The sequence below is a fragment of the Pyrus communis genome, chromosome 3 (assembly GCF_041283825.1).
Source record: "Pyrus communis isolate YQ-2024b chromosome 3, ASM4128382v1, whole genome shotgun sequence".
In the NCBI taxonomy this organism is placed as follows: Eukaryota; Viridiplantae; Streptophyta; class Magnoliopsida; order Rosales; family Rosaceae; genus Pyrus; species Pyrus communis.
Window position 1 is genome coordinate 2136367 of NC_142567.1, and position 61921 is coordinate 2198287.

A 61921-nucleotide genomic window follows, 5' to 3' on the forward strand; every position below is an offset into this window, starting at 1 on the left:
TAATTTTTTAATATTAAATAGGTTGTAATAATTATTGTGTTTTTTTTGTTTGTAGGTTATATATTGATTCCCATAAATAATACAAATGTTATTTATCATTGATAGTTATTATTAAGTTCCCATAATAAGAAGGAGACTATTATTAGCACTTCAAAAATCTTATTTTACACTCCCCAAAAGTTTTTAATTATAGAAAGTTTAGAGTGCAAAATGAGATTTCTAGAGTGCCAATAACAATTTCCAATAAGAAAAGTCATATATTATCATATAGTTTTCATTGTGTGTGAATTTCTCCATATATATGTATATGCATATTACGTACATATGTATGTTTAGATAATATAGTTACGTACTAATATATTTGTACCCATACATTCGTACCGAAAGTTATGTATAAGGTACCTAAAGTTATGTACCTATGAGTTTCTGTATAAGGTACCTAAATTTCTCCATATTCTTATCAAAACTTACGAACGATATTTCTGTACCTATAAATAAAATAAGGTACCGAATGTTATCTATAAATTGAATTTGTTTTGTTTTTGAATTTTTTTAATAGTGAGAATTTGAATTTGAATAAATTTTTATCTATTAATATGATTAGAGCACAAAATAAAAAAACATAATTATGGATAGGTAAAGAATTTCGAATGGTAAGTTTATAAATAATAAATGTGCTATAAATATGGTAAGTTTTAAAAATAGGGACTTATATTAGATTTTGAAAACCACTCAGGTTAAAATCTAAAAACAATCTTATTGAAGCCTTAAAATCTAAAAGCCCCAAGTCTAAAACTTTAATTTGATTTGTTTTTTCTTTTGTATTTTCAATTAATCAAAATACAGTGGGAAAAGTGGATTCTAAAGTGGCAAGAGCAAGGAGACATGCACCAAGACGAAGCTGAGCTGCTGGTGGAAACAATAAATCAAACCGCCGGCCTTTTGCTTTCAAACGGGCTGTTGTTGTCCATTCCAGAGCATGAGCAACTTTTCAAGATCACCAACACAGTTTGCAACAAACTTCGCAGCTACCAAAACCAAAACCACAAGGTCAGAAATTTAAACCTATTTCTGCATTAGGGTTAACTCTTTTCCCCACGGTTTATGTTATCAGGCCATTTTGATATTTTTTTTTCGATTTAATGTTTCTCAGGTGAATGAGAACGGCGGCTACATCAAAGCAACTCAGGAAATCGAATTGGAGATGCAGCAGCTTGTTCAAATGGTGCTGCAAAAGCCTTTGGATGGTGCCATTGAATCTTCGATCAAGCAAACCTTTTTCGCGGTTGCAAGGAGCTTTTACTACTCTGCGTACTCGGACCCTGGAACAATCAATAGCCACCTTGCTAAAGTACTCTTCGAGAGAGTAGACTGATCGTTGTGTATAAGATTAGGCCACAGAGCAATGCCTCTTTTGGTCATTGCAATTGTAAGTTTAACCTGAAAAAGGAAGTAAAAATTAGTGATTGCGCATGTTCTTTGTTTTTCTGTGGTATCTGATAATTTCTTCTCAATAAAAAACCAAAGAAGGTGAAGTAAGGAAAAAAAAAAAAATAGTGTTCTCTTTAACGATAAAACTTTAAACACTGTTTTAGGGTTTTATGGTGAAAAGCACACTTCAAACGCAGCAATTGAACAATCCTTAGGCTCGACTATTATTACACCCCACATTATTTACACTTGATAGGTGAGAGATTTGTTATAGAATTTGATTCTGATTCTTGAAGTCTTACTAACATTAATAGTTGTCACGGGAGTTACCCTAGTTAAGCAAAAAAGGTATTCGACCTAATTCAACTGTCCAAGAATTATTTGCATTATGCGATTAAAATGAGAAGCAAAATAATGCATCATTGAGCCAGATCAATAATTACAAATTATAGAATAAATACATAAATAAAAAAGGACAGAAACACGAAACACAAAAGGAGATGGACATATCGAATGAGTGAAACATCGTTGTCTGTCCCGCAAAACCCTGTGGCAACAAATGAAAAATATCATAAGAAAATAAGTTCTACTTTCAACCAAATAAAAGGTAAAAGCAACCATGATTAGTGAGTAAACAAACTGTTAATTACGAGCTTAACTTGCAGATTAATACCAAAGCAAAAGTAGTCAAGACAAACAGTCTCACACTCTCCAGGACAACGTCAACTCAAATCAAATCCAAACACGGAAAAAGAACTGAAGCATTGTTTGCTAATTTTTCGAAAACTCCAATCTCAACGGGGATGATATATACGGTGGTTTGCACAAATGTGGTTACTGGACAAATAGGTTTTTTTGGGGGGTTTGAAATCTTTCAAACCTGTCGGTTTAATGGTTTCCTCCTACGTGTAAGCATATTAACAATGGCAGACAATATTTTCGTACAAATCCCATTTTAAAGTTCCTGGATTGGTCTTCACCCTAAGGTGGAAATTCACCGAATCTCACATCTCACATCTTAAGATCCATTATCAAACGAGGTAATGTACGTACGACTGTTGTAGATATACATGTAGAGCAAATTCTTTCCTACATGGCACATTATTATCTCAGTAACTAATCACGTGATTAATAGTGCAATGCACAAGTACATATTCCCAATTCCGATTGTAGGGTAGAATCTCTCCTAAATGACAGTCATATCACATCACCAAGTGAGGTCCCATGAATGCAAAGGCAAGAAGGGTCTCCAAAGCAAAGCCATAAGGGATAGAGAAAGCATAGATGGTTGGCATGGTGATGTCCCTCCATGGTTGAGTTGAATCATGGAAAATGGAGTCCTAGAAAAGCACTCTCTTTTTTTTTTTTTGGATCTTAGAACAAAAAAATCACTTGACGAGATAGGATGGTGGTGGTGGAGGAATCGTGGAAGTGTGATCTGATCTGAGGGCCATGACAAACAATGACAAAGGGCTAAGAGCCTTGAATGGGAAAGAAAACAAAAAAAAAAGCATGAGAATACAAAAGCGACCCATTTCGGCAAAAGTGCTTCCACCCCAAAATTCCCCATCTTGCTTTGTGGCTTTTGATGTTTGGTTCAATTTTGAGATCGTGACGAGGGCACGTGAGGCATATTTAGCATCTCTGAAGAGAAGTCAAAATATCTAAATCAGCACTAACAGTAAAAAAAAAACTGCAACAATGTGTTCCAACTGAAAAATCAAATCTGACGTGACATGACATGAATTGACAACCCTCAACCTTGCTGCCAAAATTGACATCAACTTTAAATCTTTTTTTAATTGATTATTAAATGTATTTTTATCAATTTTATTATTATTAATGTTTTAAAACATTTATTTTAATAGTTTAATGTAATAAAATAATAGTTTAATTTGACATAGCGGATAGAGATCAAAATTTAAAAGAAGTCAAAATGTCACATACATTGTCATATTTAAATTTTATGTTTAAAAGTTGACACCTTCTTTGAAGATGCGTGTGCTTCTTTGGTGTGTAAGCGGCAAACATGGCATTGCCACCCACCACCCATGGTGGGTGCACTGCACATCCAGAGCCAAATATGACTATAGTAGAAACTGCATTCATCTCTTCCTTTATTACGCTCCATCGAGAGGGAGATATTCATGAGTCCAGCAGGTGGACCACGTGATATGTCCATCCACGCTCTACAAAACCCCTTGCATTGAGAGTGGGACCAACATAAGGGTTGGTGGGATCTTGATAGAGAGCACTCTCTCTATTTATGGCCGGACATATGACGTGCTCCACCTACCAAACAAAAGAATTTCTCCACCATGAGGACGTAAAATGGAGATCCTATCAACTTGTTCCTACCTAGATTTCTACCACAAGCAATTTCTTTTTCTTTTTCTTTAATGAAAGTCAAAAGAAGAGGGGTTTTAGGCGTTTTTGTAGGAAATATTAACCCACTTAACTTAGGCGAGGTTTCCTAAAAGGTTAAAAGTGCCAAATTTGACAGCTAAACAAGATTTACGGGCTACTCATTTGGACTGGATCTCAATATTTCAGTTGCAGCAGCCCACTTCACAATCATCACGATGAACTTCCTCCTAATCAAATGAAATCAATTTTCTATAAATCGGACCCAAATTTGGAGAAATTTTTATTTGAAATGAGATGCTTCAGAGGTTTTGAAACCGCTAATACACGAGAAAATCCTTCGTAGGGAGGCCACATGGTCACGCTTGTGTGATCATCCAATAACAAGCTCCCATGCGTGGAACTAATGAGGCCCGATGAACCAAAATACAAGGGGTTTTGTGTGTGAGAGCAAGTTCAGACCACGCGGAATCAGCTGCACTGCTTATGTTTTTCCCTAAATTCACATCAATATTATTTCCACAAACTCAGATTCGCAGTGATTAGAAGTGATTTTAAAACCTTTTGAACCAAACACAAAGCAAGAGACTGCGACAATACAAACTTGTAATAAATCCGCTATGTTTTCGTGTACTATTCATCTGAACCACACACTAGGATTCTCAGTTTCACAAAAAGACATAAGCACAAGGTAATGCATCATCATCATCACACTTAGCACGAATAGATTTAGTCATACTCTAATTCGTCAGGAGTAACTGGCCGTTTGAGAGGTATGACTGATTTCTTCTCCACGTCACGAGATAATGCCTTCCTCATATCTGAAACGGGCACAAACTTGTTAGAAAGGTGAGAATGAAAATATGTTGTGATAAAGAAATTATGAACATTGTGAGAACTCACCTAACCCGTCTTCCTCCCCTGAATAGTACCGTAGCACTCGTCTATAGATTACATAGCCAAGCTGTGGGAACAAATAACAGCAGAAAAAGAAACAGATAATGAGCATTACTTGTCCTGATGGAAATTGCAGAATATCCAAGTCAACTATGTCAGCTTCCCACAAAACCACACAAGCACATAGAAGCTCCAAATCATATACTTGGGAGTCCTCAAAAGGTGCACATTTGTTATATTGATATTAAAGGAATTACTTTCAAATCTGTACCACAAACAAGAATTTTTTTTTCACGAAAAACGGAGAGTATGCTAGAAATATAGGTAACCTACTTTCCACTGATTTCAACTGGGCTGAAAATACAAAGAAAACCATCTCCACAGCTAAAGAAACATTACCTTTTCGTACATCTTTATGGCGGGTGTGTTTGATGCTCTCACAAAAAGATCAACAAAGTAACCCTTATCACTGCCAAATGAAAGTTGTTAAAGAGGTGAGGCATAAATGACAAAGACTTGAAACTCATACAACCCAGTAACACTTTGCTCTCAACCTAAAAATGGATTCACAAGACAATACAACCCGCAAAAAAACTCCCAAAATTGTAGAGAATTCAATGCTCATTTTTTAAGATAGAAATTAGAATTACATGACAAAAGGAAAATGGGGTCCGAATGGTCATAGGATCACTTCACCTATCATCAACATATATCTGAGTTTGTCAAGAAAAACTATTATCGGAATTTCTATTATCACAATGAAATGATATGTGCAAGAAGAAGGCCAAGTTTCTATCATACATCTTATCGCTGAAGTTTTCAAGCAAGTTCATGAGTTTCTTGGCCAACTGCTGCCTGCGATATTCTGGAGAAACAGTTACTGCAGTTACATGACCATGCCATGACTCACCTTGCCCCTCAACCTTTCCCATAACTGCAAATAAATCAAAATCAGATAGCTATCTGTAAACCTATCAAGACTAAAAACAAGGCTTCGAAGGAAAAGAGAAAGAGAAGCAAATCATATTAGTATCAAGAAGCAAGCCAACATGGTGACCAATTGGAAATATCCACCCTCTATTCTCACAGAACCTGAATGAACAAATCGGTGAGCATCTCGTACGTGTCACTAACACTCCATTTTCGAGAACAGTATGTAACAGAAACTAATCCTAGACACTCGGGAAAACAATTGCTAGCATTTAATTCTTCACAAACCCGTATGCTAAGCAAAGGCCCGTTTCTTAATCTCCCCCTGCCCCAACCACAACCTTCCGCAACATATTGTCTTTAGCAGTCCAATTCCATCAATTCCATTATCCAAGCAACCAACTTTATACCAACGGGCGATACAACAAACTTAGTAAAATGTAATTTTACAAAATATGAACAAAATAGTAGCATTATATACCAAGTCAAGTGCTAATTTAAGCATAGCATAGAAGAAAAAGCTCAATCCCAAGTTCCAAACTTCTTATCCACCCTCCATTTTGTACTTACAATGGAAAACTTTCAACCCCAAATAAATGGGATTGCAAGATATCATTTGTAAATGCAAAACTACAAATATATATATTGCCATTTTCCAAGGGCAAAAGCAAATATGAGAGAGATATGGGGTGCTTACTGTAACCCATAATTCGGTGTCCAGGTGCTTCGGCAACATGAAAGTAGTCGGGCCATCTCGCCAAATACGTCATGTAAAACGACATATTGAACTGCAAAATCACCAGATTTATTAGAAATTTGCACAACAATTTCAGGAAATTGGAGAAGAAAGTGCAAGGAAAGCGAACTGGAAGAGCAAAAGGAAAGAACTTTACAGTTTCGGTGAGGTGGTCGAGATTCACAGAGGTGAATCGAAGAAGATCATTGCAGCGGAATCTGCGTATCGTCGTCATCTCTCTTTGGAAGCTTGAATACTCGAAAGAGTTTGACCGGTGTTTCAGGACGGTTTTACCGCCTGGACAAATAAGTAATTAGACTAGAGCCTTGCTTGAGAATTGAGAATTGATATCGGGATTTCATAAGAAACACCTCAAAATTAATTTTAAATATTTTTAATTTTCTCCAATATCTTAACACAACTATTTCACCAAACAATATTGCTTGTAACAAAGTCGAATAGTTAGAGATCATATCATTTTCTTCCTATTCTTCCTTGTTTCGTAATTGACACACAATCTTTATAGTGAAAAACAATCACATAATTGTTGCTTACCTCCATACAATTCACATGTCTCAATTCTTAGATTCATAATGTTATAGCATACATACTATTTTTCTTCTTCTTTGTCATAAAATGCCAAAAGCACTCGCATTTATCAATCAACACTTACCTGAACAACAACATGCCAACAAAAAATTGACTTGAAAAAACCCCGCTGTCATATGTTTTATTATTTTGCTGATGTGATGTGCTCAAAATAAATGGTTAGATTGGCCCAAGTGTTACATTTTCATGTATAAATTGATAATGTTGGTGGCAGTGTCACTCTTCTTGTATATACCAGATAAGCAAACAAAATCTACAAAAACCCAGAAAAGCAGCTCACAAATGTAATTATATGAATGCAAGATGACTCGGCATCTTACTATATAATATCAGACTCGTGTCTATGATCCTGATGAACTCCTTACGATACCAAAAAAAAAAAATAATAATCACTCTTTTTCTTTATATACAACACAGGCCAGGAAACACTAAAACACAACCCCTAAATCCAACTGAATCGGATGTAAAACAAATTCGAATATAATTTTCTAAGGCGAAATTTCTAACCGTTAAATTGGATTAGACAAAATCATGAAATTTTTTTTCCAACAGCCCAATTATATTAAATCACAAATTTGAAGCCGATTTTGACATGCAATCGGTCAATCAGGTAGGAATCGTTTCGGACTAACCTTGATGGCGTGCGTCGGAAAGCTTGAATCCGAACAAAGCTCCAAGGTTTTAGGGAGATGCTGTTGATGTGAAATCCAACATGCAAAGGTTGAAGGAGAGGAACTTTAATTTGAACGATCTGGAGCAGAGTGGCTGCTTGGTGACCACGGCCGGGCAGGATAAAATTTGGGGAATTTGGATCAGTGGCCCCTTAATATTTTCCCAGTCCCTTATCTATAAAAATTCACACTAACTACTCATACTTCCTATTGTTTAATTTGCCACCTTCATTCATTTAAATTCACTTTTCTGTTAAGCAATGACACGTGAAAAGAACATGTGCCTTTTTCCTAGATCATTGTCGTCATTTTGTTAGAGTGCTGTTAAACTCACCTGATTATTTTATTTGGAGTGTGATATCCACATCCTTATTTTTACTTTTTTTATACTTTTTTAGTTTTAGACCCGTAGAATCAGATGATTTGAAGAAGATCAATGGACATAAATTAACAAGGAGTATGTGAAAAGTAAAAAAAAAAATGTGTGGAAAGCACACCCCTTTTATTTTCACATCCATATTATAAATTGCTTCAACTTCAAATGACCCAGTTGCAGAAACTGACGAGGATGCCCTTAAAAGTGGGTGCCAATTGTAAAACAATACAAAATTTGGATGGTTGATTTATAAAAGGATTTAGTTTATGTGTCATTCATGCAATTTTATCATTAGGTTATTTTAGACCCGAACCGAAAACCCAAATCGGGGTCCGTTAACCCGCACCACAAAATATATATCCTTTTTTTCGATCTATTTAATTCAGGAAAATCAAATCATCATCATCTTCCCCAAATCCGAAACCCATTCAAAACCCTAGATGGATCTGCTGAAGGCAGAAATCGCCAAGAAACGGCAGAGACTCGAAGAAGACACCGGCGGCAAGCGATTATTCAAGCGCTCCGAGATCGAGCAGAAGCAAATCCAGAAGCTTCGGGAGCAAGAGAAGCGCGAATTAGAAGCCAAAGCCCAGCGTCAAGCCGCCGCCTCCAACTCCGCCTCCGCAAGCGGCTCTTCCGCCGCTAAATCAAACTCCAATTCCGCCGCAGCCTCATCCTCCGGCACCACATCCTCCAACGCCTCTGCGTCTAAGTCGTTAACCGATGAGCAGAACATCGACAAGATGAACCTTCCGAAACAGGAGGTCGTCCGCCGGCTCCGGTTCCTCAAGCAGCCCATCACTCTCTTTGGCGAGGATGATGATGCCCGGCTCGACCGGCTCAAGTACGTGCTGAAGGCCGGGTTGTTCGAGGTCGACAGTGACATGACGGAGGGGCAGACGAACGATTTCCTTCGCGATATTGCAGAGCTGAGGAAGCGGCAGAAGTCGGGGCTTGTGAGCAAGCGGCAGAAGACGGAGGTTGATGGTGGTGTGGAAGATGGCGAGGGCGGGGTCCGGGAAGACGATTTGAGCGCAGATGGGTGTTCGAGCGGCGTCGATGCTGATAAGGATTTGAAGCGAATGAAGACGAATTTCGAGGAGCTGTGTGATGAAGATAAGATATTGGTGTTCTTCAAGAAGCTGTTGAATGAATGGAACCAGGAGCTGCGTGAGATGCCGGACGCGGAGAGGAGAACTGCTAAGGGGAAGTCCATGGTTGCTACATTCAAGCAATGTGCGCGCTACTTGCATCCTCTTTTCAAGTTCTGCAGGAAGAAGGTACATTGATTATGGCTTTTGGTGTTCTCATTCGATTTCGATTATGTTGTTTTAGTTAATGATCAATCACATTGTGTTCAACTTATATACATTGTGCGAAAACGTAATCAGTTCAATGATCAATCGCATTGTGTTCAACTTATAACATTGTGCGAAAAAGAACTCGGAAATAGAAAGCCGAAACTATTCTTTTAGGTGTAAATTCCTTATATGGTTGATCTTAGAAGTTGGAATTTAAAACCCAGTTCTTTCTTATTGTATAATTCTCTTTCAAGTATTACTTGTTTGAGAATCATATCAACTTGATAAAGAGTTAGGGAAAGAATTCGAAGGAATGCTCTTCGGTGTATATTTTTCACACAAATGAGCTTAGAATTTAAAACCCTGTGCTTTTTTCTTGTTGTAGCTCCCTTTGGATTGTGTAGTTTTAGTTCACTTGATCTTTAGATGTATAATTCGACCGTCGTATTTTGATTTGTAGATCCTTCAAGATGATATTCGCATAGCATTGATGGTGGTGGTTCGGTGCTGCATGAAGCGAGACTACCTAGCTGCAATGGACCAGTACATCAAGCTGGCTATCGGGAATGCACCGTGGCCAATTGGTGTCACTATGGTTGGCATCCATGAGCGTTCAGCTCGCGAGAAGATCTACACCAACAGTGTGGCTCATATCATGAATGACGAGACAACTCGGAAATACTTGCAGTCAATCAAGAGATTGATGACCTTCTGCCAACGACGCTACCCAGCCATGCCTTCAAAAGCTGTGGAATTCAACAGCTTGGCTAATGGTAGCGACTTGCAGTCTCTGCTAGCATCGGAGGAGAGGGCGGCCGCTAGTGGAAATCAAGCCTCAGACGAAAGGCTTCTGCTAATGCCAGCTCCATAGAAGAGCTTATCATGTATAGGACGAGAATGATCTGTTTGTGTGAATTTTTTCAATGCACAATCAAACCGAAACTATGTTATGAAATTAGCTCGTAACTTTTATTCAATCGAAATCGCTAATCGATATTGATCGGGATATAACATCTTGTAGCTTTGTTCTAGAAATAAGATGTAGTTATACAAACATTGTGAATGCATTCGTTTTGTACATTTGATGTTCACAAACAAAGATCATCGACTCTTCCCAAAACCAAACGTGTCTTCAACACCATTGTTCACCTTGCTTCTCCGCATGGCGGTCGTGTCTGCATACGCCTGGAGAAACGAAAACGACAGTAACTTTAGATGTGGGTTATGCCAGTTAACTAGGGCAGCCGGCAGCGTATTAGCCCATCGCACCAAGAAGAAAACCATGAAAACAAAGAATAGAGAAAGATGTACCAACAAGTGCTAATTAGTAAGGCTGCTAAGATGTACCACCAATCACTACCACTCCAGTCAGTGTAATTGTCCATGGCTGACACATAGAAACAAGAAACTTACATATTAGATGAACCACAAAACCTTGTTTGATCTCTTCGGGTCTGTTTGAAAGTGTTTTTAGAATGACTTCCAAGTGTTTTTCAGACATCCAGAACTGCTTATGACAACATTTGTATAAAAGAACTTGGTAGAGTTTTTCCAAACAAGTGACAAGAGCTCGTATGAGTAGAAGTACTTTCTAGAGAAGCATTTCAAAACATACCCTTAACTGGATGACCTGAAATTCAATTCCAACAGAGTCCACAAGCTAAGACGAATCCAAGGCAAACCTAACTGAACCAAACCAAACAAACCGATTCAAAACAGAAAAAACCTTATTTAGAGCAAGCAACAGGAAAATAGGGAAGACCCAGGAGCTCATCAGGATGGCTTGGTGTCCCAAACCGCGTCGTATTCAAGAGAAAGGTAGTTCATGTAGCCATCCATGTCTTCCACAACTCCGTCTTCGTCCAAGAACTGAGACTCTTTCGGGTCAAAATTGCTGCCAAAGACGACGACATTTTCGCTACGAAATATTTGCCGGTTTCGGACAAGTTACGGAGATGAGCGGCACCGAAACTGGGTTGCAGAGATGGGTTTGTACGGAGGTGAGACGAGGTCGCGGTAGAGAATGGAGGAGGGGGAGAAGAGGGAAGAGATACTGATTAACTAGCCTAACTCACACTTGCATTGCTTTGCTTATTTCGATTACAATTTGTTCAATAACTTGGATACACAAGTGAGTCGGGAATTCAATAGCCAAATGACTACGAAAATTTCACAATGCACCGGAGAATGAGATACACTATTTCTGTGGATGGCTGGATTTGTGTGCGGTTCATAAAAATAGTGCATCACATACACGCGTAAATGTTACTTTGATGTTATATTTAAGTATCTTGAACCCAAATCCTGATAGTTTTATCCAGAGACGCAGAGGCAATCTTGTTCTCCTGATGATGGCAGGAAACAGCGATGACAGTGTCCGTATGGCCTTCGAGTTTCTGAACCATTGTTCTCGGCTGGAGATCCCATAAGTAGACGCAGTGATCCTCCGACCCGCTCACAATGTATTTACCATTTGTCACAGAAAATGTAGATGTTATGCAAAACACCTTGTTCACATGACCTGTATAGATCTTCAGAAACTTCCCCGCCGCGTAGTTTGACAGCCTCTGCACCCAGAAACGAAAAATGGAATTCACATTTCAATTAAACAGAATTACAGAAACAGTCCTACATTAGTAGCTGATATTTAACGGGATGCATAAGCTGTAAGAATATGAGTATGAGATAAAGAAGTTTTGAGAACAGTTAAAGGTATTCAATTAGAGATGGAAAGTCCTATTGATAAGAGGAGTGCTGATCCTTTACAGTAAAGGATTTGGTTAGCATACGGAAAACAAGAGGTGATTTCCAATTAGGATTTGATAGGGAATCCTGATCAGTCTTGGAAAAGTCTATATGTATATATATAGTGGCCTCTCTTCTCACAGAGACTATGCTCATACTGGACCATAACCTATCTGTGAGTCGAGCTCTTGATATTTTGCAAGAGAAGAGAAGGTTCACTGGATTGCTGCGATGGCTTCAATTGCTGGTGTTGCTGCAGGTATGATTCACTTTCTGTTTTGTAATGTGCATATATTTGATTAGTCCTTTTGTGTTTGTAGTTCATGTTTTGGTCTTGGTGATTGGTTGCTAGTTACATCTTACATGTGGTATCAGAGCCACAAGACATACAAACTTGAGTTCAAATCTGTAAAGGTTAAAAGATGTGTGTATTCATTAAAAAAAAAAAAAAAAAATTTGCCCTGACAGAAAATCGAAGTTGGGTTCTCGAGACCAATAGAACGGCTGTGGCAGAAAACAACGGCTCTTTTTGAAATTGAAAAATTTTGACCGTTGGAGCCTCTAAACCACAACCGAATGGGATTTTCTCGGATTGGGGTCAAATTTTGATCTGGGTTTTCATAAAATTCGAAACCTTATGTTTTCAAATTCTAAATTCGCTTCCGCTATCTTCATCGAGAATTTGAAATCAGTAATTAAAAGGTATGGTTGTGTTCTGCAAGTTCTGAAATTCCAGTAGCTGGTTGAATATGTATAAATACATGTTGCTGCATTCTGTGTTCATAAATTGATCATGATAATCGATATTTAACATAATATAATTGTTGGTTTTGGAAGTAGATTAAAAGATTCTAGATTTAACCTTGTTTATTTTGCATCTATGACATGATTGCGAGGACTCCATGCTCAATAAATGTTTAAAGATACATGGCTGCTGCGACATGTTGATTGGATCCTAAGTATATCATATGTTCTATATATGCTTATCAACAAATTGTTGATTAAGACTATGTATATGAATCTATGATTATAGTCATGATGTGCAAAGGGATGTTGGAATGAAATCTGGAACTAATGAGTTCTTATTGGTGATTTCATTGTTGCTGCAGCATCTGCAATATCATTGAGGACTATGAACTTAGCCAATATACCTATTCTAACTGGAGGAAGCAATTACAAGAAGTGGAGACGAGAGATTGGCCTCTTGTTGACACTTAATGAGTTTGACATTGCTCTTGACACTCCCAAGCCGGTTTTAACTGATCAAAGCACTCGGGCTGAGAAAACTGATGCAGAGAGATGGATTAGAGCCAACAAGGTGGCACTTTCTATACTAGAAAGTGCCATGACAGACACTGTTCGTGGGGGGATCAAGAAGCATGAATTGGCTGTTGATTATTTAGGTGCAATTGAGAGGAAGTTCAAGGAATCTCAAAAGGTAGAAATCAGTCAATATATGGCAATGCTTACCACGTACAAGATTGAAGGCACAGGTTCCATTCGGGATCACATCATGAAAATGACCGATGCAGCTGAAAAGTTAAATTCCCTAGATGTCAACATTGGAGAAAAACAACTTGTTTTTATGATTCTCCAAGCGCTTCCAAGTAAATTCAGCCAATTGAAAGTGTCCTATAACACTCAAGACAAGAATTGGGATGTTGATGAGCTTATTGCACAGTGTGTGCAAGAAGAGACTAGATAGAAGCAAGAAAGATCAAAGGATACTGAAATAGTAAACTTTGTGCATCCGGACAAAGGGAAAAGGACGTTCAATTCTTTCCCAGGAAACTATGGTAAGAATTCCAATACTAAGACTACTTCTTTTAAGCCAATTGCATCTGCTACAGTAAGAGACTCTGTTAAGGGATCTAACAATCTTAAATTCAAACCTAAAAATATTGCCAAACTTAGATGTTTCTTCTGCAAAACTAAGGGACATTTAAGGAAAGATTGTCAAGTCTTCAATGATTACCTCAAAAGCAAGGGTGTGGAACATATCAATGTGTGTGTTGAGTCAAATTTGATTGAGATACCTGTGAATTCTTGGTGGTTTGACACTGGATGCTCAGTCCACATTACAAATTCTTTAGAGGGCTTCACAATGTCAAAACAAACTGGTTTCAAGAATTATAATGTTTTTGTGGGTGAAGGAACTAAGGTTGCAGTAGAAGCCATAGGAACAGTATTTTTAAAACTGTCTTCTGGTTTTATAATGAGTTTAAATGATGTGCTTTATGTGCCTAAAATGAGAAGAAATTTGGTCTCTGCTTCAAGAATTGTCAAGGAAGGTTTTGCTTTTCTAGGAGATGATGAAAGCTTGAAAGTTTTTGAAAAGGGCAAGTTAGATCATGTACTGGGAGATGCTTACCTGAGTGACAACCTGTGGTGTTTGAACTGTACTTTAGAGTCTCATAATCAATATGTCTTAAACACAAGTACTAAAAGGATGCATTGTGGTGATGATTCATTTATTCTTTGGCACAAAAGGTTAGGACATATATCTAAAGAAAGAGTCCTGAAGTTATCCAAGGACAACTTAATTCCAGAATTGAATTTTGATACTGCAATCGAATGTGTTGATTGTGTCAAGGGAAAGATGACTAATTTTAGAAAACTAGATGCTAAGAGAAGTCATGACTTGCTGGAAATCATACATACTGATATTTGTGGACCTTTTTCTACCAAAACCATATGTGGAAACTCTTATTTTGTTAACTTCATTGATGATTTTTCAAGATTCAGTTATACTTATCTGATATGTGAGAAGTCATCAGTTCTTGATTGTTTTAAAGTCTACAAAACTGAAGTTGAGAAACAACTAGGAAAGGTCATTAAGATTGTTAGATCCGATAGAGGAGGAGAATACTTTGGCAGGTACACTGAGGCTGGACAGAAGAAGGGGCCTTTTGCTCAATATCTCGAGCAACAAGGTATCGTTGCTCAATACACCACACCTGGGACACCACAACAGAATGGAGTTTTTGAGAGGAGGAATCGAACTTTGATTGGAATGGTGAGAAGCATGATGACAAGGTCAAAGTTACCTGGTTTTCTTTGGGGAGAGGCATTAAAGACAGCAACTTATATCTTGAATAGAGTGCCTTCCAAAGCAGTTTCATCCACACCTTTCGAAATCTGGTGCAATAGGCAGCCTAGCTTTGATCATTTTCATGTTTGGGGATGTAAAGCTGAGGCTCGAATGTATAATCCGAATGAGAAGAAACTTGATGCAAGGACTGTCACATGCTACTTCATTGGATATTCAGAGAAATCCAAAGGCTATAAGTTCTATTGTCCTCAAAGTCACACTCGGATTCAAGAAACTCATAATGCCAGGTTCTTTGAGGATCAAGATGTTGCAGAATTGTCACAAGGAATTTTCATATTTGAAGAACAAAATCTCACTGAGGCAGCTTCTTCCGAAACAAACTATAAAGAAATCTTGATACCTTTCTCAGCTGCAGTTCCGTTAGATGAGAATCAGTCTATTCAAGACAGAATGGAATCAGATCCTAGTTCTGAAATTCAACAAAGATCAACCACTGAAGTTATCAATGAACCATCTGCTTCATTAAGGCAATCAACAAGAATCAGGAAGACCACCATGTCAAATGACTATGTTTATTTGCAAGAAAGTGAGTTTGATTTTGGCGATATAGATGATCCTCTTACATACACTCAAGCTATGAACAGCCCTCAACATGCATTATGGAACACAACAATGAAGGAGGAATTAGAATCGATGTCACAGAATAAAGTATGGACATTGGTGGATTCTAACCCCCAAATCAAGGCTATAGGATGCAAATAGGTCTACAAGACCAAGAGAGATGTTCAGGGCAAGGTTGAAAGGTACAAGGCAAGATTGGTTGCCAAGGGTTTCAATCAGAGAGAAGGAGTCGACTACAATGACACATTCTCACCTGTTTCTTCCAAAGACTCTATGAGGATGATTATGGCATTAGTTGCAAATTTCGATCTAGAGCTACATCAAATGGATGTAAAAACTGCCTTTCTCAATGGTGAACTCCAGGAAAACATATACATGCTACAACCTCCTGGATTTGTTGAAAGGGGGGAAAAAGAACAAGGTCTGCAAACTCAACAAGTCCATTTATGGACTGAAGCAAGCATCAAGACAGTGGTTTTTGAAATTTGATCAGGTTGTCACAGGTTTTGGCTTCGTGGAAAATAAATTGGATGATTGTATTTATATCAAATGGTCAGGATCAAACTTCATCATTTTAATCCTGTATGTCGATGACATTCTCCTTGCAAGCTCTAATGTTAAGCTTCTTAATGACACCAAGGATATACTGAGCAAAAATTTCGAGATGAAGGATCTTGGTAAGGCACATTATGTACTTGGTATTGAAATCATTAGGGACATATCCAAAAGGTTACTTGGTCTACCACAGAAAGGTTACATAGATAGAGTATTGCTAAGATTCAATATGGAAAGATGCAATAATGCTGAAGTACCTGTGAATAAGGGAGATAAGTTCTCTAAAGATCAGTGTCCCAAGACATCAGTTGAGGTAGACAAAATGAAAAACAAACCTTATGCCTCCTTAGTAGGTAGTTTGATGTACACTACAATCTGCACAAGACCAGATATAGCATTCATAGTAGGAATGTTAGGAAGGTTTCAAGCAAATCCAGGAGAGTCTCATTGGATAGCTGCAAAGAAGGTTCTGAGGTACTTGCAGAGAACCAAAGGATACATGTTGGTTTATGGCAAAGAAGAGAATCTGGAATTAGTTGGTTATACCGATTCAGACTTAGCTGGTGATATAGATGACAGAAAATCCACAGGTAGCTATGTGTTTATGTTTGGTGGTGGTGCAGTTTCTTGGAAGAGTGCAAAACAAACAATAATAGCAACCTCTACTATGGAGGCAGAGTTTATAGCTTGTTTTGAAGGAATGAAACAGGCTGTGTGGTTAAGGAACTTCTTAACAGATTTAAAGATTGTAGATTCTGTTCAACGGCCGATTAAAATGCACTGTGATAATAATTCTGCAGTATTTTTTTGCCAAGAATAATAGAAGAACTTCAGCCTCTAGATTGATGGATGTGAAGTTTCTTAAAGTTCGAGAAAAGGTGAGAGAAGGGGCTATACAAGTGGAACATTTGAGCACTGATTTGATGATAGCAGATCCCTTGACCAAGGCGTTACCAATAGGGGTTTTTAAAGCTCATGTTTCGCGGATGGGGGTACATGAATCATTTGATCAGTGGGAGTAATCTCTTGTTGCGTATTTGACTGTCGAAGTTGCTGCTGTGAAGTTCAAAGAGCTGGTGCAGCAATGAAAACAGGTTTTATGTATTTTAATAAAGCTTAAGGCTAATATTTGTTTAGGTAGCTTTATTTTAGAGTTTTTATTTTCTAGTGAGATTTGTTACAATGGTCTATTGTGTTTCTGAAATAAAAAAAAAAAAAAAAAACTTGATAGTTCATTTGATGCTTGAAAAACAGCTTGTCTGTATAAGCAGTTGTTGTTGAACTATTGTTTCACATGATGTCTGGAGCAATTGGTTATTTTGCTGTCAATAATGTGAAAAAGTGGGAGCAAATTATTTTGCTTATCTGATGAAACTAATTGAAGTTCACAACAGTACAGATACAAATTGGATGTATGTGACTCGTGAAAAACCTTGTTGCATTATGGTTGTAATGAAGATTTTCAGAGTTCTACATTTTGAAATGTATGTAAGATTGGTTTTGATTGAAAACTTTTGTTAACAGGACTAAGTGTACACTTCTGTCTGAGTATGATTGAATAAACTGTGTACTTAAAACTTTTCTCATACTCAAGTGGGAGAATGTAAGAATATGAGTATGAGATAAAGAAGTTTTGAGAACAGTTAAAGGTATTCAATTAGAGATGGAAAGTCCTATTGATAAGAGGAGTGCTGATCCTTTACAGTAGAGGATTTGGTTAGCATACGGAAAACAAGAGGTGATTTCCAATTAGGATTTGATAGGGAATCCTGATCAGTCTTGGAAAAGTCTATATGTATATATATAGTGGCCTCTCTTCTCACAGAGACTATGCTCATACTGGACCATAACCTATCTGTGAGTCGAGCTCTTGATATTCTGCAAGAGAAGAGAAGGTTCACTGGATTGCTGCGATGGCTTCAAGTGCTGGTGTTGCTGCAGGTATGATTCACTTTCTGTTTTGTAATGTGCATATATTTGATTAGTCCTTTTGTGTTTGTAGTTCATGTTTTGGTCTTGGTGATTGGTTGCTAGTTACATCTTACACAAGTTATACACAACCACTGAGTCTCTGCTTAAATCAAGAACTAGGAACGAGATGTCAAAAAGCAACACACAAATTGGCCAGCAACATGATGCACCTTCTTCTTCTCTTGCGGTTTTTCTAGGGTACGAACACCTACAAATGATGCATCAAATATGTGCATAAAACCCATTAAATAGGCCAAACATACCACTCTCAATTGGCCACGGTGATTCGGTGAATGTCAAAAGGCAAAACTCAAATCGGTCAGCAACATGATGCACCTAGTTTCTTCTATTGCGATTTTTCTAGGGTTTGAACAACCAAATAAGTATGAACACCTAACAATGACTCTTAAAAGAGGTGCACTATACCCATTCAATGTGCCAAACATACAACTCAATCGGCCATGACAATGGCCAATTGATGATGGTATCTCCAGGTGTTTGTGTTTTCGTACTTTCGTCAGAGCCTTCTCTCAGACTTACAAATTACACTGCTAATCAACTCAGACACACAAACAAATTGCCCTACCCAAATGAATCATGGCACGTTTAATGACAGTATTTCCAGGTGTTCGTATTGAGTACGTTTTCGTGCTTCCGTCTTAATTTTTTTTTCAGAATTACCAATGACATTCATTGCTAATCAGCTCAGAGACACAAACAAATTACTCTTGAAATACAAGTAATGCGTTAAATATTCTCATTGTCCCCTTCTCTTGGTCATTCATTCGGTGACCAAGGAAATCAGGGTCACTTATTGAGATCCATTTTTTTTAATAAATCAAAGAGTAAGTGATCATGAATTCCTTGATCATCGGGTGACCGAGGAACATTTCCGACAAACACAAATTGTTGGGATGAAGAAAGATAACTAAATTCATGAGAACCAATAAAATTAGTTTGAGAAATTTGTTTTCTTTTGATGAATAGCGGAGAGATCTTTTAACAATCCAGTACAAATCGAACTCATGATCAAGTCCGTAGGCTTACATATACAGAGAACAAAGAAATGACAAAACAGCATACTTCAAGGGCCATTTTACTCGTCTACTGGAAAATACGCGGCCGAGAAAAGAAAGAGCCAACCAGGGATCTTCGCATACGAAACTGAATCTCGGTTCGGCCACATAAGGTTGTTAGATGGACAAGGACGATCATGGCGGCACACCTACCGTCCACGAGTCGTATTTTTCGATCATGGTTAAACTGCATCTCATATAGGGCTTAAAAAATTACACTTCATAGGCACAAAAGGGCACTCTGTTAGAGAAAGCAGAAAGTAAGAGCTATCAGTAATGCAAACCTTTTACATATTGTCGTGCAATGCACATAGGCATACATCTTGTAACTATGTCGGTGGTTCGTTGATTTGTTTTGAACTATCTCAAATCCTAATTATCCGTCGGATTTTAGATGATTCATGTAGATAGATAATCATCAGATCTACTTATCTTACTCAAATTTGCTAAATGTGTAAAACAATCCCAAAAAAAGATCACTCTGCAACTGCTTATTTTGCATATGTGAGAGAGGGAGAAAGAGAGGTACATGAATGGATTTGGTGGCCAAAGATTCTATCATTGCCATGCTTGGTTTTGTCCTACACGGCCATATAGTCCACCTCGTCTGAGCTTTCATCATAAATTACATAACCAACATCTTGAGCATCCTCGTTGCCACTACCATGATCGCTATTGTAACTGCTCTCAGAAAAACTCACAAACATTGAACCATCAGATAAAGGACTGCTCATCTGCGATGCCGATGGCAGACTGATATCACTATATGGCTCACTGTCAAACATTGGGTCCATGTCGGGGTAACTGCAAAACCATTTGGAACCAGAGACAACTATGATAAGCCAATTTTCAAAGACCTATTTGTTAACTATATATGTACTGTTAGTTACTGTTAGTTAAGTTGGTTAAGATTCTGTGGTGTAAGATTGTGACAAGTGTCAATAGCTTAAGAGTCTTATGTTAGCTTAATAACTAAGCAATATAGTTAGATATATACACAATGTAATCTGTGTTAGAATGGAATGTGAAAGATAGTAAATACATTTCTTCTTCCTCTCTGTGTACATGCTTTTCTCCTTCTCTGTTTACATGGTATCTTTCGCCTGAAAAGCTTCGGCTTGAAGGTTTCTCGATCTTGTTCTTCTGCTTCCGCTCATCATTCTGCATCACCGATCTGGTTTCTATTCTTTTCGGGATCTTGGTTCTTCTCTGTGTCTCCGGCTGGGTGCATTGTTTTCTTTGCACACCAAGTGTTTGTTCGAATTCCCCTGAGAGATTTTTCATCTGGGTTTTTCTTTCTTCTTCGTCTGCGATGGTGACTTCGACTCAACTACAGATTCTTCAATCTCCTATCACCTCTCTTATCTCCACGATTTCTTCTTCTGTGACTGTTAAACTCGATGATTCCAATTATCTCACTTGGAATTTTCAGATTGAATTGTTGCTTGAAGGCCATGGCCTTATGGGTTTTGTGGATGGCTCTCATCCGTGTCCTGCTCGATTTACTATGCCTGTTTCTGAAGGTTCATTTCCTCCTTCAAGTGATGTTTCCTCTTCGACTGAAAGTGATGACTTCAAGATCTGGAAAATGCACGATCGGGCATTGATGCAATTACTTACAGCTACTCTATCTCCTTCAGCAGTCTCTTGTGCAATTGGTAGTTCTAGTGCTCGTGACTTATGGCAGCGTCTTAAAGACCAATTTTCCATTGTCACTCGAGCTACGATTTTTCAGATGAGATCTGAATTACAAAACATCAAGAAAGGTACTGATTCGATTTCGATCTATTTGCAACGTATTAAAGAAGCTCGTGATTATCTGTTTGCTGCTGGGGTTCAGTTTGATGATGATGACATTGTGATTTTGACTTTGAATGGTCTTTCCTCTGAATATAATACTTTGAGATCAATTGTTCGAGGTCGTGAGAATGTTATCTCTATGAAAGATCTCCGGTCTCAGTTACTTGCTGAGGAAGCCATGGTTGAGAACATTCCGATTACACCTTTCTTGTCTGCCATGGTTGCTCGGAATAATGGCACTAGTTCCAAAGCTGAGGATCCTTCGACTAATGCATCTTATGGTGGTTCTTCTCAGTCTCCATTATATTCTTCTGTTCCTTCTGGGTTTAAGCCATCCTATAGTAAGAACAAATACAAAGGGAAATTTCAGTATCATCCTCATTCTCGGTTTGGGAGCTCCAAGTCCACTTATGGCCATTATAATGTGAGTTCTGCTCCTGGTATTCTTGGTGCTTCTCCACCACAGCAACAGGATTTTTCGAGCACTTCTTGTCAAATTTGTGGCAAGTTTGGACATCTTGCTCTTACTTGCATATTTAGGAATGTTGACAATACAGTTTCTGAGGGCTGTCAAATATGTGGGAAGAAGAATCACATTGCAAAATTCTGTCATTTCAGGAACTCTAATTCTTCTTCTCCAGTTCCGACTGCAATGCATGTTTCTCCATCACAACATCATCAGTCCAGTGATTCTCTTCAACAAACTTGGCTCACTGACTCTGGAGCATCTTCCCATATGACAGCTGATTTGAGTAATCTGTCCTTGGCATCTTCATACCCTGCCAATGAAATGATTCAGACTGCGAGTGGGGCAGGTTTATCCATATCTCATATTGGTTCCTCCACTCTTCCTACTTTCTTAAAACCCTTACAACTCAAGTCTGTTCTTTGTGTTCCTGGTCTATCTCAGAACCTTTTATCTGTGCATAAACTGTGCTTGGATAATCATTGTAGGCTAATATATGATGCTTCCTGTTTTTGGATCCAGGACAAAGTCACAGGGAGGATTCTCTTTCAAGGCAAATGCAGTAATGGATTGTATCCCATACCACTTCCAGCACGCGTTCGATCTATTTCTTCTCAACCTCAAGCTACCTATCTTGGCTGTCAAGTATCTTCTAGTCTCTGGCATAGTAGATTAGGTCACCCATCTAATTCTGTGATCTCGTTAATGTTGAAGAAGTGTAATCTGTCTGTTTTACGTGATTCCGAGTCTGTGATGTGTCATACTTGTCTGGAAGGCAAATTCTGTAAATTGCCCTTTGTTAAGTCTGTGTCAAAGTCTCAGCATCCCTTTGAAGTAATTCACAGTGATGTATGGGGTCCTTCTCCTTGTACTTCCATAGATGGTTTTAGGTACTATGTGACATTCATTGATGAATGTACTAGACATTGTTGGTTGTTTCCCCTTCTTAATAAAAGTGATGTTTTCTCCACGTTTGTTGGTTTTTCCAATTTTGTTTTGAATCATTTCTCCACATCTATTAAATCATTACAGAGTAATGGTGGAGGGGAATATCTTAGTAAGTCATTTCAAAATTTTCTGTTGGACAAAGGCATCAAACATCAACTGTCCTGCCCTTACACACCCGAGCAAAATGGGTTAGCTGAAAGGAAGCACAGGCATATCATTGAAACAGCTATAACACATTTGCAAACAGCTTCTTTACCTTCATTTTTCTGGTCTTTTGCAGTCCAAACTGCTGTCTACCTTATAAATCGCATGCCCTCCTCCACTCTTTATCACAAATCTCCTTTTGAATTGTTGTTTCATGAGATTCCTGATGTTAATCACCTTCGAATCTTTGGTTGTTCAGTCTTTCCTTTACTCAAACCATATAATAGTACAAAGTTACAACCCAAGACAATCAAATGCATTTTTCTCGGATATGCTTCCAACTACAAAGGGTTCATTTGCTATGATCTTGTCCATACCAGGTTTTATATTTCCAGATATGTTATTTTTTATGAGTTCGACTTTCCTTATCCCACCTTGTCTGTTCCCTGTCCTGCATCCATTAAATCCCCATATACATCTGTGAACTCATCTCCATTTATATTTGTTAATGGTAATAGTCATATTGTGTCCCTTCCCACCTCTCGGTCACCTCCTATGCCTGAGACCATGTCATCCCCATCTTCAACTCGACATAGTGGTTCTTTGCATTCCTTACAATTCATTACTGCATCCCCAGGACAACAAGTCTCTGCTTCCTTCCCTGTGGCTCCTGAGGTTCCCACTGAGTCCTGCTCTGAGATGGTCACTGCACCTCATACTGAGACTTCTCATGCTACTGGTGTTGCTATCCAATCTGAATTTCAACCTGACAGATTGCAACCTCTTCTTCCCATTCCCCCTATGAACACTCATTCTATGCAGACAAGGGCAAAAAGTGGTATTTCGAAGAAGAAGGCCTTTCTTTCTGTAGTTCATGATGCTGCATCTGCTGATTTGTCTCAAATGGAACCTGCCACCTACAAGTCTGCTCTCAAGTCCCCTTTATGGCTATCTGCTATGAATGAAGAGTTGGCTGCTCTTCAAACACAACATACTTGGTCTTTGGTCCCATTACCTCATAACAAGAATCTGGTAGGTTGCAAGTGGGTCTTCAAGATTAAGAAACATGCGGATGGTTCTATTTCTCGGTACAAAGCAAGGCTTGTTGCTAAAGGTTTCAACCAAGAAGAGGGTATTGACTATGGCGAAACATTTAGCCCTGTTGTCAAGCCTATAACTGTGAGGTTGGTCTTAGCTCTGGCAGCGCACTTTGGGTGGTCTTTGCGTCAACTCGATGTGAAGAATGCCTTTCTTCATGGCATTCTTAATGAGGAGGTGTATATGTCTCAACCACCAGGATTCAGTGACCCCCACAATCCTACTCATGTCTGTCGATTGCATAAGTCTTTGTATGGCTTGAAACAGGCCCCGAGAGCATGGAATGAGAGATTCACTGCTTTTCTTCCTTCTCTGGGGTTTCTTTCCACATATTCTGATCCGTCTTTGTTTGTCAAGCATGATGGGCATTCTGTGGTTATTCTTCTTCTTTATGTTGACGATATTATACTCACAGGCAGTGATTCTGTTCTTTTTGATGCAGTCATTCATACTTTGACCAAGGAATTTGATATTAAAGATCTTGGCCCTCTTCACTACTTCCTTGGGATTCAAATTAAACAGAATGCTTGTGGAATGTTTCTGTCTCAGTCTAAATATGTGTCAGATTTGCTGGCTAAAGCTGACATGGTTCATTCTAGACCATGCTCACACCTTGCTTACCTTACAACAGGTTATTGAAAGATGATGGACATCCCTTTAATAATCCTGCTCTTTATCGTAACATTGTGGGTGCCCTCCAATACCTCACTTTCACCAGGCCGGATATCTCCTTCTCGGTTCATCAGGTTTGTCAGTTCATGCACTGCCCTATGGACTCTCATTTTGCTGTTGTGAAGCGAATTCTGAGATATTTAAAAGGTACTGCAGAGTTTGGTATTCAGTTTAGCACAGGAGACTTGACACTTCGTGCATTTAGTGATGTTGATTGGGCTGGGGACCCTAATGACAGGCGATCTACTACTGGTCTAGTTGTGTTTCTCGGATCAAATCCCATTTCTTGGTCGTCTAAGAAACAAAATACAGTTTCTCGTTCCTCTACTGAAGCTGAATATCGAGTACTCTCCAGTACTTCTGCAGAAATTGATTGGATTAAACAGATTCTTCACTTCCTCAAAGTTGATACTTCTTCTCCAACAACTCTCTACTGTGACAATCTGTCTGCGATATCTCACCTGTAATGCATCAGCGGACCAAACATATTGAGGTCGATGTCCACTTTGTTCGTGAAAGGGTAGCCAAGCAGCTTCTGCAAGTCCACTTTGTTTCCTCCAATGAACAGTTTGCTGATATTCTTACGAAGGGATTGTCTACTCCTTTATATCAAACACACTGCTACAATCTCCGACTTGGCAAGCCCCCATCTGAGATTGAGGGAGGATGTTAACTATATATGTACTGTTAGTTACTGTTAGTTAAGTTGGTTAAGATTCTGTGGTGTAAGATTGTGACAAGTGTCAATAGCTTAAGAGTCTTATGTTAGCTTAATAACTAAGCAATATAGTTAGATATATACACAATGTAATCTGTGTTAGAATGGAATGTGAAAGATAGTAAATACATTTCTTCTTCCTCTCTGTGTACATGCTTTTCTCCTTCTCTGTTTACACTATTCATTCTAAATTTGGAAAAAGAAAATTAAAACAGAAGAACAGAAAGTTGAAGTTCCATTGAAATACAACAGTTGAAGAGTAAGCAAACCTTCCTTCTGGTGGAAGCTCAGCCAGCAAACAGAGATTAGGCCTTTCTTCTAACACCTGCTTCAAGGGAATGGTGCTGCGACAAAATAGAACCACCAGTCGGGTAATCCAAAAACAGAACCACCAGTCGGGTAATCATTGTGGACTGTGGAGAACACTCTATCAAAATGACAATCACATCTTCCGCAGGTCAAGATCAGGCCGCCAGTTCTAGACGTCTAAGACGGTGGAGACACAAGAATTGGCACATAGGGCGGCGGAGCCGCCGATCTAGGGAACAACTTATCTCTTACATTGAGTTTTAGAATATGGTTACTATGAATGGCGTATTCTGTTACATCTTACGTGTTTAGAAATGGTAGCTATCATGAGTGAGACTTTGTTGATCCGGAATACATGTTTAATACTCTTAATTACTATGTAAAAGTATTTAAATAAATACTAATATATTTATGGTCGATTTGTCCTTGATGAGTTGTGGTTGTAATACAGTCGTTAAAAATAAATATGTAGCATTGTATGCTCATTTGCTCCAACAATACAGCAACCTGTAACAAGACGAAAAAAGACACGCAAATTGTCACCAAATTAAGTATGGCATTTTACTTTAAAATGACAGATTGTTATAGTAGGTAGAGCGTTATCTTCAACTCACTACATTTCGGATTTAAATTGTCTTCTTCTTTTCAGTATAAAAAGAGTTTTACTTTTTTTATATTTTTTATTGATGAGGTTACCATAAGAGGAAACCATGACTGTAACTTTTGCGATAAATATATTGTTTGTCGCTAAGTTACTATATTGAGCTTTTTTGGGGCTCGAAAGAGTGGACTGTCGTGACAAAATCACCAGCTAGTCCCTTTTTTGACGAACAAAAGAAAAGGAAAACCAACAAAAGCAACAAACTACAACACAACAACAACAAGGCCATGCTAAAAAAAAATAATATAGGAATGCTGTAAACAACAACAACAATCCAACCTAACAACCAATACCAAAGGGAGAGCAACTACATAGAGATTATCCATTCTTGAAAAATAGGCATATTCGCAATAGAGAGCGGAGTCTACATAGAACATAGCCGCAAGTGTATAGAGCCAACAATGGTTTTAAAGACAATAATGAAGTGGAGGTGTTCATTTCTAAATTTACAGTTATTCCTTTTCTTCCAAATAGCTAGTATAGACAACAACTTAGAAGCACAACTTCTTAATAGTAACATCCAACGACTTACTCGTTCAATTATTAGCATCCCAAGTGATAAACTCATGCGAAACCAAAAGTGAGATCAAAGAAGAGGTTAAAATCCTTTTAAATCATATTTGTGGCTTTTATGTTTTTTTTTTTTAATCAAGAAGCATATTTTGACATTAGTTCAACGGAATCCCAATATTTAATAAATTAATAGCGTGCAATTCTTGACCAAAAAATAGCATGCAATTAGAATACTAATTTTATTTGATTTCGATCCTATAAACTATAAAGCATCGCTACGAGGAGTAAAAATATTAAAACACAGGTGCGGACAATAAGGCATCTTCAGTACAGTTTACAAGAATCTAATTGTATTCAGAAAATTTCTCAGATATGTCGTTGACTCGTTGTTATAATAATGTTCTTAAGTAACAATATTACTGTATAAACTCGAATTATTAGCATAACATGATTATATTTATATAATACCAAAGACTATTAATAATTATTTTGCTATTAATAGTATAATGTGACAATTGCTATAGTATTAATGTTATTTGAGAACACTAACTACATTAACAATATTATCTCACAGCATTTTAACTATTTTTTCGGGGTGTAGTCAAATTATGATTTGGGAGATTTTAATTATTTAAATAAATTTAGGGTTCTTCAAACTGGATTTCAAGTGACCTCTAAAATTTAAACTGTATTCAATCAAGATTAAAATCCTTAAAAATTCAGGTGTATTCAATTAAGATTTAAAAAAAGTTTATACATTATAGATGTATTCAATTAGAAATTAATTTTTAAAAAGTTGAGGAAATTGGAGAGATGTCATAGTGTATTTGAGGGGAATTGGAGAATTTCTCAATTTTCATGGAATGATTAAAATACACTATGAAATCTTTTTAATCAACTCGAATTACTCAACATTTGTGAATTCTTTAAAATCAATTTCTAACAGAATGCACCTAAGATTTCTAAGGATTTTAATAAATTATCTTAAAATATTGATTGAGTACACTTTAAATTTCAGAGAATCACTTAAAATTCTGATTGTATATCCTAAATTAATTAAAAAAATTAAAAAAAATTAAAATCTCTCAAAATTCATTGAATACACCTTCGTTATTCTATGAAGTCAAATGGCCATGTAACTGGTTTGTTTTAAAGGTACGTGGGACTATATTATATAATGAAATATGTTAAAAGCATAACAAATAATTATTGCTGTGACAACATTTTTCAATTTTTAATTTTTTTTTTTAAGGGGGACAACTGGTGGCAAGTCATAATTATCTATTATTTTCAGGCCCTTAGGGGCTACAAAATTTCACTCTATCCGTAGTCACAGTCAAGCAGATTTACCAGCTCAGAACATCAAACACAGAACCTCTCATATTTATTTATTTATTAGGAAATCACAGTCTATGCCCTTGCTATGGGGCCACTTGTGGTTTCAAATTTTAATGTTTGCTATCCATTGGTTCTTGCTCCATGCGTAAAGGAAATGAACCAAATAAAAAATGAAAAGGGCCTCCCAAAGTTCAAGCCAATTGCTTCAATAATTTACAAAACTTGATAAACCGCGTTGTAATTATTTATGTTTGTTTTCTATACATTCGACAAAAATTAAAAGCTGCACCACTTAACAACGTAATTATATTTTAATACGACCATGCGCTTATTTATTCATACTTGATCCCTAAGTTAGAAAGACGATTCATTCTTTTTGTGAGAATTTCGAGGATCTTCAAATCGTGTTCATTTATTGTAAATTGTGTGGTCAGTTTTCGTTGTGTATTGTTTATATTTAAATTTAAATAAAAATATTTAAAATAATTTCTGACCGCACGATGTACGATGAATAGACACGATCGGAAATCCTCACAAAATTATTTTGTTGTTTGTTTGTTTTTTTTTCCTTAAGAAAACTAATAAACGAAAGGAAATAAGCATCTTCATCCTTAGAAACGAATGAGATTCTATACGAGAAGAAAACAAACACCAAAAAGAGATACTAATCTTTCACTTCTCGTTTGACACACGTCATATATTAAAATAAAGCTTAATGTATTTCTCCGTAATTAATGTATATGTGGTAATTACTATTGCAATTTCTCTCTTCTTTTATTGATGTGACATCATTCTACTATATAAACGTTATAATTGGAACGGTACTCATTTTATCATCATCTGAAGGTATCTTTAGAAAAGTTCATTGCTTTAAAAACCGTTTAGTCATCCAAATGAATAAATATAATTATTGAAAGGCCATCATGAGGATGATATTAATTACCATATTCCAGCTTGTTTGGATTTTCTTTTAAAATAATTAAAAGCGCTTTTGGTGAAAATATTTTTGGAACCAATCTTTAGTAAAGATGCAAGTAAATCTTGAAAAATCACTTAAAATGCTTTCTTTTGGTGAAAATATTTTTAGAACCAATCTTTAGTAAAAATGTAAGTAAATCTTGAAAAATCACTTAAAATGCGTTTCGGAAGAAGCACATAACTGGTGCTTCTTCCAGAAAGCACCTTAAGTGCTTTTGGAACCTAAAAACATTTTCTCTAAAAGTGCTTTTAGTTATTTTAAAAGCACATTCAAACGAGTAATTTGTCTCTTTGTTTTATACCTATACACGATAGATAAATGGTCTTTAAATCAAATTATTTTTCTTAAAAATAAACTTTACATGATAAAAAATGTATAGTTAAATAATGTGACGTTAAACAGGAAAAATAACTTTTCTATTTACTTGAAATGAATAATATTATCTGTTTGACATGACTTTAATTGCATAATGAATTTAGATGATTATTCTCTATCTACCATAATAATAACAAATAAAAAAGAGCATTTAGCAGGTGGTCCTCTACCATAGTGGTGCAGAGGAGTGAAACACTTGCATGACGGTATGGGTTCAAACTCCGTTAGTGACAAATCTAATTTCTAACTTAACGACAATATCACTCAACTCAAAAAAAAGAAAAAAAGAAAAAAAGAAGAGCATTTAGCAGCAATAATCTCTCCTCAGATAATGGTTGCACTTTTGATCCCACTTTTAAAAGAAGTTATTTGGTCAAAGGTAATAGAATCTTTATTATCTAGTTGTATATCAGCGCTCATTTTTTATGGACAGAGGTAGATAAAATACAAAATCTGTATTACAAGTAAAAAAAAAAAAAGAATAGAGTAGATAAATAAAAATTCATGCTGCCATTCGCCCTAATCCTACAGCTAAGAAGACTGAAAAGATGTCAATTAAGGAGCACTTAACAGATTTTTTAACAGAAATGTGACGGAAATAACATATTGATTGATTTTTAATTTCAGGGTTTGATCCCACTTTTAAAAGAAGTTATTTGGTCAAAGGTAATAGAATCTTTATTATCTAGTTGTATATCAGCGCTCATTTTTTATGGACAGAGGTAGATAAAATACAAAATCTGTATTACAAGTAATAAAAAAAAGAATAGAGTAGATAAATAAAAATTCATGCTGCCATTCGCCCTAATCCTACAGCTAAGAAGACTGAAAAGATGTCAATTAAGGGGCACTTAACAGATTTTTTAACAGAAATGTGACGGAAATAACATATTGATTGATTTTTAATTTCAGGGATCATCCTGATAATGAGGGTTAATTTCAGAGATCATTTATGATAAAAATCCTTTTTTTATTTACAAATGATTTGGTAGATACTTCTTTTACATCTTCTTAATTCACTCAAAAAAGACACAGTATGGGAGGAATAATACATCCTCTACACAATCCTACAAACACATATCTCTCTCTCGCGCCTCCGTTCTCTCCCTATCAGATTAAAATAAGCCACAATAGGTTTCCCAGCACCACCTATTATATAATATTATTTTTATATTATTTTATTTACAAATGATTAGATAGATACTTCTTTTACATCATCTTAATGCACTCAACTATATTACTATAGTGCTAGTTAGTAGCCCAAAAGCGAAGACAACTATCCCTAGAATAAAATAATTATAGAATCAAATAATTGTTGTACTAAGTACTTTTGTCAATTTTCCTATTCATTGAGTTTTAATTAAATAATTTATAGATGCAAATTTATAATTCAAATGTGAAGAGAACATATACTATAGTATAGTTAGATAAATAACTAAACATGTTACACAGGGTATAAAGTATAATTAGTTTGTAATACAAGTAAATACAAATAAAAAACATGGAGGTAGATTAATTACAAAATCTATGATATAGGAAGATAAGCAATTGATTTAAAATAGATTATTAAAAAACATTTGATACAAGTAAATAGAATATAATTAAGTTGTAATAGAATATAATTAATTTGTAATACAGGTATAAAAAATATAGAGTAGTTAAAAAAAATTCATGCTGCCATTTGACCTAATCCTATTAAAAAACCGTACGTATATGGTATCTACATGCCATTTATCCAAGGGAATCCTCATTTTTGAGTAAAAATGGAGGCTAGTTGTAGGGTTCACTCAATGTCGAACTTTAATAATCCAAACCGTTGTAAAAATCAATTTAATCTGAAATCATTTGCCCATTTAATTATTACGATGAAATTTAATTGTTTCTTGTAAAACAAAATGTTCAACAATTTCTTTGAATTCAATTAGATGTCTCATATATTCCGATCTGGCTAATATTTTGCAGGAATGATTGTTGAGGTCAAACTTGAAAAATAGACGTTTCGAATCGTTGAAATTCAAAGTGGTGTGGGCCCTACAACTAATTCCCAATTTTTTTTCAAAAAAATAGAGATCCATTCCCTTAAAGTCCTCCACACTTTCTATGATCATATGTACGTTATTTATGATTAATTAGATACAATTTAAAATTGGCTAGGCACAACAAATCATTTAGAATCTATGTAACTTTCCTGTGTATTCTTCTAAATATGACTAATTCATGAGTTAATGCTGGATCATATTTCATCGAACCAATTGGAAATTATTTTCTGGTATTTATTTCCACAAAAAATATAAACTATATAAGTACCATATGTTATACATTCAGTTTTAAGTATAGTCTCCCTAATGAAGTTTTATGTTCGCCAAACGTTTTTCTAAATTTGAAACAACCACCAACCCTAAATAAAGGAAAAGGACAGGACTGCCTTCAATTCCATGTATCACTCAGGATGATAGCCTTCCTCCTAGCAGGAATCTCTTGGGAAGTCCTTCCCTGTCCTCTTCTCTCTCCCTCTCTCTCTCTCACTCTCTCTGTCTCTCCTCATATTTTCACTACTTCTACTTCCTCCACGCAGCAAACCACAATTTTCCCCACGATCATCATGTCTTCTCATTCCACTCAACTTTTTCTCTCTGCACGGTTGCACCTCCTCCAAGTTCCAACTCTTCGACCCACCTCATCCTTCTCTGCCTTTAATCAACCTAAATATTTACCAGGTGAGTTCCCAATGTTTATTTACCTTTTCATTTTAACATAATCTATTTTATTATTTTTATGTTTCTCTCCCGCCCACACTTCTTTGCTTTCTATTTTGCCGACACAGACAAAAATGATAGAAAATACTTCCAGATGTTTTCTATTTTCCACCCTTTTTCTCAGTCATATGATCACTTTTACCTTGTTTTCTTTTAAATTCACAACTGGGTTTTATTTAAACTCCTTCAAGATTGTCGATCTTTGGTTGTTCCGATCGATCTTGTTTTCTCCTCGTTTTCTTTTCATTTTTTTTCCCATTTTCTTGCATGTGTTTGGTTCCCTAGAAAATTCAAGAAAAAACTTGTTCACCATTCTTTGTTCTATGGAACATCAAAAGGGTTTGCATGCAGATGAAGATCTTCTCAATTCCGACATCTTTCTAGTTTTGATAGTCATGTTTTATCACAAAAAGCTTCGGTGATATTAGTCATGAACTTCTCACATATATTTATTTTGTTGTATTTTCAATGTTGGACTCTGTTCTTGAATACGATTTCTCTTTTGAGATAGCTCAGTGCTTTCTTCTTCCTCTCCTTTTCTGCGTTTTCTTTTTCTTGAACTTCCATGGCGTGAGGTTCTGTCTTGGATTCTCCTTAGTATTTGTTAAACTTCGTGTATTTCACCATGCAAGCAACTGCTACATAGTCTGCAACTGTTTCTTTTTGCATTAGATCTTTGTCTTTATCCAATTCACGTTTCATACATACAATTTTTTTGCCTCTTGAGGCCAGTAAAACTTATTTCACCACGCATTCCACCACCTTTCCTCACAGGTGTTTGGCTATTTGGCGCTAATGACAAAATAGTTTTTCGCTCGAAATGCAGTGCGGTTTCCAAACCCCGCACTCAAGGTAATTATGCTACAGTATTCTTTTACTTTATTTTTTTCTTTCCCTTTTTTTTACTTTTTTACCTTTTTACTCTTGTTGTTTAATTAGTAAATATGTGCATACATTTTTATAGGAAATTGTTATTAGTACTCCAAAAATCTCATTTTACACTCCAAACTTTCTATTTTAGGAAAGAAAAATACATTTATGAGAAGTGTAGAATAAGATTTTTGGAGTGCTAATAACACTTCCTTTTTTTATACATCATTATCTATGTACGATCAGAATATGCAGACGTGTTACAAAATGGTCTGCCAGTGATAAAGTGGACTGAGATTGTGGAGGATGACATCGAAGGAGATGAAGCTGCTGAGGTACAAATAAATACATGTCCACTTTCAATAATATTTTAGGATTAATCTCAGTTTATTACCTTCAAGTTTCATGATTTTTAACATTTAGTACATAAAGTTTTTTCCGTCCCAAAATCACACTTAAAGTGTCCAAAATCCTTTCACAAAACAAAAAGGAAAAATCAGAAAATAGAAAAAAAGCATGAAGTTGAAAGAAATGTAAAATATTGAGTTAATCTCAATTTAGTACTCTCAAATTTCTTTCAACTTCATGCTTTTTTTCTATTTTGTGATTTTTCCTTTTTGTTTTGTGAAAGGATTTTGGACAAATTAATAAGATCAAGCAACACGTGGAGACTGTCAAATCGATGTTGGAGTCGATGGAGGACGGAGAGATTACGATTTCGGCGTACGACACCGCTTGGGTAGCGTTAGTGGAGGATATGGAAGGCAGTGGCTTGCCTCAGTTCCCATCCAGCCTCCAGTGGATTGCCAACAACCAACTCCCAGATGGTTCTTGGGGAGATAGTGTGATCTTCACTGCTCATGATCGCATCCTCAACACAATAGCTTGCGTTGTCGCACTCAAATCATGGAGCCTTCATCCCGACAAGTGCGAAAAAGGTAACTGCTAACCAGTCAGTATTTCAATATATACAGCGGTAACGACTCGTTTGAAATCTTATCCGGTCATTTTTGGGTCATAATGATGTCTGCCAAAGTGTTACCCAAAATGAAAGTTAGCGTTTAGTTATTTAACTGTGACTGTACTTTGTTTTTGGCCGGTATACGCTTAGGAATGACATATTTCAAGGAGAACATAAGCAAGCTTGGCAACGAGAATGCCGAACACATGCCAATCGGGTTCGAAGTTGCTTTTCCCTCGATTCTCGAATTGGCTAGGAGTTTAAACCTGGACGTGCCTGATGATTGTCCTGTGTTGCATGAGATTTACGCCATGAGAGATCTAAAGCTCACAAGGTATATGTATACACGTCTCATACTTTTTTGGAATTTTAATGTTTGTTTTTCTGTGAGAGTTAAAAAGCAACCTTATCCACGGTGGATATATTATAATTTGGTCTGTTGGGGGTGTGCGAACTCTTTTACATGTACGTAATTATTAAGGGCAGTGATATCCACACACACATTTAAATGAATCAATTACTAAATAGAATTAAATGTAGTAATTAACAAACCACAGCAAGTCGTCCAGTGGTAAGGGTGTGGACTGTGGCTTTCCAATAAACAAAAAAATATGGGAGGTCGCGAGTTTGATACTCTGAGCTGGTGAGTCTGCTTGATTATGACTATGGGTAGGGTGAAATTCCCCATAATATCTATGGACCAGAAAAGATGAATAACCGTGACATGCCACCAGTTGTCCGCCTTTATAGAAAAAGAAAATGCAGTAATTAACATATGTGAAGAAAATATAAAGAGGTATGTGATCCATTATTAAATACTGGGTGTGCGCATGTGTGGTGGATAGGATACCGAGGGAAATAATGCACAAAGTACCCACAACACTTCTCCACAGCGTGGAAGGAATGGCAGGCTTGGACTGGGAAAAGCTTCTAAAACTGCAGTCCCAAGATGGCTCTTTCTTGTTCTCTCCAGCCTCCACCGCCTATGCACTCATGCAAACCAAAAATCCAAACTGCATGAATTATTTATCCAAAGCTGTTCACAAGTTCACGGGCGGAGGTAAGCGTCAGTATATAGGGTTCTTTAGAAAAATGCTGTTGAAACTCCTATTTTCCAAATAAAAACCCACCTAATATTAAACATTTAAATAAACACACAAATTTCAAATAGAATACCATGTAGACAAATATGTAACCAATTATCATCATATATTTACAATTTATGCCACAAAACCCTAATTATGATTAGCAATTAACCCCATATGAAAATTTTACCTTTCTTGTATAATAAATATTAGGAACATATATATATATATATATATATATATTAATTTAGCCATGTTCATAAACAATTATGGGGACATTTTTCGTATGGAAAAAAAAATCCTTTGTACAATCAGTTATTTTGCATCAAATAATATTGTTTGATAAAAACAACAAAGAACCAATTAATATTATTTTATGTTGTAAGTAAATTATTTCTCCTAGATTATTACATACATTAGGCATTTTTTATTTGTTATTATATATGCGTGTTAAAAATAATTTATCTATAATTATATGTAAAATATAATTAAATTAATTTTGAATCAAATAGCATTTATTTTGTAGGTAAATTAAAATAGTAGTTCCATTATTTTGGTAAAGTTAAACAGTGCCTAAATTAATTCGTAAAAATTAAACCATGACAAATTATCTCTATTAAAATAAAACAATAGATGTTCGACAAAAATAATAAAAATAAAATAGTAGATACATTATTTTCTTATAAGATTGAACAATAAGTAAATTATATTGTAGGTACATTATGTTTGTAATAAAAAAAAAAAGAAATTGAAATTCATAAACAAAAAGCAGTAGATATATTATTTTTTAATCAAATTTCCTTTATTTGTAGGTGAAATATTTTCATGCATTATTATATATATTGGGCACATTTTACTACTAATATATATGTGTGCAATAATTTACCTATATTATTATATAAAATATAGATAAATTTATTTTGAATCAAATAACATTTTTTATTTTATAGGTAAATTATTTTACATGTATCATTACATACACAGGGCAAATTTATTACTAATACACATTTCCAAATAATTTACCTATATTTTTTTAAATATACGTAAATTGTTTTATAGTGCTCTTTCTGATTTTCATTTGGTAACAAAATGACAAGATTAAATTAAAATTATCTAATTTATGCAAATTTGAAAAACAATACATTATTAGTTTTTTTTTTTGCCTTAACATACAATTTGTTATGATATATTAATATGCAATGATTTTAAATTAATGCATTTTTTTCCATTAATCTCTCCCTTCATATCTGCATAGAATTAAATGTCTACATTAAAACTGTAATTAGGGGTATTTTAAGCATCTGAAAAATGCAAAATGTATAAAGGCAAACAAAATTAATGAATTTGCTTATGTGGAGCCTAATCATTGGGTTTTATTTAGATAAAAAGACAATATCGGATTTTATGTAAAAAAACTTGAATTACATGAGCTAAAGTCATATTTTTGTATTATCGAAATATCTGTTTAATTATTTTAACTGCATGCATGCCATTTGTCCAAACTTCTCCGACCAAAGTTCGCCTCTCGAGCCGAATATTACCCCTAGTTTACCTTCTTCTACTTCTTTTTTCAGTACCTAATGTGTATCCAGTTGACTTGTTCGAACATACATGGGTTGTGGATCGTCTGCAGCGCTTGGGAATCTCGAGATATTTCGAGCCACAACTTATGGAATGTGTTAATTACGTAAGCAGGTATGCTCAACAACTCACATTGACTATCATATTGTCGCGTAGCGTAAATGAAATATCTTCTGTTAAATATAGATACTGGACTGAGAAAGGAATTTGTTGGGCAAGAAACTCGGAGGTTCAGGATATTGATGACACAGCCATGGCATTCAGACTACTCAGGTTGCATGGCCACCAAGTGTCTCCTGGTAAGTTTTGTTACGACATATGTAGTAATTTTACTGTAACAATCTGCATGCATTGGTAAAAGGGTGCATGGCCACCAAGTGTCTCCTGGTAAGTTTTGTTACGACATATGTAATAATTTTACTGTAACAATCTGCATGCATTGGTAAAAGTGAATGTTTTGACTTTCGTTGGTTTATTTAAAAAAATCTAATTAACTAACCTAATTTGGTAACGAGGACAGATGTGTTTGAGCATTTCAAGAAGGGCAATAAGTTCATATGCTTTGCTGGGCAAAGCACACAAGCTGTGACTGGAATGTACAACTTGTTTAGGGCTAGTCAGGTACTGTTCCCAGGAGAGACGATCCTTGAGGAAGCTAAGGACTTTTCAACAAAATTTCTGAGCGAAAAAAAAGCTTCTAATGAGCTGTTGGACAAATGGATCATCACGAAGGACTTGCCCGGGGAGGTTTGAAACGTCAATTTTCCCAAAATTAATTTTCCGTTATGGTAATATTGTCATGTGGTGTATGCTACAAACTTACTCGTTATAATACATTAAACTTTTTACCGATGTTATACTTTAGTTACATTACCGACAGAAGATATTAAACATATTGTCTATTCATATCATAATATAAAATTTGTAACTTCACGGGATGTGAAACTTTCTCTAAGAATTGCGAAGGAGTATTTTATATATATATATATATACACACACACACATATATTAGAACAATAAGGCCATTAACAGTTGTGTTTTGTCTTTCATTAAGTTTTATACGTACCATTATCGATCTTTCCAAAAATAACAAGAATATTGTAAAGAGAAGGGTTCAGAGAAAAGTTGACATAATACTCTAGTAACTTCAAGTTTGTCTACTCATATACCAAAGATAGTAACGTCAGGTTGCGATCAAACCGTCATACTCAAAACTGTCTTTAGAGATTGCGAAAGAGTGTATGTCAATAGTATAAAGCGATTAACAACTGCATGCGATTTGTCTTTTTATTAAGATTTGTACGTATTTATATTGAACTCTCCAAGAATAAATAAGAATATTTTAAAGATAAAGGGCAAATAAAACAGGTTGGGTACGCACTAGATGTTCCATGGTATGCGAGCTTACCTCGACTGGAGACCAGATTCTACATCCAACAGTACGGTGGCCGCGATGACGTCTGGATTGGCAAGACTCTCTACAGGTATTTTTATTTGCATTTGTTATTTTTCCCATATTTAAATTCCAATAATGAGAAATCTCTCAAAATATGACTTTTTATGAATTATATGTCATCTCACAAAACGTCAATTCCGGTACCCACATTATAAAACATTGTGCTGAAAACATAAGATGTTAGAGAGTACTCTATATAAAGTCTCCTTAGTATTTCTCTTCCAATCATTTGTCATATTATTTAATTCATCAAATATTTTTTAATAATTCTGAACTTGGAATCTAACGACTTGTTTGGTTAGGATGCCTTATGTGAGCAATAACTTGTATCTCGAGCTGGCAAAACTGGATTACAACAATTGCCAATCACTGCACCTGATCGAATGGGACAACATTCAAAAGTATTAACCAACAAAACCTAATCTATTATATTTATGAATAGCAAATTATAATTACTTGTTAGAACTTGATTTTTTACATGTACACGGTATTAAATTACTGCTTATGCAGGTGGTACGCAGAATGTAAACTTGAAAACTATGGATTGAGCAGAAGAAGCCTCCTCATGGCTTATTTTGTAGCGGCAGCGAGTATTTTCGAGCCGGAAAGAGCCAAGGAGCGACTTGCATGGGCTAAAACGGCTTCATTAATTGAGACAATTGGGTCTCATTTCAAGGAAGGAACTTCTCAAAGGAAGGCCTTTGTACATGAATTCAAAACTAGGTACGTAAATGTTATACGATTGTTGTTTGGTCTCTTGGTGTCTTATTCATTGGCAAGACACATTTGTGCCAATCCACAAGTAGGGTTCGTTTTGCTAGGGTACCCTACCAAGGGCTACAGTTATACGTTATTTGTATGTAAAGGCAAATCTAATTTTACTAGATTATTGTGTCATACACGCACCAAATATTCAACTCAAAAGTGGGAGTGTCCCAAGATTTGGATCTAGGGTAATAACGCACACCCATCCATATGACCAATTATTACCTTCTGCATTACATGATGGAAGCTACTGATGCCTATTAGAGCATTTCCAAAGAAGATGTCAAAATGTCCAAATCAACAATAACGGTAACAAAAGATGTACAACATTAATGTTTTTCAACCGAGAAGCCAAATCTGATGTGTCATGACATGGAATGACATCTCTCTCCCTTGCTACCAAATTTGACAACACTTTCAGATTTTTTTAATTAATTATTAAATACTTTTTATTAGTTTAAAGCATTATCCTTTTGTTTCTTTCATTCCCAATGCAAAGAAAATACATATGAATTTTTATTTTATGTTTAAAATTTGGCATATAATTGTTGGAGAGCAAAACTTTAAAAAATGTCAAAGTGTCACGTAAGCCTTCAAATTTAAATTTTAGGTTTAAAATTTGATATCTTCTTTAGAGATAAATAGCAATTGGGTATCTTGACTATTTTGGGTACTGAATATCTATCCCTAAGCTATTTTGCATATTAAATTGTTATTTGTTGAGAAGAAGGAATGATTACTTACATGGAAGGATGACCCTTGTATTTTCCGTCGTTGTGGAAGAGTTTTAGGCATTTTGGACGAGGCATAGTTACATGTGGCTTGTGTTAACAGGAAGGTGAATACCAACAAGAAAGGGCAGGGACTCGTTGAGACCTTGCTGGCAACCCTACACCGCCTTTCGTTTGACGCCATGGTGGCGCATGGCCAAGACATCAGCCACCCTCTACGCCAAGCTGTGAGTGCAAAACACCCACTTTTTTAGGCTTTGTTTGGCTGCCAAATCTCTATGTGCATTACCCAACTATAGAAACTAAACATTTCTACTGATCCCTAAACCCCGAAGAAAATTCTATTCTAATTCTTGTCTAAGATTATTTTTTGAATAAAACCTTATCTAAGATTAAAAACTAATTCTAATCCTTGGCATTTAATTGTAATTTTTTAATATTAAATAGGTTGTAATAATTATTGTGTTTTTTTTGTTTGTAGGTTATATATTGATTCCTATAAATAATACAAATGTTATTTATCATTGATAGTTATTATTAAGTTCCCATAATAAGAAGGAGACTATTATCAGCACTTCAAAGATCTTATTTTACACTCCCCAAAAGTTTTTAATTATAGAAAGTTTAGAGTGCAAAATGAGATTTCTAGAGTGCCAATAACAATTTCCAATAAGAAAAGTCATATATTATCATATAGTTTTCATTGTGTGTGAATTTCTCCATATATATGTATATGCATATTACGTACATATGTATGTTTAGATAATATAGTTACGTACTGATATATTTGTACCCATACATTCGTACCAAAAGTTATGTATAAGGTACCTAAAGTTATGTACCTATGAGTTTCTGTATAAGGTACCTAAATTTCTCCATATTCTTATCAAAACTTACGAACGATATTTCTGTACCTATAAATAAAATAAGGTACCGAATATTATGTATAAATTGAATTTGTTTTGTTTTTGAATTTTTTTAATAGTGATAATTTGAATTTGAATAAATTTTTATCTATTAATATGATTAGAGCACAAAATAAAAAACATAATTATGGATAGGTAAAGAATTTCGAATGGTAAGTTTATAAATAATAAATGTGCTATAAATATGGTAAGTTTTAAAAATAGGGACTTATATTAGATTTTGAAAACCATTCAGGTTAAAATCTAAAAACAATCTTATTAAAGCCTTAAAATCTAAAAGCCCCAAGTCTAAAACTTTAATTTGATTTGTTTTTTCTTTTGTATTTTCAATTAATCAAAATACAGTGGGAAAAGTGGCTTCTAAAGTGGCAAGAGCAAGGAGACATGCACCAAGACGAAGCTGAGCTGCTGGTGGAAACAATAAATCAAACCGCCGGTCTTTTGCTTTCAAACGGGCTGCTGTTGTCCATTCCAGAGCATGAGCAACTTTTCAAGATCACCAACACAGTTTGCAACAAACTTCGCAGCTACCAAAACCAAAACCACAAGGTCAGAAATTTAAACCTATTTCTGCATTAGGGTTAACTCTTTTCCCCACGGTTTATGTTATCAGGCCGTTTTGATTTTTTTTTTTCGATTTAATGTTTCTCAGGTGAATGAGAACGGCGGCTACATCAAAGCAACTCAGGAAATCGAATTGGAGATGCAGCAGCTTGTTCAAATGGTGCTGCAAAAGCCTTTGGATGGTGCCATTGAATCTTCGATCAAGCAAACCTTTTTCGCGGTTGCAAGGAGCTTTTACTACTCTGCGTACTCGGACCCTGGAACAATCAATAGCCACCTTGCTAAAGTACTCTTCGAGAGAGTAGACTGATCGTTGTGTATAAGATTAGGCCACAGAGCAATGCCTCTTTTGGTCATTGCAATTGTACTCAGTTTAACCTGAAAAAGGAAGTAAAAATTAGTGATTGCGCATGTTCTTTGTTTTTCTGTGGTATCTGATAATTTATTCTCAATAAAAAACCAAAGAAGGTGAAGTAAGAAAAAAAAAATAGTGTTCTCTTTCACGATAAAACTTTAAACACTGTTTTAGGGTTTTATGGTGAAAAACACACTTCAAACGCAGCAATTGAACAATCCTTAGGCTCGACTATTATTACACCCCACATTATTTACACTTGATAGGTGAGAGATTTGTTATAGAATTTGATTCTGATTCTTGAAGTCTTACTAACATTAACAGTTGTCACGGGAGTTACCCTAGTTAAGCAAAAAAGGTATTCGACCTAATTCAACTGTCCAAGAATTATTTGCATTATGCGATTAAAATGAGAAGCAAAATAATGCATCATTGAGCCAGATCAATAATTACAAATTATAGAATAAATATATAAATAAAAAAGGACAGAAACACAAAACACAAAAGGAAATGGACATATCGAATGAGTGAAACATCGTTGTCTGTCCCGCAAACCCCTGTGGCAAACCAAATGAAAAATATCATAAGAAAATAAGTTCTACTTTCAACCAAATAAAAGGTAAAAGCAACCATGATTAGTGAGTAAACAAACTGTTAATTACGAGCTTAACTTGCAGATTAATACCAAAGCAAAAGTAGTCAAGACAAACAGTCTCACACTCTCCAGGACAACGTCAACTCAAATCAAATCCAAACACGGAAAAAGAACTGAAGCATTGTTTGCTAATTTTTCGAAAACTCCAATCTCAACGAGGATGATATATACGGTGGTTTGCACAAATGTGGTTACTGGACAAATAGGTTTTTTTAGGGTGTTTGAAATCTTTCAAACCTGTTGGTTTAATGGTTTCCTCCTACGTGTAAGCATATTAACAATGGCAGACAATATTTTCGTACAAATCCCATTTTAAAGTTCCTGGATTGGTCTTCACCCTAAGGTGGAAATTCACCGAATCTCACATCTCACATCTTAAGATCCATTATCAAACGAGGTAATGTACGTACGACTGTTGTAGATATACATGTAGAGCAAATTCTTTCCTACATGGCACATTATTATCTCAGTAACTAATCACGTGATTAATAGTGCAATGCACAAGTACATATTCCCAATTCCGATTGTAGGGTAGAAAGCTCTCCTAAATGACAGTCATATCATATCACGAAGCGAGGTCCCATGAATGCAAAGGCAAGAAGGGTCTCCAAAGCAAAGCCATAAGGGATAGAGAAAGCATAGATGGTTGGCATGGTGATGTCCCTCCATGGTTGAGTTGAATCATGGAAAATGGAGTCCTAGAAAAGCACTCTTTTTTTTTTTTTTTTTTGGATCTTAGAACAAAAAAATCACTTGACGAGATAGGATGGTGGTGGTGGAGGAATCGTGGAAGTGTGATCTGATCTGAGGGCCATGACAAACAATGACAAAGGGCTAAGAGCCTTGAATGGGAAAGAAAAAAAAAAAAAAAAAAAAGAAGCATGAGAATACAAAAGCGACCCATTTCGGCAAAAGTGCTTCCACCCCAAAATTCCCCATCTTGCTTTGTGGCTTTTGATGTTTGGTTCAATTTTGAGATCGTGACGAGGGCACGTGAGGCATATTTAGCATCTCTGAAGAGAAGTCAAAATATCTAAATCAGCACTAACAGTAAAAAAAAAACTGCAATAATGTGTTCCAACTAAAAAATCAAATCTGACGTGACATGACATGAATTGACAACCCTCAACCTTGCTGCCAAAATTGACATCAACTTTAAATCTTTTTTTAATTGATTATTAAATGTATTTTTATCAATTTTATTATTATTAATGTTTTAAAACATTTATTTTAATAGTTTAATGTAATAAAATAATAGTTTAATTTGACATAGCGGATAGAGATCAAAATTTAAAAGAAATCAAAATGTCACATACATTGTCATATTTAAATTTTATGTTTAAAAGTTGACACCTTCTTTGAAGATGCGTGTGCTTCTTTGTTGTGTAAGCGGCAAACATGACATTGCCACCCACCTCCCATGATGGGTGCACTGCACATCCAGAGCCAAATATGACTATAGTAGAAACTGCATTCATCTCTTCCTTTATTACGCTCCATCGAGAGGGAGATATTCATGAGTCCAGCAGGTGGACCACATGATATGTCTATCCACGCTCTACAAAACCCCTTGCATTGAGAGTGGGACCAACATAAGGGTTGGTGGGATCTTGATAGAGAGCACTCTCTCTATTTATGGCCGGACATATGACGTGCTCCACCTACCAAACAAAAGAATTTCTCCACCATGAGGACGTAAAATGAAGATCCTATCAACTTGTTCCTACCTAGATTTCTACCACAAGCAATTTCTTTTTCTTTTTCTTTAATGAAAGTCAAATGAAGAGGGGTTTTAGGCGTTTTTGTAGGAAATATTAACCCACTTAACTTAGGCGAGGTTTCCTAAAAGGTTAAAACTTAAAAGTGCCAAATTTGACAGGTAAACAAGATTTACGGGCTACTCATTTGGACTGGATCTCAATATTTCAGCTGCAGCAGCCCACTTCACAATCATCACGATGAACTTCCTCCTAATCAAATGAAATCAATTTTCTATAAATCGGACCCAAATTTGGAGAAATTTTTATTTGAAATGAGATGCTTCAGAGGTTTTGAAACCACTAATACACGAGAAAATCCTTCGTAGGGAGGCCACATGGTCACGCTTGTGTGATCATCCAATAACAAGCTCCCATGCCTGGAACTAATGAGGCCCGATGAACCAAAATACAAGGGGTTTTGTGTGTGAGAGCAAGTTCAGACCACGCGGAATCAGCTGCCCTGCTTATGTTTTTCCCTAAATTCACATCAATATTATTTCCACAAACTCAGATTCGCAGTGATTAGAAGTGATTTTAAAACCTTTTGAACCAAACACAAAGCAAGAGACTGCGACAATACAAACTTGTAATAAATCCGCTATGTTTTCGTGTACTATTCATCTGAACCACACACTAGGATTCTCAGTTTCACAAAAAGACATAAGCACAAGGTAATGCATCATCATCATCACACTTAGCACGAATAGATTTAGTCATACTCTAATTCGTCAGGAGTAACTGGCCGTTTGAGAGGTATGACTGATTTCTTCTCCACGTCACGAGATAATGCCTTCCTCATATCTGAAACGGGCACAAACTTGTTAGAAAGGTGAGAATGAAAATATGTTGTGATAAAGAAATTATGAACATTGTGAGAACTCACCTAACCCGTCTTCCTCCCCTGAATAGTACCGTAGCACTCGTCTATAGATTACATAGCCAAGCTGTGGGAACAAATAACAGCAGAAAAAGAAACAGATAATGAGCATTACTTGTCCTGATGGAAATTGCAGAATATCCAAGTCAACTATGTCAGCTTCCCACAAAACCACACAAGCACATAGAAGCTCCAAATCATATACTTGGGAGTTCTCAAAAGGTGCACATTTGTTATATTGATATTAAAGGAATTACTTTCAAATCTGTACCACAAACAAGAATTTTTTTTTTCACGAAAAACGGAGAGTATGCTAGAAATATAGGTAACCTACTTTCCACTGATTTCAACTGGGCTGAAAATACAAAGCAAACCATCTCCACTGCTAAAGAAACATTACCTTTTCGTACATCTTTATGGCGGGTGTGTTTGATGCTCTCACAAAAAGATCAACAAAGTAACCCTTATCACTGCCAAATGAAAGTTGTTAAAGAGGTGAGGCATAAATGACAAAGACTTGAAACTCATACAACCCAGTAACACTTTGCTCTCAACCTAAAAATGGATTCACAAGACAATACAACCCGCAAAAATACTCCCAAAATTGTAGAGAATTCAATGCTCATTTTTTAAGATAGAAATTAGAATTACATGACAAAAGGAAAATGGGGTCCGAATGGTCATAGGATCACTTCACCTATCATCAACATATATCTGAGTTTGTCAAGAAAACTATTATCGGAATTTCTATTATCGCAATGAAATGATATGTGCAAGAAGAAGGCCAAGTTTCTATCATACATCTGATCGCTGAAGTTTTCAAGCAAGTTCATGAGTTTCTTGGCCAACTGCTGCCTGCGATATTCTGGAGAAACAGTTACTGCAGTTACATGACCATGCCATGACTCACCTTGCCCCTCAACCTTTCCCATAACTGCAAATAAATCAAAATCAGATAGCTATCTGTAAACCTATTAAGACTAAAAACAAGGCTTCGAAGGAAAAGAGAAAGAGAAGCAAATCATATTAGTATCAAGAAGCAAGCCAACATGGTGACCAATTGGAAATATCCACCCTCTATTCTCACATAACCTGAATGAACAAATCGGTGAGCATCTCGTACGTGTCACTAACACTCCATTTTCGAGAACAATACGTAACAGAAACTAATCCTAGACACTCGGGAAAACAATCGCTAGCATTTAATTCTTCACAAACCCGTATGCTAAGCAAAGGCCCGTTTCTTAATCTCCCCCTGCCCCAACCACAACCTTCCGCAACATATTGTCTTTAGCAGTCCAATTCCATCAATTCCATTATCCAAGCAACCAACTTTATACCAACGGGCGATACAACAAACTTAGTAAAATGTAATTTTACAAAATATGAACAAAATAGTAGCATTATATACCAAGTCAAGTGCTAATTTAAGCATAGCATAGAAGAAAAAGCTCAATCCCAAGTTCCAAACTTCTTATCCACCCTCCATTTTGTACTTACAATGGAAAACTTTCAACCCCAAATAAATGGGATTGCAAGATATCATTTGTAAATGCAAAACTACAAATATATATATTGCCATTTTCCAAGGGCAAAAGCAAATATGAGAGAGATATGGGGTGCTTACTGTAACCCATAATTCGGTGTCCAGGTGCTTCGGCAACATGAAAGTAGTCGGGCCATCTCGCCAAATACGTCATGTAAAACGACATATTGAACTGCAAAATCACCAGATTTATTAGAAATTTGCACAACAATTTCAGGAAATTGGAGAAGAAAGTGCAAGGAAAGCGAACTGGAAGAGCAAAAGGAAAGAACTTTACAGTTTCGGTGAGGTGGTCGAGATTCACAGAGGTGAATCGAAGAAGATCATTGCAGCGGAATCTGCGTATCGTCGTCATCTCTCTTTGGAAGCTTGAATACTCGAAAGAGTTTGACCGGTGTTTCAGGACGGTTTTACCGCCTGGACAAATAAGTAATTAGACTAGAGCCTTGCTTGAGAATTGAGAATTGATATCGGGATTTCATAAGAAACACCTCAAAATTAATTTTAAATATTTTTAATTTTCTCCAATATCTTAACACAACTATTTCACCAAACAATATTGCTTGTAACAAAGTCGAATAGTTAGAGATCATATCATTTTCTTCCTATTCTTCCTTGTTTCGTAATTGACACACAATCTTTATAGTGAAAAACAATCACATAATTGTTGCTTACCTCCATACAATTCACATGTCTCAATTCTTAGATTCATAATGTTATAGCATACATACTATTTTTCTTCTTCTTTGTCATAAAATGCCAAAAGCACTCGCATTTATCAATCAACACTTACCTGAACAACAACATGCCAACAAAAAATTGACTTGAAAAAACCCCGCTGTCATATGTTTTATTATTTTGCTGATGTGATGTGCTCAAAATAAATGGTTAGATTGGCCCAAGTGTTACATTTTCATGTATAAATTGATAATGTTGGTGGCAGTGTCACTCTTCTTGTATATACCAGATAAGCAAACAAAATCTACAAAAACCCAGAAAAGCAGCTCACAAATGTAATTATATGAATGCAAGATGACTCGGCATCTTACTATATAATATCAGACTCGTGTCTATGATCCTGATGAACTCCTTACGATACCAAAAAAAAAAAATAATAATCACTCTTTTTCTTTATATACAACACAGGCCAGGAAACACTAAAACACAACCCCTAAATCCAACTGAATCGGATGTAAAACAAATTCGAATATAATTTTCTAAGGCGAAATTTCTAACCGTTAAATTGGATTAGACAAAATCATGAAATTTTTTTCCAACAGCCCAATTATATTAAATCACAAATTTGAAGCCGATTTTGACATGCAATCGGTCAATCAGGTAGGAATCGTTTCGGACTAACCTTGATGGCGTGCGTCGGAAAGCTTGAATCCGAACAAAGCTCCAAGGTTTTAGGGAGATGCTGTTGATGTGAAATCCAACATGCAAAGGTTGAAGGAGAGGAACTTTAATTTGAACGATCTGGAGCAGAGTGGCTGCTTGGTGACGACGGCCGGGCAGGATAAAATTTGGTGAATTTGGATCAGTGGCCCCTTAATATTTTCCCAGTCCCTTATCTATAAAAATTCACACTAACTACTCATACTTCCTATTGTTTACAATTTGCCACCTTCATTCATTTAAATTCACTTTTCTGTTAAACAATGACACGTGAAAAGAACGTGTGCTTTTTTCCTAGATCATTCTCGTCATTTTGTTAGAGTGCTGTTAAACTCACCCGATTATTTTATTTGGAGTGTGATATTCACATACTCATTTTTACTTTTTTCATACTTTATTAGTTTTAGACCCGTCGAATCAGATGATTTGAAGAAGATCAATGAACATAAATTAACAAGGAATATGTGAAAAGTAAAAAAAAAAAATGTGTCGATAGCACACCCCATTTATTTTCACATCCATATTATAAATTGCTTCAACTTCAAATGACCCAGTTGCAGAAACTGACGAGGATGCCCTTAAAAGTGGGTGCCAATTGTAAAACAATACAAAATTTGGATGGTTGATTTATAAAAGGATTTAGTTTATGTGTCATTCATGCAATTTTATCATTAGGTTATTTTAGACCCGAACCGAAAACCCAAATCGCGGTCCGTTAACCCGCACCACAAAATATATATCCTTTTTTTTTCGATCTATTTAATTCAGGAAAATCAAATCATCATCATCTTCCCCAAATCCGAAACCCATTCAAAACCCTAGATGAATCTGCTGAAGGCAGAAATCGCCAAGAAACGGCAGAGACTCGAAGAAGACACCGGCGGCAAGCGATTCTTCAAGCGATCCGAGATCGAGCAGAAGCAAATCCAGAAGCTTCGGGAGCAAGAGAAGCGCGAATTAGAAGCCAAAGCCCAGCGTCAAGCCGCCGCCTCCAACTCCGCCTCCGCAAGCGGCTCTTCCGCCGCTAAATCAAACTCCAATTCCGCCGCAGCCTCATCCTCCGGCACCACATCCTCCAACGCCGCTGCGTCTAAGTCGTTAACCGATGAGCAGAACATCGACAAGATGAACCTTCCGAGACAGGAGGTCGTACGCCGGCTCCGGTTCCTCAAGCAGCCCATCACTCTCTTTGGCGAGGATGATGATGCCCGGCTCGACCGGCTCAAGTACGTGCTGAAGGCCGGGTTGTTCGAGGTCGACAGTGACATGACGGAGGGGCAGACGAACGATTTCCTTCGCGATATTGCAGAGCTGAGGAAGCGGCAGAAGTCGGGGCTTGTGAGCAAGCGGCAGAAGACGGAGGTTGATGGTGGTGTGGAAGATGGCGAGGGCGGGGTCCGGGAAGACGATTTGAGCGCAGATGGGTGCTCGAGCGGCGTCGATGCTGATAAGGATTTGAAGCGAATGAAGACGAATTTCGAGGAGCTGTGTGATGAAGATAAGATATTGGTGTTCTTCAAGAAGCTGTTGAATGAATGGAACCAGGAGCTGCGTGAGATGCCGGACGCGGAGAGGAGAACTGCTAAGGGGAAGTCCATGGTTGCTACATTCAAGCAATGTGCGCGCTACTTGCATCCTCTTTTCAAGTTCTGCAGGAAGAAGGTACATTGAATATGGCTTTTGGTGTTCTCATTCGATTTCGATTATGTTGTTTTAGTTAATGATCAATCACATTGTGTTCAACTTATATACATTGTGCGAAAACGTAATCAGTTCAATGATCAATCGCATTGTGTTCAACTTATAACATTGTGCGAAAAAGAACTCGGAAATAGAAAGCCGAAACTATTCTTTTAGGTGTAAATTCCTTATATGGTTGATCTTAGAAGTTGGAATTTAAAACCCAGTTCTTTCTTATTGTATAATTCTCTTTCAAGTATTACTTGTTTGAGAATCATATCAACTTGATAAAGAGTTAGGGAAAGAATTCGAAGGAATGCTCTTCGGTGTATATTTTTCACACAAATGAGCTTAGAATTTAAAACCCTGTGCTTTTTTCTTGTTGTAGCTCCCTTTGGATTGTGTAGTTTTAGTTCACTTGATCTTTAGATGTATAATTCGACCGTCGTATTTTGATTTGTAGATCCTTCAAGATGATATTCGCATAGCATTGATGGTGGTGGTTCGGTGCTGCATGAAGCGAGACTACCTAGCTGCAATGGACCAGTACATCAAGCTGGCTATCGGGAATGCACCGTGGCCAATTGGTGTCACTATGGTTGGCATCCATGAGCGTTCAGCTCGCGAGAAGATCTACACCAACAGTGTGGCTCATATCATGAATGACGAGACAACTCGGAAATACTTGCAGTCAATCAAGAGATTGATGACCTTCTGCCAACGACGCTACCCAGCCATGCCTTCAAAAGCTGTGGAATTCAACAGCTTGGCTAATGGTAGCGACTTGCAGTCTCTGCTAGCATCGGAGGAGAGGGCGGCCGCTAGTGGAAATCAAGCCTCAGACGAAAGGCTTCTGCTAATGCCAGCTCCATAGAAGAGCTTATCATGTATAGGACGAGAATGATCTGTTTGTGTGAATTTTTTCAATGCACAATCAAACCGAAACTATGTTATGAAATTAGCTCGTAACTTTTATTCAATCGAAATCGCTAATCGATATTGATCGGGATATAACATCTTGTAGCTTTGTTCTAGAAATAAGATGTAGTTATACAAACATTGTGAATGCATTCGTTTTGTACATTTGATGTTCACAAACAAAGATCATCGATTCTTCCCAAAACCAAACGTGTCTTCAACACCATTGTTCACCTTGCTTCTCCGCATGGCGGTCGTGTCTGCATACGCCTGGAGAAACGAAAACGACAGTAACTTTAGATGTGGGTTATGCCAGTTAACTAGGGCAGCCGGCAGCGTATTAGCCCATCGCACCAAGAAGAAAACCATGAAAACAAAGAATAGAGAAAGATGTACCAACAAGTGCTAATTAGTAAGGCTGCTAAGATTGTCACTACTACTGAGTGCTAATTAGTAAGGTTGCTAAGATGTACCACCAATCACTACCACTCCAGTCAGTGTAATTGTCCATGGCTGACACATAGAAACAAGAAACTTACATATTAGATGAACCACAAAACCTTGTTTGATCTCTTCGGGTCTGTTTGAAAGTGTTTTTAGAATGACTTCTAAGTGTTTTTCAGACATCCAGAACTGCTTATGACAACATTTGTATAAAAGAACTTGGTAGAGTTTTTCCAAACAAGTGCCGACTTTTAACAAGAGCTCGTATGAGTAGAAGTACTTTCTAGAGAAGCATTTCAAAACATACCCTTAACTGGATGACCTGAAATTCAATTCCAACAGAGTCCACAAGCTAAGACGAATCCAAGGCAAACCTAACTGAACCAAACCAAACAAACCGATTCAAAACAGAAAAAACCTTATTTAGAGCAAGCAACAGGAAAATAGGGAAGACCCAGGAGCTCATCAGGATGGCTTGGTGTCCCAAACCGCGTCGTATTCAAGAGAAAGGTAGTTCGTGTAGCCATCCATGTCTTCCACAACTCCGTCTTCGTCCAAGAACTGAGACTCTTTCGGGTCAAAATTGCTGCCAAAGACGACGACATTTTCGCTACGAAATATTTGCTGGTTTCGGACAAGTTACGGAGATGAGCGGCACCGAAACTGGGTTGCAGAGATGGGTTTGTACGGAGGTGAGACGAGGTCGCGGTAGAGAATGGAGGAGGGGGAGAAGAGGGAAGAGATACTGATTAACTAGCCTAACTCACACTTGCATTGCTTTGCTTATTTGGATTACAATTTGTTCAATAACTTGGATACACAAGTGAGTCGGGAATTCAATAGCCAAATGACTACGAAAATTTGACAATGCACCGGAGAATGAGATACACTATTTCTGTGGATGGCTGGATTTGTGTGCGGTTCATAAAAATAGTGCATCACATACACGCGTAAATGTTACTTTGATGTTATCTTTAAGTATCTTGAACCCAAATCCTGATAGTTTTATCCAGAGACGCAGAGGCAATCTTGTTCTCCTGATGATGGCAGGAAACAGCGATGACAGTGTCCGTATGGCCTTCGAGTTTCTGAACCATTGTTCTCGGCTGGAGATCCCATAAGTAGACGCAGTGATCCTCCGACCCGCTCACAATGTATTTACCATTTGTCACAGAAAATGTAGATGTTATGCAAAACACCTTGTTCACATGACCTGTATAGATCTTCAGAAACTTCCCCGCCGCGTAGTTTGACAGCCTCTGCACCCAGAAACGAAAAATGGAATTCACATTTCAATTAACCAGAATTACAGAAACAGTCCTACATTAGTAGCTGATATTTAACGGGATGCACAAGTTATACACAACCACTGAGTCTCTGCTTAAATCAAGAACTAGGAACGAGATGTCAAAAAGCAACACACAAATTGGCCAGCAACATGATGCACCTTCTTCTTCTCTTGCGGTTTTTCTAGGGTACGAACAAGGAACAAGTACGAACACCTACAAATGATGCATCAAATATGTGCATAAAACCCATTAAATAGGCCAAACATACCACTCTCAATTGGCCACGGTGATTCGGTGAATGTCAAAAGGCAAAACTCAAATCGGTCAGCAACATGATGCACCTAGTTTCTTCTATTGCGATTTTTCTAGGGTTTGAACAACCAAATAAGTATGAACACCTAAAAATGACTCTTAAAAGAGGTGCACTATACCCATTCAATGTGCCAAACATAGAACTCAATCGGCCATGACAATGGCCAATTGATGATGGTATCTCCAGGTGTTCGTGTTTTCGTACTTTCGTCAGACCCTTCTCTCAGACTTACAAATTACACTGCTAATCAACTCGGACACACAAACAAATTGCCCTGCCCAAATGAATCATGGCACGTTTAATGACAGTATTTCCAGGTGTTCGTATTGAGTACGTTTTCGTGCTTCCGTCTTAATTTTTTTTCAGAATTACCAATGACATTCATTGCTAATCAGCTCAGAGACACAAACAAATTGCTACCCAATTCAAACCGCATGCCGATGAACATCAAAAATCACAACTTTCATGTACCCACAAAAGAAAAACCCCAACTTTTCAACGGCGAATCGGAACAAAAACGAAGGGAAAATGCAGATGGAATTCTTACGAGGGTGTCATTGAGAGTGGCGACGAGTATGAACTTGCCATTAGGCGAGAACTTGGCGAAGGAGACGGAGGCTGATTTATCGTCAATCAGCGTCTTCAGCAGAGTCCCCGACTCGGTGTCCCAAATCTTACAGGACCCGTCGTGGCTGGCGGAGACGACAAGCGAACCGTCGCGATTGAAGCTCACGGAGGTCAGAGGCATCGAGTGGGCCCGGATAGCGTGGAGGCACTTCCCGGTCTTGACCTCCCAAATACGCATCGTTTCGTCGAAGGAGCCGGAGACGATGAGGTGGGACTGGGGATTGAAATTGACGCAGAAGACGCGGTCGGAGTGGCCACGGAGGGTCTTGACGCACTCGCCGGACGGGGAGCGGGCATCCCAGATACGGAGGGTCCGATCGTCGGAGGCGGAGCAGATGTAGTGGGAGTCGGAAGACCAGGCAAGGTCGGAGATGCCGTCGGAGTGGCCGAAAAGGCGGCGGAAAAGGGTTAGGGCGGAGGCGGACCAGAGGATTACGGTCTTGTCGGTGGACGCCGAGGCCAGAAGGGTGCCGTCATTGGAGTATTTGACGCAGGCGATGGGGCCTTCGTGGCCGCGGAGGGTCTTGAGGTGGCGGTAGGGCCTGTAAGGCGATGCTTGGCCACTGCCACTGCTTGCCATCGCCTTCTTTGGTACCACAATTTCACCAGCCCCACAGCTGAAGACGGAGTAAGACTTTAATCTCTTCAAATCATAATCACGTGACAATCACGTGACATCTACTATTTTATTCGTATCCTTGGGTGTATTCAAAATATAAATTAGTAAAATAATACGACGTGAATTTATTCTAATTATCTACTTTATTGTACTTTACTCTACTTTTTGTTCCGATTGCACATAAAAAAATTACTCTTGAAATAGAGCTAATGTATTAAATATTCTCATTGTCCCCTTCTCTTGGTCACTCATTCGGTGACCAAGGAAATCAGGGTCACTTATTGAGATTCATTTTTTTTATAAATCAAAGAGTACGTGACCATGAATTCCTTGATCATCGGGTGACCAAGGAACATTTCCGACAAACACAAATTGTGGGGATGAAGAAAGATAACTAAATTCATGAGAACCAATAAAATTAGTTTGAGAAATTTGTTTTCTTTTGATGAATAGCGGAGAGATCTTTTAACAATCAAGTACAAAACGAACTCATGATCAAGTCCGTAGGCTTACATATACAGAGAACAAAGAAATGACAAAACAGCATACTTCAAGGGCCATTTTACTCGTCTACTGGAAAATACGCGGCCGAGAAAGGAAAGAGCCAACCAGGGACCTTCGCATACGAAACTGAATCTCGGTTCGGCCACATAAGGTTGTTTGATGGACAAGGACGATCATGGCGGCACACCTACCGTCCACGAGTCGTATTTTTCGATTATGGTTAAACTGCCTCTCATATAGGGCTTCAAAAATTACACTTCATAGGCACAAAAGGGCACTCTGTTAGAGAAAGCAGAAAGTAAGAGCTATCAGTAATGCAAACCTTTTACATATTGTCGTGCAATGCACATAGGCATACATCATGTAACTATGTCGGTGGTTCGTTGATTTGTTTTGAACTATGTCATATCCTAATTATCCGTCGGATTTTAGATGATTCATGTAGATAGATAATCATCAGATCTATTTATCTTACTCTAATTTGCTAAATGTGTAAAACAATCCCAAAAAAAGATCACTCTGCAACTGCTTATTTTGCATATGTGAGAGAGGGAGAAAGAGAGGTACATGAATGGATTTGGTGGCCAAAGATTCTATCATTGCCATGCTTGGTTTTGTCCTACACGGCCACATAGTCCACCTCGTCTGAGCTTTCATCATAAATTACATAACCAACATCTCGACCATCCTCGTTGCCACTACCATGATCGCTATTGTAACTGCTCTCAGAAAAACTCACAAACATTGAACCATCAGATAAAGGACTGCTCATCTGCGATGCCAATGGCAGACTGATATCACTATATGGCTCACTGTCAAACATTGGGTCCATGTCGGGGTAACTGCAAAAACCATTCGGAACCAGAGACAACTATGATAAGCCAATTTTCAAAGACCTATTCATTCTAAATTTGGAAAAAGAAAATTAAAACAGAAGAACAGAAAAATGAAGTTCCATTGAAATACAACAGTTGACGAGTAAGCAAACCTTCCTTCTGGTGGAAGCTCAGCCAGCAGACAGAGATTAGGCCTTTCTTCTAACACCTGCTTCAAGGGAATGGTGCTGCGACAAAATAGACCCAAAAAAAATCACTATTAAAATATCTGTGACACAATACGAACTGAAGATCAAATCCCACCGTCAGTATGGTGGCGGTTTAAAAGATGGGAAGGCTCTATTCCATTACCTTAAGGTGTGGCATCTCTGAATCCAGTCATCCTCAGATGCCAAACCTTCTCTGTTAGATATATCCTGTTTGAGGCAATAGGAAAGTAAGCATCACTCTGAGCCCTCAACTTTATATTCAAGCTTACATAAAAAGAAGATGATGATATTTTATACACCCACAAGATGTCTAAGGAACTTGAAATCCCCAGCAAGAACAGCTGTCAACAACCGAGTCGCCTCCACCTTCAAAATTACAATTTAGGTTTCAGAGAGAGAGAGAGAGAGAAAGAGAAAGAGAGGAGGGGGCACAAATGTAGAGGCACAGTATGAAGTGCTCAACTTTTTTTGTAAAAAAAACTTGATAAAAAAAAGTGTTCACCATTTTGAGATGCATGCAATCCCGTAGAATCAAGACTTCCAGCAGATTCCCACCTGTGCTGCTTCCAAGGTTCCTGAAAAATATGAAGTTTCATTAAGTCTATGATACAGAAACTTAATAAAAAGTCTCCTCTATTAAAGGTAACTGACCTTAAAAATGATCCAGTGATCGAGTAGGAAGTCGAAAAATCAACGTACTTTAATTTCTTAAATCCCTGAACAAGTACCCAGATATTAGATTTCAGTCTGACAGAACGCAGTTATTTCACCAAAAAATTGTTGTAAAATGTATTACTCCTCCCAGTCCTTTACTCAATGCGTAATAACTCATGTAGCAATTCTATCTACATATTGTTAGGAATCTACTATAACACCAAACAATATAAGACTCGAGGGTATTGTTTCTTAAAATTCCCGAGAGATACCTTAAGAAGTATACGAACTTTATAATCATGTAACTTAAACCCTCTGAGGGCCAATGATGTTAGATGAGGGCAATTGTTCACCAGATCAACACAAGTTGGTGATTTCAAACTGTCATCTCTACCTGAGATTTGTCAAACATGAGTAAGAAAATATTTTCTGAGAACATAAGGTGAGGTTCCTCATGAAGAAGTGCAATACCTGATTTTGAAGATTCAAAGAACAGACGCTCTATTGATTGACAGTTTGCACTCACTGACAGCAGTGTTTGCCTCAATTCAACGTGACTGAAGATTGCACAAAATCAAGAATCTTGTAGTGTAATCCAACAAACAAGATTGCAAAACATCAAAAACTGAACTTACAGGCCAACAATCTCCAAATCAACAAGAAATGGGCAAGCACCTAGGGCCCCAGAGAGTGACGTATTATCCATTCTTTCAATACTGTAAAGGTGCAACCTTCTTAGAAGAATCCTTACAACAAGCAAAAGAAAGTATAAGATAAACAAGTAAGTCGCCCGAACAAAATTTTCAAAGTCTTAAAATTCAAGCATACCCTGGAGCACCATTGTTCGCGCCTAAAGGGCTTAAACAGGACCTACTAAGAATCGATGACTCCTTCCCTTGTCGGGATCTCTTATCATTCCATGAAAAGTTGGATACATCTACAGAATTCCTGATGGTATAAACTAACGGTTGACAAGATCCAATTGGCGTAGTTGGGCCTGGAACTACCCCAAGCTTAAGAGACCTGAATATTCAATTACCCATAAAGGGGAAAATGTTATACAAATGAGACTATCATGTGCTAGTGCAACATCAAATTAGCGTTAAAATGAGGAAGCATAAAGTATGAAATTAGAACTGTAAACTACAGAGATTCAAAGTTTTCACTTGACACAAATGCATGAATAGACTGTTAAGACTGCAGTTTTTTTTGGGTCAAAAACTCTTACTGGAGAGATTTCCCTGCTCGGTGAATCATTGTGGAAACTACCGCATTGTTAACTTTTGGGACAACTGTTGTCAAGTCAATATTGGCGTAGCAAGAGGAATCCATGGCACACTTATTAAACATTGAACAAGTAGCAGCAGCATAGCATAGGCTTTGTGTATCAAGCATGGAAAAGACCTGCATGTCAGCATACACTCAGATAATGTTTGCATTTCCTATCTAAATTCTGACAAATAAAGTAGTTCTGGCATGCAAACAGTTGGCGCTAAGGCCATTTTTAGATGAGGGATTTGCAAGTGGAAGTGTATTTGGGCCAGATCAGTTAGAAATGAACTAGAAACATTAGATAGCGGTTTTGAAATGCATTACGTGTTCATTACCAATACATAAAGAAGGGATTTTAAAATGACTCATTTGATCCCTATTAGTGTATTGCAAGATGTATCTACTCTTTTCCAATTCCCCATCTAATATTTTGTAGTGCATTTCTAACTAATTAAGCCTAAATCCCTCATCCGAACATAACCTACAGATTGATATATCCACGGAATAAATGAGAAAAAGGGGCCTCGAGGCCAATGCAAATGATAATTTCGGTTTCGATTTGATGGGGCACACACTAATCACTAATAATCGCATATGAATTATGGAATCAAATCAATAATATCAGTGATCAGGCAATTAAACATAACCCACCAATGCAAATCAACCAAAATGCAACTATCAAATCTTCAATTTCACATGCCCCAAAACGAAAATCAACAAAACAATACAGCTTTCCTATTCAAACCGATCGCCAAAATCAACCAAATGCAACTATCAAATGCCCCAAAACGAAAATCAACAAAACAATACAGCTTTCCTATTCAAACCGATCGCCAAAATCATATCAAATTACGCAATCAACCCGCCGGATTCGCATTCAATTCAGCTCGATTTCGATTCTGCGTACCTTGATAGTAAGGTCGGGAGGAAGAACCCAGGCGAGCGAGTTGTGCTTGGAGGCGCGCTTCCTGGCGGAGCGCTTGGCCGCCTCGAGGAGGACGGAGCCCAATTGGAGGGCGCGATCGATGAGCTTGGTCTGATCGGCGTCGGAGGCCCGTGACTCGAGGAGGCGCTCGAAGGAGAGGTCGATGGCGAAGGGCGGGGAGTCGGAGAACTCGAGAAATGTGTCGAGGAGGTGGTCACGATCGATCTGGTTGAGGTTTGGGGTTCTAGGGTTTTGGGAGGGGCAGGGTCGCTTCGCCATGGATGACGGGCTGTGCCGCAGGGTATCCATAGCGGGTGGTTTATCGAAGCCGAAGTGGTTTTTTGAGGTTGGAGACACGGAGTGGGCGTGGTTTGATGACACGTGTTTGTATTTGCGTGGGTTTGGAAGGCTTTTTGCCCGGTGAGGTTATCGGAGCCCCTATATACTACATGGGTGCACATAACTGCACCAAATGCTTTTGTTCTTTTACTTTTTTCATCAATAGATTCACTCTCATCAATCATTCTAACATCAAAAAAAATTTACGTCAGATCGATTACACATTGTTACGCAAACAATTTAAAATGCATGAATGATTATTTTAAAATATTTAAAGTATTGTTTACTTATTTGAAACGGTCAAAAGTTTTGAGAAAAAAAAAAAAAAAAAGTAAGAATAAAGGAGAATTACTACTGATTTGGTATTGATGTTCTTTTATTAAAAGTAGGTATAAAAAAAATACTAAAAAGGGTGTTTGGTAACCACTTAAAGACAACTCATTTTCATAGTTTTGGTTAAAAAAAAACTGAATACGTGAAACAGCAAAAATGAGTTTATTCTCACAGCATAGCAGAAGCAGTTTTTTTTTTCAAAGTACAACAATACTAAACCAACCCTTAGATCAACTAAACATGCTTGGAGTTAAGAATTGTAGTAATTCAAATTGTGTTTGGTTATAGTGGAAATTTTGCTTCATGAAATCAAAGAACCATGCAGTCACATGTAGAACAAAGAATCATGCCATTAGTTGCCAAATTGAACAGAAAACCTTTATAATTAATACACGGAAAACGGGTGTTCAAACTAAATGAAAAATAGGTTTGCAGAGAAAAATAAATTCATAAAAAGAAAAAAAAAAGAAAAAAAAAGGGGGTATCCTTGAATATTTAGTCAATTATTTTAGGTCTCCAAAAAATATGTATATAAATTGAGTGTGGTGTCCATGGACAAAACTTTGTTGTACAAAGAACAACTTTAAATTTTTTAGTTTAACTTGAAATTTAAAAGCGAACTAGAAGCCCAAGATTAAAGGATATCACATGCCGGAAGGCCCAAAATAACTAAAGGGTGCAATATGCAACATGAGTAAACCCAACTTCACCATTATGAGACACTTTAATTCATATATTATAGAATTAAATATGTTTTAATTTGATTTTAAAACATTACTAATTTTTTTATATAACGATATTTTATCTAGATGACTAGAAATGAGCTGGCAAGTCACTCACTAGATATCAAATTCAATATAATACGTTACCAATCAACCGTAACACTAGTCGATAAGGTTGATTATATTCAACACTCACTTTCTTGCATTTGGGCATGCCACATACAAAGTTCATAACACACTCTTTTCTTTCTCAATGGATCACGAACAATGATTAAATTAAAAAAAAATAAAAAAGCTTTAAAAGTAGTGATAGCTTGTCATTCACAAGAATGTGTGTGAGGAACACGATCTAATACACCAATATTATAATACAAATAGTTGGATTTTTTTTTTTCAAATGTCCAACCACTTGTATTTTGATATTTAATATGTCATGTTCCCAGCACATTGAAAAATCTCTCGTCATTCACACCCGAGCATGTGAAATGTTATGATTAATTAGTTTTCATATTTATAGACACCAAATTTTGGTACACCTAATGAAAAAAGCATAAATCAATAATGAAAATAAAGAGAACATTGCAAGAGGAGAAAACGGGGAGTGAAAATCACTACCCTTCAATTATGTTGATATAAAACAAATGTCACATCCTGATCCGAGCTCGACTCCGCCGTAGCATGATATTGTCCATTTCGGACCCCAAACACGCCTTCACGGTTTTGTTTCTGGGAACTCACACGAGAACTTTCCAGTGTATCACCCATCCTGGGATTGCTCTCGCGCGAACTCGCTTAACTTCAGAGTTCCGATGGAACCTAAAACTAGTGAGCTCCCAAAATGCCTCGTGCTATATGGAGGTGGGCATGTACATGTAAGGCATAGAGGAACCTCTCCCTTAGACAATGTGGGATCTAACAACAAGAGAGCAACAAAAAACATAACTTGCATTTCAAGTATATGTAAAACCCCAAATAAATAAATAAATAAAACATAACTTCTATTCATTCTTCCAAGCATGCAAGATCAGTGAGAACCCAAAATCTTGCAACTGGTTATCTCTCAGCTCCAACGTTGAGGCAAGTTTGGAACATGAAAACTACATCTCCCATTGAATTCCCAAATAGCCAATTGTGCACATCCCAAAACACCTCAACTCTCATTCCATCTACCACAATTGTGTGATTGCCTCTAAATTTCCAGTTCAATCTCTTTACCTACATCAGGAAATTCGGTTTAGGTCAATAAATAATTTCATAATTCGGGTTTTCGTAAGTAAATGTTTTGGTTTTCAACTTAGGTCGATGCCTCACTTACGACCTAGTCAGGCACCAACTTCATAGCAATTATGGTTTTAGAACACGTTAATTCATTTGTAACGCATGAAATAGTGTTGATTGAATGAACACTAATTTTGAAAATGTACCTGCAACACAGTCTTATTGTCAATGTTGATCACAAGATATGGCTCATAGAGGCCGTGGGCAGTTTCACACTCGATTTTCACATCATGGGTTTTGCCCAAATCACAAAACTGTGCCTTTGCTCCATAAAAAATTTTCCCAAAAATGTGCTATCTTTACATCAGGTCGATTACACATGGTTGCGCAAAAATTTTAAAGTATATAACAATGCAATTATTTTAAAATATTTAAGGTATTGTTTACTTATTTGAAATGGTCAAAATTTTTGAATTAAAAAAAAAGTAAGAATGGTCAAAAATTTTAAATACAAAAAAGTAAGAACAAAGGATAATTAGATCAACTAAACATGCTTGGAGTTAAGAATTGTAGTAATTCAAATTGTGTATGATTATTGCGGAGCCAAAAATAATCAAGAGGTAAAATGTGAATTTTTGGATTAAAAGGACAAAAATAGTCTTGAGGCATATTGAGATTTTTACGCGCGAGCAACGAGCAATCATCCCTCGACCAAGTCAAAAGTGCCCGAAATAGGTAACAATTCAAAACTTATTTCATCCATCCTCATCAAATCCTCTTCACAAGGTAACTCCCATATCTTTCCCTTTTTATTATATTAATTAGCTAATAAATTAGGCAATTATTCTATTAATTGGCTAATTAATTAGTTAATTATTCAATTATACCCAATTAAACACAAATTAAGAACCTAGCCCACAAAGAGAGTCAAGTGGCCAGTCCTCTCTCACCTAAAGAGGCCAGCCACTCCTTAATGAAAGACCTCACATTCTCTCCAAAACTCACTTCCAATTATCTGGCTAAAATTCTCTAAATTCTCTAAACATTTTTTCCTCAAAATTATAACTTTGGCATCGAAGGTTTTTTGGCCAAAGCGCCCCCCCCCCCCAAAGTCATCGTGGGCACATGAGGCTCTTGACCTTGACCTAAGGTGTTATTTGTTTTGTAGGTGCAATTTTGTCCAAGAACTAGGAGAAAGAAATTTGCATCCACAAATTGGTACTTTCATTGAGAATTGAGTCTCACACTCGTAGAAGACTCTCGCAATCTAAGGTTTTTCTATTTTCTTGTCCATTTGTAGATTTTTCGTATGTTTTTATTATTAGAATTTTTATTTGCGAAAATTCTTTGATAAAATGTAAAAGAGAAGTACAATGG

General features: G+C 36.9%; 10 protein-coding genes, 1 long non-coding RNA gene and 1 pseudogene across 20 annotated transcripts in view; 5 read left to right on the forward strand and 7 right to left on the reverse strand.

Moving 5' to 3' along the window:
- LOC137714164 (ent-copalyl diphosphate synthase 1-like) overlaps positions 1 to 1473 on the forward strand; it is a 9457-nt gene extending 7984 nt beyond the window's left edge. For both annotated transcript variants that reach the window (XM_088690560.1, XM_068453442.2), the window contains exons 14-15: positions 847 to 1050; positions 1154 to 1473. In XM_088690560.1, the coding sequence (XP_088546686.1) occupies positions 847 to 1050; positions 1154 to 1375 (426 nt within the window). In that variant the 3' untranslated portion in view covers positions 1376 to 1473. The remainder of the gene's footprint in view (positions 1 to 846; positions 1051 to 1153) is intronic.
- Positions 1474 to 4384: 2911 nt separating this feature from the next.
- Positions 4385 to 7842, reverse strand: LOC148697730 (N-terminal acetyltransferase B complex catalytic subunit NAA20). Of its 2 annotated transcripts, XM_088690566.1 has the most exons (8): positions 7600 to 7827; positions 6914 to 7031; positions 6516 to 6655; positions 6320 to 6410; positions 5494 to 5626; positions 5092 to 5161; positions 4699 to 4759; positions 4385 to 4616 (listed from the first exon to the last, which is right to left on the reverse strand). In XM_088690566.1, exons 2-8 carry the CDS (start codon positions 6948 to 6950, stop codon positions 4525 to 4527), a joined length of 624 nt encoding a protein of 207 aa, XP_088546692.1. In that variant the 5' UTR covers positions 6951 to 7031; positions 7600 to 7827; the 3' UTR covers positions 4385 to 4524. The 2 variants fall into 2 exon arrangements, with proteins under 2 accessions (XP_088546692.1, XP_088546693.1); XM_088690567.1 differs by lacking the exon at positions 6914 to 7031 and having other exon boundaries at positions 7600 to 7842.
- Positions 7843 to 8271: 429 nt separating this feature from the next.
- LOC148697731 (uncharacterized) lies at positions 8272 to 10393 on the forward strand. Its single transcript, XM_088690565.1, has 2 exons — positions 8272 to 9294; positions 9776 to 10393. Exons 1-2 carry the CDS (start codon positions 8455 to 8457, stop codon positions 10184 to 10186), a joined length of 1251 nt encoding a protein of 416 aa, XP_088546691.1. The 5' UTR covers positions 8272 to 8454; the 3' UTR covers positions 10187 to 10393.
- Positions 8399 to 12216, reverse strand: LOC148697732 (uncharacterized; annotated as a pseudogene). The gene is made up of 5 exons (XR_015960275.1): positions 12202 to 12216; positions 11786 to 11882; positions 11090 to 11385; positions 10612 to 10709; positions 8399 to 10513 (listed from the first exon to the last, which is right to left on the reverse strand). The product of XR_015960275.1 is annotated as an uncharacterized LOC148697732 (transcript).
- Positions 12217 to 12291: 75 nt separating this feature from the next.
- LOC148697733 (uncharacterized) lies at positions 12292 to 13838 on the forward strand. Its single transcript, XM_088690192.1, has 2 exons — positions 12292 to 12319; positions 13140 to 13838. The coding sequence occupies exons 1-2, from the start codon at positions 12292 to 12294 to the stop codon at positions 13763 to 13765; spliced, it is 654 nt and encodes a 217-aa protein (XP_088546318.1). The 3' UTR covers positions 13766 to 13838.
- Positions 13839 to 19174: 5336 nt separating this feature from the next.
- LOC148697734 (uncharacterized) lies at positions 19175 to 25544 on the reverse strand. Its single transcript, XR_015960440.1, has 3 exons — positions 25451 to 25544; positions 19865 to 20139; positions 19175 to 19576 (listed from the first exon to the last, which is right to left on the reverse strand). It is a non-coding gene; the product is annotated as an uncharacterized LOC148697734 (long non-coding RNA).
- A 6179-nt stretch (positions 25545 to 31723) lies between these two features.
- On the forward strand, positions 31724 to 41462 carry LOC148697735 (ent-copalyl diphosphate synthase 1-like). Of its 2 annotated transcripts, none has more exons than XM_088690561.1 (15): positions 31724 to 32073; positions 32887 to 32964; positions 33238 to 33317; positions 33614 to 33920; positions 34094 to 34277; positions 34789 to 35003; positions 36603 to 36723; positions 36796 to 36908; positions 37130 to 37356; positions 37978 to 38093; positions 38368 to 38466; positions 38576 to 38788; positions 39665 to 39788; positions 40833 to 41036; positions 41140 to 41462. In XM_088690561.1, exons 1-15 carry the CDS (start codon positions 31806 to 31808, stop codon positions 41359 to 41361), a joined length of 2571 nt encoding a protein of 856 aa, XP_088546687.1. In that variant the 5' UTR covers positions 31724 to 31805; the 3' UTR covers positions 41362 to 41462. The 2 variants fall into 2 exon arrangements, with proteins under 2 accessions (XP_088546687.1, XP_088546688.1); XM_088690562.1 differs by having other exon boundaries at positions 31858 to 32073; positions 33229 to 33317.
- A 2928-nt stretch (positions 41463 to 44390) lies between these two features.
- LOC137714641 (N-terminal acetyltransferase B complex catalytic subunit NAA20) lies at positions 44391 to 47837 on the reverse strand. Of its 2 annotated transcripts, XM_088690563.1 has the most exons (8): positions 47605 to 47837; positions 46920 to 47037; positions 46522 to 46661; positions 46326 to 46416; positions 45500 to 45632; positions 45099 to 45168; positions 44705 to 44765; positions 44391 to 44622 (listed from the first exon to the last, which is right to left on the reverse strand). In XM_088690563.1, exons 2-8 carry the CDS (start codon positions 46954 to 46956, stop codon positions 44531 to 44533), a joined length of 624 nt encoding a protein of 207 aa, XP_088546689.1. In that variant the 5' UTR covers positions 46957 to 47037; positions 47605 to 47837; the 3' UTR covers positions 44391 to 44530. The 2 variants fall into 2 exon arrangements, with proteins under 2 accessions (XP_088546689.1, XP_088546690.1); XM_088690564.1 differs by lacking the exon at positions 46920 to 47037 and having other exon boundaries at positions 47605 to 47832.
- Positions 47838 to 48404: 567 nt separating this feature from the next.
- LOC137714767 (uncharacterized) lies at positions 48405 to 50403 on the forward strand. Its single transcript, XM_068453901.2, has 2 exons — positions 48405 to 49304; positions 49786 to 50403. Exons 1-2 carry the CDS (start codon positions 48465 to 48467, stop codon positions 50194 to 50196), a joined length of 1251 nt encoding a protein of 416 aa, XP_068310002.2. The 5' UTR covers positions 48405 to 48464; the 3' UTR covers positions 50197 to 50403.
- Positions 50404 to 50518: 115 nt separating this feature from the next.
- Positions 50519 to 51323, reverse strand: LOC148697736 (uncharacterized; the record flags this gene model as incomplete). Its single annotated transcript, XM_088690570.1, has 3 exons — positions 50519 to 50686; positions 50724 to 50760; positions 51151 to 51323. Coding segments are annotated over 3 exons (336 nt in total), but the record flags the coding sequence as incomplete, so codon positions are not given.
- Positions 51324 to 51433: 110 nt separating this feature from the next.
- WDR5B (Transducin/WD40 repeat-like superfamily protein) lies at positions 51434 to 53552 on the reverse strand. Its single transcript, XM_068453902.2, has 2 exons — positions 52834 to 53552; positions 51434 to 51943 (listed from the first exon to the last, which is right to left on the reverse strand). The coding sequence occupies exons 1-2, from the start codon at positions 53491 to 53493 to the stop codon at positions 51659 to 51661; spliced, it is 945 nt and encodes a 314-aa protein (XP_068310003.1). The 5' UTR covers positions 53494 to 53552; the 3' UTR covers positions 51434 to 51658.
- A 398-nt stretch (positions 53553 to 53950) lies between these two features.
- On the reverse strand, positions 53951 to 58321 carry LOC137714766 (F-box protein SKIP17). 5 transcript variants are annotated; one of them, XR_015960443.1, is made up of 13 exons: positions 57915 to 58320; positions 56964 to 57139; positions 56564 to 56758; positions 56371 to 56451; positions 56207 to 56292; positions 56008 to 56129; positions 55733 to 55797; positions 55584 to 55656; positions 55385 to 55447; positions 55224 to 55288; positions 55025 to 55099; positions 54604 to 54878; positions 53951 to 54315 (listed from the first exon to the last, which is right to left on the reverse strand). XR_015960443.1 is itself a non-coding variant. In XM_088690569.1 (12 exons), exons 1-12 carry the CDS (start codon positions 58239 to 58241, stop codon positions 54656 to 54658), a joined length of 1551 nt encoding a protein of 516 aa, XP_088546695.1. In that variant the 5' UTR covers positions 58242 to 58321; the 3' UTR covers positions 54319 to 54655. The 5 variants fall into 5 exon arrangements, 2 of the variants coding, with proteins under 2 accessions (XP_088546695.1, XP_088546694.1); XR_015960442.1 differs by having other exon boundaries at positions 53951 to 54292; positions 56371 to 56481; positions 57915 to 58319; XR_015960441.1 differs by having other exon boundaries at positions 56371 to 56481; positions 57915 to 58317.
- Between the last annotated feature and the right edge of the window lie 3600 nt (positions 58322 to 61921).

Excerpts from the sequence above, each read along its gene's own strand:
- LOC148697730 (XM_088690566.1), bottom strand. The coding sequence starts at position 6,950 with ATGAATCTAAGAATTGAGACATGTGAATTGTATGGAG. Across the intron at positions 6,656-6,913 it reads GACATGTGAATTGTATGGAG|GCGGTAAAACCGTCCTGAAA; the intron begins GTAAGCAACAAT and ends TTATTTGTCCAG. Across the intron at positions 5,162-5,493 it reads GAAAACTTCAGCGATAAGAT|TGATAAGGGTTACTTTGTTG; the intron begins GTATGATAGAAA and ends TTCATTTGGCAG.
- LOC148697731 (XM_088690565.1), top strand. The coding sequence starts at position 8,455 with ATGGATCTGCTGAAGGCAGAAATCGCCAAGAAACGGCAGAGACTCGAA. Across the intron at positions 9,295-9,775 it reads TCAAGTTCTGCAGGAAGAAG|ATCCTTCAAGATGATATTCG; the intron begins GTACATTGATTA and ends TTTGATTTGTAG.
- LOC148697733 (XM_088690192.1), top strand. The coding sequence starts at position 12,292 with ATGGCTTCAATTGCTGGTGTTGCTGCAG. Across the intron at positions 12,320-13,139 it reads AATTGCTGGTGTTGCTGCAG|TTCTTATTGGTGATTTCATT; the intron begins GTATGATTCACT and ends GGAACTAATGAG.
- LOC148697735 (XM_088690561.1), top strand. The coding sequence starts at position 31,806 with ATGATAGCCTTCCTCCTAGCAGGAATCTCTTGGGAAGTCCTTCCCTGT. Across the intron at positions 38,789-39,664 it reads GTACATGAATTCAAAACTAG|GAAGGTGAATACCAACAAGA; the intron begins GTACGTAAATGT and ends TTGTGTTAACAG. Across the intron at positions 39,789-40,832 it reads GCCACCCTCTACGCCAAGCT|TGGGAAAAGTGGCTTCTAAA; the intron begins GTGAGTGCAAAA and ends ATCAAAATACAG.
- LOC137714641 (XM_088690563.1), bottom strand. The coding sequence starts at position 46,956 with ATGAATCTAAGAATTGAGACATGTGAATTGTATGGAG. Across the intron at positions 46,417-46,521 it reads TCGACCACCTCACCGAAACT|TTCAATATGTCGTTTTACAT; the intron begins GTAAAGTTCTTT and ends GTGATTTTGCAG. Across the intron at positions 45,633-46,325 it reads ACACCGAATTATGGGTTACA|TTATGGGAAAGGTTGAGGGG; the intron begins GTAAGCACCCCA and ends ATTTATTTGCAG.
- LOC137714767 (XM_068453901.2), top strand. The coding sequence starts at position 48,465 with ATGAATCTGCTGAAGGCAGAAATCGCCAAGAAACGGCAGAGACTCGAA. Across the intron at positions 49,305-49,785 it reads TCAAGTTCTGCAGGAAGAAG|ATCCTTCAAGATGATATTCG; the intron begins GTACATTGAATA and ends TTTGATTTGTAG.
- WDR5B (XM_068453902.2), bottom strand. The coding sequence starts at position 53,493 with ATGGCAAGCAGTGGCAGTGGCCAAGCATCGCCTTACAGGCCCTACCGC. Across the intron at positions 51,944-52,833 it reads CCACTCTCAATGACACCCTC|AGGCTGTCAAACTACGCGGC; the intron begins GTAAGAATTCCA and ends TTCTGGGTGCAG.
- LOC137714766 (XM_088690568.1), bottom strand. The coding sequence starts at position 58,241 with ATGGATACCCTGCGGCACAGCCCGTCATCCATGGCGAAGCGACCCTGC. Across the intron at positions 56,759-56,963 it reads CGAGCAGGGAAATCTCTCCA|GTCTCTTAAGCTTGGGGTAG; the intron begins GTAAGAGTTTTT and ends TTGAATATTCAG. Across the intron at positions 55,289-55,384 it reads TCAAGTTCCTTAGACATCTT|GATATATCTAACAGAGAAGG; the intron begins GTGGGTGTATAA and ends TGCCTCAAACAG.